At 50.1% G+C, this 70,981-nt stretch overlaps 3 protein-coding genes, 1 long non-coding RNA gene and 2 pseudogenes across 4 annotated transcripts in view; 5 read left to right on the top strand and 1 right to left on the bottom strand.

The window, feature by feature from the left end:
* The first annotated feature begins 7,896 nt into the window (after nucleotides 1-7,896).
* LOC135975512 (olfactory receptor 4D2-like) lies at nucleotides 7,897-8,946 on the top strand. The gene has a single exon (XM_065566729.1). It carries the CDS (start codon nucleotides 7,897-7,899, stop codon nucleotides 8,896-8,898), a length of 1,002 nt encoding a protein of 333 aa, XP_065422801.1. The 3' UTR covers nucleotides 8,899-8,946.
* An 8,049-nt stretch (nucleotides 8,947-16,995) lies between these two features.
* Nucleotides 16,996-17,952, top strand: LOC135975511 (olfactory receptor 14A16-like). The gene has a single exon (XM_065566727.1). The coding sequence runs from the start codon at nucleotides 16,996-16,998 to the stop codon at nucleotides 17,950-17,952; it is 957 nt and encodes a 318-aa protein (XP_065422799.1).
* Nucleotides 17,953-27,017: 9,065 nt separating this feature from the next.
* Nucleotides 27,018-27,989, top strand: LOC135975472 (olfactory receptor 11A1-like). Its single transcript, XM_065566523.1, has one exon. It carries the CDS (start codon nucleotides 27,018-27,020, stop codon nucleotides 27,987-27,989), a length of 972 nt encoding a protein of 323 aa, XP_065422595.1.
* Nucleotides 27,990-33,942: 5,953 nt separating this feature from the next.
* On the bottom strand, nucleotides 33,943-37,915 carry LOC135975471 (olfactory receptor 10A7-like; annotated as a pseudogene).
* A 2,163-nt stretch (nucleotides 37,916-40,078) lies between these two features.
* Nucleotides 40,079-42,691, top strand: LOC135975470 (olfactory receptor 11A1-like; annotated as a pseudogene).
* A 26,381-nt stretch (nucleotides 42,692-69,072) lies between these two features.
* Nucleotides 69,073-70,981, top strand: part of LOC135975510 (uncharacterized) — a 7,542-nt gene continuing 5,633 nt past the window's right edge. Inside the window, exon 1 of the long non-coding RNA XR_010592454.1 lies at nucleotides 69,073-69,249. This is a non-coding gene — a long non-coding RNA (uncharacterized LOC135975510). The remainder of the gene's footprint in view (nucleotides 69,250-70,981) is intronic.

Here is a 70,981-nt window from a genome sequence, read left to right as displayed (position 1 = left end):
GTTCAGCTCATTATCCACCATGGCCCCCAAGTCTTTGTCAGGTCACTGCTTCCCGGGATGGTCCCCCCTCCCATCCTTTCAGTACAGCTTACATTCTTTGCTCCTAGATGCATACATTTACCTGTTGCTGTGCTACAATGCATATTTGCTTGTGCCTGGTTTACGAAGCAATCCAGATTGCTCTGAATCGGTGACCTGTCCTGTTCACTACTTACCACTCCCCAAAATGTTTGTCATTTGCAAACTTTATTAGTGATGATTTTATGTTTGATAAAAGTATTGTATAGGGTAGAGCAATTAGAGAACAGTCACTAAGAGGGATTTTATAGCTACTGGCTGGTTTGGGTGTCCATAAAAGGGAGCTACACCCCATCCCCACCCTTCATTTATCACAGGTTAATAGGCTACAATTTCCCAGGTCATCCCAGTGACCCTTTAAGGATATTGGCACATCATTAGCTTTCTTCCAGTCTTTGAGAACTTCCCCAGTGCTCCAGGAGTCTGCACAAGGGGAATCATTAATAAATTGCAGGAGTGGCTCAGTGCAGTTATGTGTTTATTTTAGCCATCCAAACCCAACCTGCTCTGCAATTCCCTGCCTGGCTGGGTGGACACAAGGGGGATGTTGGGGGTGCAGGGAAAGAAATGGGTGTTTGAATGGCCTGTGAATCAGAGAGAACCCCAGTGAGTTTTATTCCTGGAACTGGAGAGAAATGTTATCAAAGGGTTAGTGCAGGAGGAAAGGAGGCAGTGCTAGTGGGTTCTAGGCGAGCAGTGAGGTTCGCTGTGGGACAGAGGTGGTGTTTTTGTTCTGTGTTTGTACAGCACCTTGCATACTGGGGTCTTGGCCCAGGACTGGTGCTCATAGGCACTAAAGCACTGACACACCAATAATAAAACCAATGAATGGCTATTGAAGAGTCTTCAGACTCCAGTGACATCCCACTCTGTGCGCACTTAGGACAGCTTCCTGGCTCTGTTGCACAACTTTCTGAACCGTGCCTGTAAAAATGACATTATCTAGGCCATTTGGACACTTGCCTCCGTTTACTAATCAAACTTTAATTCCCTACCTACATCTTCTGTGAACTCAGCCTGGGACCTGAGCGTGAAGCTGTCTCAACTTCTCTGTCATCATCAACAGCAACAAATGTTCTACAGGCAAAACCAAACTTTAAGTGACCCCTGTGCAGCCCCCTCTCTTTCACACCCTGCCCTCACTGACCCCTATGCACCCCACCCTACTGTGCACCCCTGCTGCTTTCAGTCACTTTGCAAGAGTCTTGGATGAAAAATCGTTTCACGATTGTGCTGAAGATATTCCAGCCAGGAACAGCCACCAGCCACTTTCCCAGATCTGTGTTCACTGAGCAGGGCTGGGAGGAGTAACAGCATTTACAATTTATTCTTTTATATTTTTTGCAGAAAACATGACTAACCACGCATGCTTAGTAGATCTCTGAATTGAGTAAGAGGAGGCCATTTTGACTGAATTACTTTGCAGAGCTGCACAACAGAACTATCAATTCTAGGGTTACCATTCGTCCGGATTTACCCAGACATGTCCTCCTTTTCGCGCTAAAAATAGCGTCCGGGGGGAATTTGTAAAGCACTCACAATGTCCGGGATTTCCCCCTCCCCCGGCAGAGCGAGCGGCTGGGAGGGCTGCAGAAAAATCCCGGGCTGGACTCCTGAGCAGCTGTAGAGGAGCCGGAGCCGCCCTGCATTCTGAGTTGGCCTCTCCTGCAACCCGGTCCGGCAGCACTGTGCAGGGCCAGGGACCGGGTTTTGTTGTGCAGGGCCAGGGACCGGGTTTTGTTGTGCTGGGGAGCGCAGCCACGTGTCTGGCTCGGCTCGCACAGAGCCCAACACCCTGTTCTGAGCAGCAGGGTAAGGGGGACCGGGGGCAGGAAGGTTCTGGAGGGGGCAGTCAAGAAACGGGGGGGGGGCTGAGAAAGTTTTGGGCAGTCAGGGTACAGGTAGGGGGTAGGGTCCTGGGGGGCAGTTGGGGGGAGTCTTAGGAGGGGGCAGTTAGGGGACAAGGAACAGGGAGGCTTAGGTAGAGGGTGGGGTTCTGGAGGGCAGTTAGGAGCAGGGGTCCCAGGAGGGGGCAGTCAGGGGACAAGGATCAGGGGGGTGGGGAGCTGGGAGTTCTGGGGGGGGCTGTCAGGGGGCAGGAGTGGGGAGAGGGATCGGAGCAGTCAGGGGACAGGGAGCAGAGGGGTTTAGATGGGTTGGGAGTTCTGGGGGGGGCTGTCAGGGGGCAGGAGTGTGGAGAGGGATCGGAGCAGTCAGGGGACAGGGAGCAGAGGGGTTTAGATGGGTTGGGAGTTCTGGGGGGGGCTGTCAGGGGTTGGGGAGTGGTTGGATGGGGCGTGGGAGTCCCAGGGGTCTGTCTGGGGGTGGGGGTGTGGATAAGGGTTGGGGCAGTCAGGGGACAAGAGGCAGGGAGGCTTAGATAGGGAGTGGAGTCCTGGGGGGCAGTTAGGGGCAGGGGTCCCAGGAGGGGGCAGTCAGGGGACAAGGAATGGGGGGAGGGTTGGGGGTTCTGGGGGGGCGGGAAGTGGGAGGGGCAGGGGCGGGGCTCCTCCCATCCTCTTTTTTGCTTGCTGAAATATGGTAACCCTAATCAATTCTTACAAATATAGAGTTTCTCAGGAATGAAAATACATGCTATACTTATTTTTGAAATGTTTTAAAAACTTTATAAAAATTAATTTTATAAAAAAGAACTGATTTTCCAATGTTTGAAAATTTTCATGAACATTTAGTGAAAATGTTCAGATTTTCATATTTCAGTCTTTTGTGGTTGTTTTTATTAGTAGTAGTAGTCTTCTGTCTATTTTCCTACTAAAAATAAGTGAAGGTAGAGAAACTGTTTATGGTGGAGGAAAGACAAAAAGTGTGTTTTTTCCCAGATTTTTTGCTTTCCTTTTGGAAAAAAAACAGAGCATTTCTGAGAATATTTTTCATGATTTTCAACTATAATAAAAATGGTGTTTTTCATAGAGAAATAAAATGTGGTAGGGACATGTTTTCAAGCTCACCTACCTCGTGTTTCTCATATCCTGGGACCAACGCAGCTGCAACAACACTGCAAACAAAAAACACATTTTATGTCAGGGTTTGGGGGAAAAACAACTAAAAAGTTTATAATCTAGCGTGGGGAGCCACAGTTTCAGTAGAATGTTAAAAATGATTGACCCATTAACTAAGGGAAAGGACACTTCAGATAATCTGTTTTCCCAGGGGTTGTCTGAGCTCATGATGACCTTCCACTAAACTCATCAGCATTTTTCTGTCTGTCTCTCTGTAATGTGATCACTCTTGAATATGGCATTTGGTCGATTCCAAAATTTTGGGCCTTCCATTATAACAATACTGCATCCCATCTCTGCCCAGCCTCCCAACACAGGAGAAGAGTTTGACCCCCTGACTGACTTACTGCCCAGAGAAGAGGAGACAAATAACTAGGGGGGGAGTAATGTGGGGGAACGATGGGAATGGGGGTGTGCATATGGTGGGAATTGGGGAGAGAAAGGTGGACTCTGGGAATAGGGGGCATGGGTGGCACGTAGAACACCTGGTGGAGGAGAATAGAGAGCAACAGGGAGTGCCTAAAATAGAGGGGGATGGGAGGGTCTCACAGAGGAAGTTTTCGGGGGGTGGGGGGGCTGGGAGAATGCAAGAAGCCCCATGTGTCTGCAATGAGCTCATCCTACACAAGCTATGAAACGTGCCACTTCCTAGTACTATGAATTGTTTCACCATCTACTAGAATTCTTTGAGGGGGGTCAACAAGCATGTGGACAAAGGGGACCCGGTGGATATAGTGTACTTAGATTTTCAAAAGGCCTTTGACAAGGTCCCCCACCAAAGGCTCTTACACAAAGTATCTGCCATGGGATCATAGAATCATAGAATCATAGAATCATAGAATATCAGAGTTGGAAGGGACCTCAAGAGGTCATCTAGTCCAACCCCCTGCTCAAAGCAGGACCAATTCCCAGCTAAATCATCCCAGCCAGGGCTTTGTCAAGCCGGGCCTTAAAAACCTCCAAGGAAGGAGACTCCACCACCTCCCTAGGTAACGCATTCCAGTGTTTCACCACCCTCCTAGTGAAATAGTTTTTCCTGATATCCAACCTGGACTTCCCCACCGCAACTTGAGACCATTGCTCCTTGTTCTGTCATCTGCCACCACTGAGAACAGCCGAGCTCCATCCTCTTTGGAACCCCCCTTCAGGTAGTTGAAGGCTGCTATCAAATCCCCCCTCATTCTTCTCTTCTGGAGACTAAACAATCCCAGTTCTCTCAGCCTCTCCTCATAAGTCATATACTCCAGACCCCTAATCATTTTTGTTGCCCTCCGCTGGACTCTTTCCAATTTTTCCACATCCTTCTTGTAGTGTGGGGCCCAAAACTGGACACAGTATTCCAGATGAGGCCTCACCAATGTCGAATAAAGGGGGAACGATCACGTTCTCGATCTGCTGGCAATGCCCCTACTTATACAGCCCAAAATGCCGTTAGCCTTCTTGGCAACAAGAGCACACTGTTGACTCATATCCAGCTTCTCGTCCACTGTGACCCCTAGGTCCTTTTCAGCAGAACTGCTACCTAGCCATTCGGTCCCTAGTCTGTAGCAGTGCATGGGATTCTTCCGTCCTAAGTGCAGGACTCTGCACTTGTCCTTGTTGAACCTCATCAGGTTTTTTTCTGCCCAATCCTCTAATTTGTCTAGGTCCCTCTGTATCCGATCCCTACCCTCTAGTGTATCTACCACGCCTCCTAGTTTAGTGTCATCTGCAAACTTGCTGAGAGTGCAGTCCACACCATCCTCCAGATCATTAATAAAGATATTAAACAAAACCGGCCCCAGGACCGACCCTTGGGGCACTCCACTTGAAACCGGCTGCCAACTAGACATGGAGCCATTGATCACTATCCGCTGAGCCCGACGATCTAGCCAGCTTTCTATCCACCTTACAGTCCATTCATCCAGCCATACTTCTTTAACTTGGTGGCAAGAATACTGTGGGAGACAGTATCAAAAGCTTTGCTAAAGTCAAGAAATAACACATCCACTGCTTTCCCCTCATCCACAGAGCCAGTTATCTCATCATAGAAGGCAATTAGGTTAGTCAGGCACGACTTCCCCTTCGTGAATCCATGCTGACTGTTCCTGATCACTTTCCTTTCCTCTAAATGTTTCATAATTGATTCCTTGAGGACCTGCCTCCATAATTTTTCCAGGGACTGAGGTGAGGCTGACTGGCCTGTAGTTCCCCGGATCCTCCTTCTTCCCTTTTCTTAAAGATGGGCACTACATTAGCCTTTCTCCAGTCATCTGGGACCTCCCCCGATCGCCATGAGTTTTCAAAAATAATGGCTAATGGCTCTGCAATCTCACCCGCCAACTCCTTTAGCACCCTTGGATGCAGCGCATCCGGCCCCATGGACTTGTGCACGTCCAGTTTTCTAAATAGTCCCGAACCACTTCTTTCTCCACAGGAAGTCCCGAACCACTTCTTTCTCCACAGATAAAGGGAAGGTGCTCTCATGGATTGGTAACTGGTTAAAATATAGGAAACAAAGGGTAGGTATAAATGGTCAGTTTTTCAGAAGGGAGAGAGGTAAATAGTGGTGTCCCCCAGAGGTCTCTTCTGGGACCAGTCCTATTCAACATATTCATAAATGTTCTGGAAAAAGGGGGTAAACATTGAGGTGGCAAAATTTGCAGATGATACAAAATTACTAAAGATAGTTAAGACCCAGGCAGACTGTGAAGAGCTACAAAAGGATCTGTCAAAACTGGGTGACTTGGCAACAAAATGGCAGAGGAAATTTAATGTTGATCAATGCAAAATAATGCACATTGGAAAGCATAATCCCAACTATACAGATAAAATGATGAGGTCTAAATTGGCTGTTACCACTCAAGATAGAGATCTTGGAGTCATTATGGGTAGTTCTTTGAAAACATCCACTCAATGTGCAGCGACAGTCAAAAAAGCGAACAGAATGCTGGGAATAATTAAGAAAGGGATAGATAATAGGACAGGAAAATATCAAGTTGCCTCTATATAAATCCATGGTATGCCCATATCTTGAATACTGTGTTGCAGATGTGGTCGCCCCATCTCAAAAAAGATATATTGGAACTGGAAAAAGTTCAGAAAAGAGCAACAAAAATGATTAGGGGAATGGAAACAGCTTCCATATGAGGAGAGATTAATAAGACTGGGACTTTCCAGCTTGGAAAAGAGATGACTAAGAGGAGATATGATTGAGGTCAATAAATCATGACTGGTGTAGAGAAAGTAGATAAGTAAGTGTTGTTTACTACTTCTCATAACACAAGAACTAGGGTTCATGAAATGAAATTAATAGGCAGCAGGTTTAAAACAAAAAAAAGGAAGTATTTCTTCACACAACACACAGTCAACCTGGGGAACTCCTTGCCAGAGGACATGTGAAGTCCAAGCCCATAACGGGGTTCAAAATGAACTAGATAAATTCATGGAAGACAGGTCCATCAATGGCTATTAGCCAGGATGGGTAGGAATATTGTCCCTAGCCTCTGTTTGCCAGAAGCTGGGAATGACCGACAGGGGATGGATCACTTGATGATGACCTGTTCTGTTCATTCCCTCTGGGGCACCTGGCACTGCCCACTGTCAGAAGACAGGACAATGGGCTAGATGGACCTTTGATCTGACCCAGTAGGGCCGTTCTTATCTTCTTATGTACCTGGAAGACATGAGAATATTTATGGAAAACGAGAAAAAAATCTAAAAGCAGATATCAATTGGAACAATGGAAAACCTTCTGGAGAAAGGCTAAAAACACATCTATTTGTCCAATGCTTAAGGCAGTTTGTTACCAAATATTTTATGAAAGGAATCTCACTTCACCTAAGCTTGTTTGCTGGTAACCATTTCTAACTTGGTCTCTTATATTTGAATTCACTATAAATATTGTCTTTTTTGTTAATACGTTGTTTTTATTTGAACTCTAACCAATCCAATGCTGTGTTTCAACTGAACTGTTTGGTAACTCCAGTTTAACTGGCAAACCATTGAATATTGACTCTGTACAGGAGCAATGAACCTTAATAGCTGAACTGTCCAGCAGAGGGCAGCACAGTGCAGAACACAGTGTTTTTTGAGAAAATTTGGAACTGGGTGTGTGCTGGGGTCAACCTGCAAGTAGCAACCAAGGCTGGTGGAAGCCGCAGTGTGACTGGTGTGTTGCTGACAGGCTGCTGGGGTCAGAGATACGGGACAAATTGCTTGCATCTCTACACAGGACACTCAGGGTGTAGCTCGCATGCTTGCTAGGCTGGTTGTGAGTGTCCCAGGTTGGGAGCTACACCAGCAAAGCATTGTGAGGCACACAGGGTTATGGAGCCGTGGTGACTCAAACTCTCACTGGTCTGGATTGCACCCCAGAATGTGACAGACCCCCCCCCCCGATGAGAAACCTGGACTGTTGGAATCCTTGGACTCCCAGAAAATCCACATTCTTCCCAACCCCTGAACCTCTAGGGCACATGAGGTATCTGTGGCCTGCGCCAGGTGTGCACCACCAGGGGTTCAGGAAGACAAAAGGGGACAGTTGTTAACAGGGGGCATTTTGAGTGTGTAGGTTGCTACTGTTCATGCCCAAACACCCAAAACTGGGGGATAACCACTGGTGGGGTGTAGGTGTTTTGCTGTAGCAGGGCACTCACCACTGGGGCTAAGGACACAGTCTGAGAATATGGTAAACACAGAGAATTTCCAAGCACGTGTATCAGTTAACATGGAGTTAGCAATATCCATAATGCACTAAGATTACATCATAATTATTATCATCAGCGTTTCCTCTTCAGGACTATTTAGAGGTTAATAAATGGAGAAGAAGAATCTCACAAACCCAGTGACAGAATTTGTCCTCTTGGGCCTCGCCCAGAGTCCTGAGCTGCAGCAATTCCTTTATGTGGCTTTCTTCATAATCTACATGAACACCTGGCTGGGAAACTTCATCATCATCACCACTGTGATCAGTGACCACCGGCTCCACACCCCCATGTACTTCCTGCTGGCCAACTTGGCTTTCCTAGACCTCAGCGACTCATCAGTCAATACTCCAAAATTGCTATCCGGTCTCCTCTCACAGCATAAAACCATTTCGTTCTATGAGTGCATTCTCCAGATGTTTTTCTTCCACTTCATTGCTGGTGCTATGGGGTTTTGCCTTGTGGGGATGGCAATTGATCGGTATGTGGCCATCTATAAACCACTGCGGTACTTGACTATCATGAACCAGCGTGTGTGCGTGGGGATAATGGTACTGGCATGGCTGGGTGGATTGGCCCACTCTGCTGTTCAGATTGGACTGCTCCTCCAGTTACCGTTCTGTGGGCCGAACGTCCTGGACAATTTTTACTGTGATGTCCCACAGGTCATCAAACTGGCCTGCACTGACACTCAGTTGGCTGAACTGCAGATGATCTTCAACAATGGAGCAGCGATTATAATAGTATTCATCATTCTGCTTGTTTCTTACACCGCCATCTTAGTCAAGATCAGGACACACATCACGGATGGGAAGCAGAAAGCTCTGTCCACCTGTGGAGCCCAGATTATCGTGATATGTTTACAAATCATACCCAGCATCTTCATCTATGCTCGGCTCTTCAAGAACTTCACCCTGAATAAGGTGATCTCAGTCATTTACACTGCAATCACCCCAATGCTGAACCCGATGATCTACACGCTGAGAAATGCCGAGATGAAGAAGGCCATCAGGAGGCTGATGAGCAGAATGCTGTGCTCAGGGAAGGAGATAAATTATGTCTCTATCTTTCAATGTCCTTTTGTGTTAAAAACTAGGGCTGGTGCAACCATTTAGGCAAACTAGGCAGCCGCCTAGGACGCCTAGTGGTTGGGGGTGCCTAAAAGCCCGCTCAGGCGAGGAGGTGAAGGTGAGCTGGGGTGGGGGGGCGCGGGGAGGGCCACCCTCAGTATCGGAGGGGGGCGCACAGGGGTCACTGAGAGCAGGGTGTGGAAGGGAGGGGGCTGCACAGGGGTCACTGAGAGCAGGGTGTGGAGGGGAGGGGGCTGCACAGGGGTCACTGGGGGCAGGATGCAATGTGGAAGGGGGATGCACAGGGGTCACTGAGGGCAGGGTGTGGAGGGGAGGGGGATGCACAGGGGTCACTCAGGGCAGGGTGTGGAGGGGAGGGGGATTCACAGGGGTCACTGAGGGCAGGGTGTGGAGGGGAGGGGGCTGCATAGGGATTACAGGGGCAGGGTGTGGAGGGGAGGGGGCTGCATAGGGATTACAGGGGAAGGGTGTGGGGGGAGGGGGCTGCATAGGGATTACAGGGGGCAGGGTGTGAAGGGGAGGGGGTTGCATAGGGATTACAGGGGCAGGGTGTGGAGGGGAGGGGGCTGCATAAGGATTACAGGGGCAGGGTGTGGGGGGGAGGGGGCTGCACAGGGATTACAGGGGGCAGGGTGTGGAGGGGAGGGGGTTGCATAGGGATTACAGGGGGCAGGGTGTGGGGGGGAAGGGCTGTCACGGAGTCACCAGGGCAATACTCTGGAACTGCTCCCTACGAAGCCAGGCAGGACTCTGGGGCGTCTCCTCTCTGTGATCAGACTGTCTCCGGGGCAAGAAGCTTCCACAGCTTCCACCTTCCTGGGTCTGACCTCGGAGCATTCAGCTTCCCCTGCCCCACCGTGCGCTTCCTGCAGCGAGTCTGCCTCGGCGGGGTCCTGGGGGGGCCAGAGGGCCCTGCCCCCCGACTCCGCAGTCAGACGCGACTCTCAGCCAGCCGGTAAAAAAGAAGGTTTATTAGTTGACAGGAACACAGCATAGAACAGAGTTTGCTATTACAGGAATCAGTGACTTTCAGCCAAGTCCATCTTGGGGGGAGGGGAGCCCATAGCCAGGGCTCTGGTCCTCCCCCTGCGCCCCAAGCCAGCGGAGACTGACTCGCTTCCAGTTGCCTGGTCCCTGCCCTGCCCGTTGCTCCTCCGCCGGCCTTTGTCTTGCTTCCCAGGCCAGAGTCACCTGGTCCCACCCCCCTCCTGGATTTCAGGTTATGAAGCTGCGGCCATCGCATCCATGCAGGCAGCTGGAGCAGCCTCAGCAAAAGTCACACCCAGCATTAATTTACTGATTTAGTTGGGGACTGGTCCTGCTTTGAGCAGGGGGTTGGACTAGATGATCTCCTGGGGTCCCTTCCAACCCTGGGATTCTATGATTCTATGATTCATGCAAAAAAGTAAGACTGAAATACAACATAACAAGGGAAAATCCCCATTTCATCACTTCTCTCCCCCGAACTGAGCGGGGTCACTTTAGCCAGTGACCTCGGGAAGTTCAGGCCTCCTTCTCCGGGACAAGCATCAGCTATAACATTTGCATTCCCCTTAACATGGACCACCTCCATCTCATAATCCTGGATAGCAGACTCCACCTCAGGGCTTGACGTTGGTCCCTCTTATCTGATGCAACCACGGCAGGGTGTGTGGTCCAGGTACAATGTGAAGCGCCGCTTAAATAGATCCAGCTGCAGGCTTTTAAGAGAGACAGGCATGTTGAAGGCTCATAGAGGGGCCTACAGCTTAACCCTGAGAAAGAGTGGACCCCCAGGAAGGGCTGTCACACTGAAGGGTTCCTCCCAGGGACTGTGGGGAGCAGAGAGAGCACAGCCTGTGAGTCTGTGACCACTTGGGATCAGTGTGGAGATGGCCTATAACCACCTCCTTAAGAAGGACATTGTAGAGCTGTGCAGAGAGAGGGCGGTGCATTGGAAAGCTCACTGAGGCTAGGTCTACACTACCCCCCTGAATCGGCGGCTAGAAATCGACCTCTCGGGGATCGATTTATCACGTCCCGTCGGGATGCGACAATCGATCCCCGAATCTACGCTCTTACTCCACCAGCGGAGGTGGGAGTAAGCGCCGTCGACAGGAAGCCGCAGAGGTCGATTTTGCCGCCGTCCCTACAGCGGGGTAAGTCGGCTGCGATACGTCGAATTCAGCTACGCTATTCATGTAGCTGAATTTGCGTATCTTAAATCGACCCCCCCCCCGTAGTGTAGATGTAGCCTAAGGCACAGCTGATTGCTCAGTTGGAAGAGGAGGATCGCTCTAAGGAGCTGGTTCCTGACCCACCTTGGGCTGCAAGAGAGGCTGGGAGGAGCCAGGCAGCCCCAGGGCCTGCATCATCTCCTGATCCAACTGGGTCCACAAGAGAGGCCGGGAGCAACCTGGCATTCTGGAGACCCTTGCCCCCGACCAGCCAGGGGTCTCCACCGGATTCCCCGTCGGTGGATCTGAGACGGAGGGAATTGGAGCTCCGACTGAAGGAGTCAGAGGACCATGAGAGGCAGGGAAGGCATGAAGCAGAACAGCAGGAGAGACAGAGGTAGCATGAACTGGCGATGGCCGAGTTGAGAGGCAGAAGGACCCGCCGAGGGGTGAGTGGGGATGGACCCCGGGGTGCCAATTCAGCAGGGAACCTCGACACTAAATTGCTGCCCCAGGTTAAGGACGGAGGAGCTATTGATGCCTGTCTCACGGCCTTTGGGAAGGCTGGCAATTGGAACCAGGCTGGCCCTGTGGAAAGGCTCCAGCATCTAGCCCCCTTCCTGGGTCCCAAGGCCATAGAGCTGTTAAGCCAGATGGGTGGGGTGGCTGACTGGCTCTAAGTCCCAGCCGCAGCATATATGTCTGCGTGGAGTGTCCTGGGCTCAGGACCCTCAGACCCCCAGTGGGAGTGGAAGGTGGTGGTCAATGGGGAGACATTCCTGGGATGGCGAGATCCAGGGACAGAGAGAACTGTTGTCAGGCCCCGTGTGGTGCAGCCTCATGAGATGCTAAGGGGCTGTGTGACCTGGGTGAAGGTCCCAGGGATGAAGCCACTCACCCTGCCTATGACACAGGAGGGGTCGGGCTGGCTGGTAGTTGGGGTTCTCCAAGCTTTCGGCTGTGAAGTCCTGTTCGGGGATGACTGTGTCTCTTTGGGACAGGATACAGGCCCTGCTCCTGTAAGGGCCGAGGATTTGAATTTGAATCCAGGGAACCAATTGGCTGAGACTGAGACAGTCTCCCCGAATCAACGCTCTTACTCCACCAGCGGAGGTGGGAGTAAGCGCCGTCGACGGGAAGCTGCGGAGGTTGATTTTGCCGCGGTCCTCAAAGCGGGGTAAGTCGGCTGCGATACGTCGAATTCAGCTACGCTATTCACGTAGCTGAATTTGCGTATCTTAAATCGACTCCCCCCTGTAGTGTAGATGTAGCCTAAGTTTCACAGTTCAGATGTTCAGCTCATGTAAATTGGCCCAGCTCCACAGCAGTATGCCAATTTACACCATCTGGGGATCTGGGCGTTTATGTTTGTTGAGCCTCTCTGCCATACCTGCAACCAGTATGAACTAAACATCTTAAAATGTCATGCAGCATTGCACCTGCAGCCTAATGCGCCTTCAGGGTTGTTTGAGGTAAGAAAAAAATGCAATTGCTGAGAAAACAAGCAAGAGAATTTGGATCATTCATCCCAATACGAACTGAAGCTCAGATAGAGAAAATCTTAGCAACACTGAATTCTTCCAAAGTTCTGCCCTGGTGAGAATTAATCACAGCATAACCTTTAAAAGTTACATTCTTGTAATTAATCCCATGGGACAAAGAACTAAGAATGAATAAACAGGTCCGGTACTTGTGACTCATCGGTTTAAACTCACAGGCAAAGAATTTAAAACTGTGTAATGGGCCAGTTTCCCAGCTGGTGTAAATCAGCCGTTGCTCCATCAGAATCAAAGGGCCAGATCCCCAGGTGGTGAAAATAGCCGTAGCTACTACGAAGACAGTGGAACTTTGTCAATACACACCAGCTGAGGATCTGGCCCTTAGTTTTTAGTGTGTGCCTCTGGGTTCCTCTTAATAACCCAATTCAACCAGCCAGGGCAGGCTGAGCTGCGGGTTCCTCTGGTGGCTGCATCCCAAGAGCTGTTGATGCTGGAGAACAAAATTCCTGCTCTGGCAGCGGTAATGATGTGGCGTTAATGAAGGAACAGGCTATTCCAGGACAGCTGTGTTTCTGGTGCCTCTGGGCTCTGAGCTATTCCAGGTCACATGATGCTACAGTAAATATATTTTTTTATTCTGCCAACCTCTCAGGGCACCCTTTGTGCCTCAGCCCTGCCATGTTTTTAGCCAAGGGTCCTTCCAGGGACGCTACCACTGTGTGAGATCCAGGGCAGGTGCTGTTCCCCTCTCGGGGATTGGGCTCAGCTAGGGCCTGTTGTCAGGGTGGTTTGCTCCAGAGGTGAGAGCAGAGCTGGGTTCACAGCCCTGGAGACCATATTCAGACATTTAGCCCCAGAGCAGGGACATCCTGCGCTGTGACCATCTCTGGATCCTGCACAAGCTGGGGTCAGCTCTAGAGATAGGAGGGGCTTTCAGTCCCTCATCCTATTTAGTCCATCTCCTCTCGGCCAGGAGGGGAGCAGGGAGCATCCATCTGTGGAGTGGATCCCTGTCTGCTGGGAACTGCAGAGAGACCCAGCAACTCCAATGGAGGACACGGAAAGGGCTGTGGGCTAATACAGTGATGGGGGCATCAGAGACAGACAGATCAATAATGACAAAATAATCACAACCCTGGAGGATCAAATGCTTCGCTAGCTGTGAGAAATTCCACAAAAATCTGCATCGTAAGTTTGCTTTTTCAACTGAATATGTTGGTGTATTAATACACAGGGCAGATTTAAGAACATAAATACGCATGACAGTCAGAACTCTTGAAGTCTTTTACTATCAATTTAATCTGGCACCAGTCAGACTGATTTATTTGTAAATTTTTCTAGCAGCAAAAATAGACTTTTCATCGAAATTGGGAAAAGCCAAACATTTTTTGTCATTCTGGGAAGTGAGAACAAGGCAATTTTAGGTAAGAGCTGTTGAAAACTGAAGAGTTTTAGCCTCTGCTATCCTTGAAAAACAAAATACATATGGAGCATAGCAGAGATTTTCCATCAACATGTGTTCAATTGAAAACCCAATTTTCCTTTGTGATAATTAAAGCCAAAGAAGTGTGATTGTCCTTAATTGGAAACTTAGATTTGTGCTAGGATGCGGAAAATTAATAGTTTCAATTCATATTAAAATTTCATCCCCAAGTCCCTCTGCCCCATTCTCTATAATTTCTGTTACAAAGGGGTAGTTGCAGGCTGGATAATCTGAGTGAGAAGCGAAGTTAACAGCCAGAATATATTTTAAACATACTAACGCCTTGAAGCGAAAACACAGAGTCAAAGCTCCCAGCCAAAACCTTTCCATCTTGACCATGCCCTAGGACATCGCCACTGTAGTCTCTGTCCCACACTGCAGCCAGGTAAGCGGCAATGCTGCCAAGACGTGCTCAGAACATACGCATAGTAAGACACTGGCCATCCACCCCACAGCTCCCAGTCCTAGAAGACAAACCAGAGAAAGGGGGGTGGGGAATCAGTGGTACAGGGAGGAGAAGTGACTGGCCCAAGCTCACACAGCAGGTCAGTGGCAGAAACAAGAACAGAACCCAAGTCTCCTGCCTGTACAGACATAAAGTCACAGAGGGAAAGGATACAGCACAGTAATGGAGGGATGCTACTAGTCCGTCATCACCCAGAGATGGAAATGCAGTGGGATTTGGCGCCTTAAATAATAAGAACATAAGAACAGCCGCACTGGCTCAGACCAATGGTCCATCTAGCCCAGTTTCCTGTCTGTGACAGTGGCTGGTGCCTGAAGCTTCAGAGGGAATGAACAGAACAGGGCAATTATCAAATGTTCCATCCCCTGTCGCCCATCCCCAGCTTCTGGCAAACAGAGGTTTAGGGACACCCAAAGCATGGGGTTGCATCCTGACCATCTTGGCTCTTAGCCATTGATTGACCTATCCTTCGTGGGCTTGTCTAATTCTTTTTTTAACCCAGTTATACTTTCAGCCCTCAAAAGATCCCCTGGCAATGAGTTCAAAAAGTTGATTGTGCATTGTGTGAAGAAATTCTTCCTTTTGTTTGTTTTAAACCTACTGCCTATTTATTTCATTGGGTGATGCCTTGTCCTTCTGTTCTGTGAAGGGGTAAACACCACTTTCCTATTCACTCTTTCCAGAACATGCATGATTTTATAGACATTTATCATATTCCCCCTTAGTCATCTCTTTTCTAAGCTCTAGTCTCTTTATATCTCCTCATATGGAAGGTGTTCCATGCCCCTAAGCATTTTTGTTGCTCTTCTCTATATCTTTTCGAATTCAAATATATCTTTTTTTTTTTAGATGAGGCAAACACAACTGCACACAATATTCAAGGTATGAGAGTACCATGGATTTATATGCTGGCATTATATTTTCAGCTTTATTATCTATCCCTTTTCTAATGGTTCCTAACATCTTATTAGCTTTTTTCACTGCTACTGAACATCGAGCAGATGTTTTCAGAGAACAAACCACAATGACTGCAAGATCTTTCTTGAGTAGTAATAGCTAAAGTAGATACCATCATTTATTATGTTTAGTTAGGATTATTGAATTCCATCTGACATTTGATTGCCCATTCACCCAGTTTTGTGAGATCCCCTTGTAGCTCTTCGCAGTGTGCTTTGGACGTAACAATCCTGAGTAATTTTGTATTCTGTGCAAATTTTACCACCTCACTGTTCACTCCATTTATGAATATGTTGAACAGCACAGGTCTCAGGGAAGATCCTTGTGGAGCACAGCTATTTACCTCTCTCCATTGTGAATACTGAATATTTATTCCTACCCTTTGTTCCCTAGCTTTTAGCAAGTTACTAATTCATGAGAGGACCTTCCCACTTATCCCATGACTGCTAACTTCATTGAAGAACTGTTAGTGTGGGACTTTGTCGAAAGCTTCCTGAAAGTCCAAATACGTTATATTAACTGGATCACATTAGATTAGCTACCCTGCAGTCATCTGGTCCAGAGGCTGATTTAAGTGTTGGTTTATTTACCACGTTTAGTAGTTTTTGTGATTTCATATTTCAGTTCCTTCAGAACTCTTCGGTGACTACAATCTGGACCTGGAGACTTTACTGTTTAATTTATCAATTTGTTCCAAAACCTCCTCTACTGACACCTCAATCTGGGACAGTTCTCAGATTTGTCACCTAAAAAGAATGGCTCTTGTGTGGGAATCTCCCTCACATCCTCTGCAGCAAAGACTGACGCAAAGAATTCATTTAGCTTCTCTGCAACGGCCTTGTCTTCCCTGAGAGCTCCTTTTGCACCTTGACCATCCAGCGACCCCTCTCATTCTTTGGCAATCTTCCTGCTTCCGAAATACTTTAGAAAAATTGCTTAACTTTTGTGTCTTTTGTTAGTTGCTTTTCGCATTCTTATCTGGCCTGCCTAATTATACTTTTACACTTCTCTTGCCACAAATCAATGTGTAAATCAGTAGTTGGCCATTTACATGGTCTTGGGGTGGAATCATTACAGAAAAGCTGCCACGTAGGAGGTTGGGTGAGTCAATGTTAAACTTCTCTGGAAAGTGGGAATCACTATTTCAGCATTGCTATCAGTATTAGCCATGTTAGTATTTACATTTCACGGGCAAATGTAGAGCCTTCTGTTTCTCAGAATAGGGAACCATATTAGCTAGAAATGTTTTATTTGTGTTATACTTTATTCCAGCCTTAATACTGCATTGGTCAGATCCTCAGATGGTGTAAACTGTCCCACCTCCCTTAGCTTTAAAGGGGATAATCCAGTATTCAGCGATGTGATAATGCATCTCACTAGTGCTCTGACTCACAGGGGTAAGGAGCACTCTCAGTGGAAGTGACAAGAACTGTGCACCATTGACATTCCCATCATGGGATATTAAGGAGAGAGAATTAGATCATTTTCTCTGTCAGTCTAATCTTGCCCATTGCCCTTGTCCTTCCATCCACAGGCAGGACACAACGAATGGAGAGGGAAATGTCCAACCGAACCACCATGACCGAGTTCCTTCTCCTGGGATTCTCTGACGTTCGGGAGCTGCAGATTTTGCACTTTGTGGTGTTTCTGGTGATTTACCTGGCAGCCTTGAGGGGGAATCTTCTCATCGTCATAGTTGTTACCTTTGACCACCACCTTCACACCCCCATGTACTTCTTCCTGATGAATTTGTCCATTCTAGACATCGGCTCCATTTCTGTGCCAGTCCCCAAATCCATGGCCAACTCCCTCATGAACACCAGGTCAATTTCTTATTCTGGATGTGTCACACAAGTCTTTTTCTTTATGTTCTTTGCTGTAACCGAGTTCTCCATACTCACCGTCATGGCATACGACCGATACGTCGCCATCTGCCAACCATTGCACTATGAGAGAGTGATGAACAGGAGAGCTTGTGTCCAAAAGGCAGCCAGTGCTTGGATAAGTGTTTTTGTCTACGCTGCAGTGCACACTGGGCACACATTTGCACTATCCTTCTGTGGAGGCAACATGGTGGATCAGTTTTTCTGTGAAATCCCCCAGCTCCTCAAGCTCGCCTGCTCTGACTCATACCTCCATGAAACTGGGGCTATTGTCTTTAGTGTTTGCTTAGCCTTCAGCTGCTTTGTTTTTATAGTTGTGTCGTATGTTCAGATCTTCACCACAGTGCTGAGAATCCCCTCTGAGCAGGGCCGGCATAAAGCTCTATCCACCTGCCTCCCTCACCTCACTGTGGTCTCCTTGTTCTTTTTCACTGTAGCCTTTGCCTACCTGAAACCCACCTCCAGCTCAACATCAGTGCTGGATCTCATGGTGGCTGTTCTCTATTCTGTGGTGCCTCCAATGATGAATCCCATCATCTACAGCATGAGGAACAAGGAGATCAAAGCTGCCGTGAGGAAACTCATGGCGGGAAGGTTATTCACCAAAAATGAACTGTCTATCTTTCGTCTTTGATCGTGATTTCTTTCTGTGTTTCTTTTTAAATATAATCAAATGAAAACATTATTGTCTCCTTGAAAACATGTTTTGAAATCTGCTTAAGCAGAAAGGGGCATTTACACTGGTAAAAATGCAGAGTCAAGACAATGGACTTATTGTATATTTATAACTGTATAAATAAGATCAGAATCTATCTATCTATCCTGTATTGCCACCCACCATCACACCATCTCAGCACCTTCCACCTACAATGAATAGACATAATCAAGATCCCAATGGACTCGATGAGGTCTCTGACCCTTTTCCTTTTGCAGGTATAAATGCTGATTTGGATACGATGGCTTTTGGTGAATTATTTGCTTGTGTGACAGAGTGTGGTGTGATGGTGTCATGTTGTGAACTTTGTTGTAGTATATGTGGAAATATTGTCAGGGTAACAGGACAAGTCTGACCTTGGAGGATCATCATTGAGAGCCCATCAAGACTAGAGTCTGGGGCCATCGATTTTTATTGTGTCTCCGCTACTTGCCCACTCCCAGGGAAAATGATTTTTCTTTACAGAGGGCCCACAGGCATGGAAGTCAGAGATGGAACTTCACAGTTTGAACCCATGGCCAAGAGACTGGGGCCTACTTAACAGTGCGATGCCCCTGTTGTGGTTGCATGGAGCCATCCATGGCCACGTGTAGTAAAGACTTTCAGGAGCAAGATGGCAGAAGGGACTCTGCCAAGTTTGAAACACGGATGAACTCTGGACTCACAGATCAGTCCGGGGGAGGGAGATTCTCAGAACTGTCTTGTTTTACAGATCTGTGTCTGTCAAGGGCTTACAGCATAAAGTTTCCCTTAGCTACACCCATGTTCCTTCCCTTCCTGCCCTGTTCTTCTTAAAGAGCTTCAGCTAGAAGCCAAAAGGGACCACAGGCTAGGGGAAGCTCTGGTGGAGTGTGTGAGTGACTGGGGGCTTGGGAGAACTCAGATACTGGTTTTGAGCTTTAAGGCAGCTGGACAATGGCCTCCCACAGCCAAATGAAGGGGACCAGAGTGTTCCCTAGAGCCCCAGAGCTAGAAACACTGATGAGACTCTACCCAGACGCAGTTGCCTTGGAAGTACGTGGCTCCCATTGATTGGACCCTCTTGCAAGAGACAGGTGACTGGACAGCTGGATAAGGGCCACGTTCTCACACCTGGTTTATCTGCCTTTTGTTTTGTTTTATTTGATCAGTTGGTCAATTTGGTTCAGCTCTTTTATTCTTTTGGGGTAAGGGAGGGAAATGATTGTTACATAGGGGTGTCATATTTGGTCTTGTGGTTGGATGTGTTTTTTTTCTGAGTGAGGTGAAGGTTTGCTTTCCACAATGACCAAGACATGGGAAGGAGCCTCTGTAGCTTTCTGGATGGCTGTTTTCCTACTGAAAGGATTATTTGGATGGTGCTGGGATTGTATTGTATTAGTAATGACATGTTAGGGGCCTTGCCCCTTGGATAAGTGCCTTTGATTATTTTAAATCTAAAATAAAACTCCAGCCACACTCTAATTTATTCATTTAGATGGAAAAAATGGGCTGAAGGTGTTAACATAACACAGTCACTGTCCAAAACTAAACAGTGTTAAACAAGTTCCGGAGCTTGGTGTCCAGAGACCACAGCCTGCTTCTCACCATGGCAAACACACCACTAAAAATCCGGTTAACCTTTTATTATATATCCAGACAGGAAAGGAAACTACTCACAGTATTTGAAATGTAAAGTATTAAGTCAGGCTTTCATTTTATCCACACCCCTTGTTCCTTTCCCTTTAGCTGGAGGCAGTTTTTAAAAAGAACCCCCCTCACTCCCCAGCTATTTGGCAGTCTCTTCGAGGTATCAGAGGGCTTGTTTTCACTATGGGGAGATCGACACAGGGATTGATTTAGTGGATCTAGTGCAGACCTACCCCAGTCCTCCACCTCTCTGAGAAGAGTAAGGGAAGTCAACCAGAGAGCATTTCCTGTTGATGCAGCGCAGTTAAGAAACCAGGGTAAGTTGACTTACGTTATTCATGTAGCTGGAGTAGAGTAACTTAGGTCAAATTACCCCGGTAGTGAAGACAAGTTCAGGGATGGTAATAACAATGCTTTTGAGGAAAAGAGAAGAAGTTGGGCTGGAGCTCTCATTGTTGCTGTTGCTGTTACTGTCCCGTCTTAGAAGCAAAAGCCTCCTAGTTTGTCAGTCCCTTCAATGGTATCAAAGATGGAAATAACTGTGATCCCAGGTGGTGGTTGGGATTCAGCTGGAGCCGGTAGGGGTGGTGATGTCCTCTGGGCTCTTCTCTGTTGCCCAGAATCAGGATGACGAAGGCCTGGGGTCCCAGGAGACAGTAGGCGTGGCAGCCATGATGGTGAAGCTCAATCCGGAATCCTCCATCTGTTCTTCTTTTTCTTCTTTCTGTACTTTCCTCACAACATTCTTTCTTTCATTTAGGGCCCAGAAAGGGAGTGATGTGTACAATAGTCCATTCCCCCATTATTTTCTCCTCAAATAAGTCTTAATATCCAGCATACCAATTTTGGATCATTAACTTTCTTAGTGAACGGAAGGTTTATTTTCAAAGATAATTGGAGTTAATTCCTATATACAATGTTTTACTATTTCTATCTTCACATGTTAAACTTCAATTCTCTTTGGCTGTCATTCCTCCCAATTCTGATGCAAAAGTGTGTTTGTAAACAGAGATGCGCAATCTTTGTTATGATGAAAAAAGTTGCTTTTTATTGAAATAAATAAAGTGAAATAAAGTGAAAATTTTATCAGACATTTTCCAGAGTTTTGTGAGGATAAAAATAAAAAGTTGAAAATTGAATTAATTTACTCTTTGGGTTTTGCTTTTCTTCCACTTTTCCTCCTCCCCTCCTTCATTTTTCCTTAGAAAAAGAGAAGAATGTAAAAATAGAAAAAATGGGGACAGAAGTAGTAAAAAAAATATCTTCTGTAAAAAATGTATTTTTGGGGGAGTAAGTTTCAAAACCTTTGAAATGAAAATGTTTTTGAAATTGTTCTGTAGATTCGTGAAATATTTTGTTTTTCCCAATCAGCTTTATATTGATAACTTTTTAAAAAGTTACATTAGTTAGCACCTGTTCGTAACACTTGTCCTAGCCTGATAAGTAACCCTATTTAGGAATTTATTCATTATGCTGTATTTAATAAATCTTGGGTGCCATATATATAAATGCTAACATAAGCATATATAGCCTTGGGAAACTAATACGTGATGATTGTTATAGCAGATGTTTTCTGTTGGGGAATCAACATGGAAGAATGATTCTGGGGTAAGAAATACCCACTAAGAGATATTAACTTAAAGAATTGTTAGTCCTCCCAGCTGTAAATAATCAGGCCTTCAAACACAAATCAGGTAAACTGAGAATGTATAGAAATGACACCACAACATATGTTTCTGGGAGAATATTCTTGGGAACAAGGTTTCCTTGTCTGACAACCAATATAATAATACTCAACTCAACCTTCTTTTCTTCACTCAACCACTCAGCAGGTGAGTTGGGCGTTGAAGAGAGAATAGGCCCAACCCATCTGTACCTTATCACCAGCCTCTGAGTGGGGCCTGACAGAGGACAGCTGCTCTTTCTAAAGAGCCAGAGAGAAACAGGAAATAGGGGAGGAAGCTGTGGCAGAGGCTGCAGGGCTCAGTGGGCTCCTACAGGAGACAGACTTTTGTCCAAGGGGAGAGCAGAAGCAGATCCTGGGAAGGGATGAAAAGCTGCTCCCAACTTGGAAACTCGAAGATAGACAGACAGGGAGACCTCACTGAGGAGGGGCTGTGTCCGGCTTGGGACTGGTCTGGACGATTCTTTTGTGTTTATTTTGAAATGTATGTTAATAAGCCAGACCCCAACAAGGGACCCATAAGCCAAATGGAAGTCGGGCACTGTAGAGCTATCCCAAGCCACCAGGGGCGCTCCAAACTACCCTTTCCTATCCTAGCTACACAAATTATGGATATTGATGTAGACCTGAGAAGGGTTTGTTTGATCAAAGGTGGAGACTGAAGACTGGCACTCCCAGAGGGGCAGAGTTAAGGTTGCAAGAGGAAATCTGCCTTTACTTTTCCCCTTAAATTCTTTCAAGGGCTGCTTGGGATTTTTCACATGAGAGATTCTTCCCTTGAAAAATGTGATTTCATCAAAACTGACATTTCCTGCTGGGCAGCTGGGAGCCTTGGAGATGGGCAGACAGCATGGGCATCTGGACAGCCAGGCAGCTGAGGAATCAGCCAACTCACAGAACCACAGAAGCATAGAATCATAGAATATCAGGGTTGGAAGGGACCTCAGGAGGTATCTAGTCCAACCCCCTGCTCAAAGCAGGACCAATCCCCAACTAAATCATCCCAGCCAGGGCTTCGTCAAGCCTGACCTTAAAAACCTCTAAGGAAGGAGATTCCACCATTTCCCTAGGTAACCCATTCCAGTCCTTCACCACCCTCCTAGTGAAAAAGTTTTACCTAATATCGAACCTAAACCTCCCGCACTGCAACTTCAGACCATTACTCCTTGTCCTGTCATCTGGTACCACTGAGAACAGTCTAGATCCATCCTCTTTGGAACCCTCTTCAGGAAGTTGAAAGCAGCTATCAAATCCCCACTCATTCTTCTCTTCTGCAGACTAAACAATCCCAGTTCCCTCAGCCTCTCCTCATAAGTCATGTGTTCCACCCCCCGAATCATTTTTGTTGCCCTCGGCTGGACTCTTTCCAATTTTTCCACATCCTTCTTGTAGTGTGGGGCCTAAAACTGGACAGAGTACTCCAGATGAGGCCTCACCAATGCTGAATAGAGGGGAATGATCACGTCCCTCGATCTACTGGCAATGCCCCTATTTATACAGCCCAAAATGTCATTAGCCTTCTTGGCAACAAGGACATACTGTTGACTCAAATCCAGCTTCTCATCCACTGTAACCCCTAGGTCCTTTTTTGCAGAACTGCTTCCTAGCCACTCATCCCTAGTCTGTAGCAGTGCATGGGATTCTTCCGTTCTAAGTGCAGGACTCTGCACTTGTCCTTGTTCAACCTCATCAGATTTCTTTTGTCCCAATCCTCTAATTTTTCTAGGTTCCTCTGTATCCTATCCCTACCCTCCAGTGTATCTCCCACTCCTCCCGGTTTAGTGTCATCTACAAACTTGCTGAGGGTGTAGTCCATGCCATCCTCCAGATCATTAATGAATATATCCAACAAAACAGGCCCCAGGACCAACCCTTGGGGCACTCCGCTTGATACCGGCTGCCAACTAGACATGGAGCCATTGATCACTACCCATTAAGCCTGACAATCTAGCCAGCTTTCTATCCACCTTATAGTCCATTCATCCAGCCCATACTTCTTTAACTTGCTGTCAAGAATGCTGTGGGAGACCGTATCGAAAGCTTTGCTAAATTAAGGAATAACACGTCCACTGCTTTCCCCTCATCCACAGAGCCAGTTAGCTCATCATAGAAGGCAATTGGATTAGTCAGGCATGACTAGCTCTTGGGGAATCCATGCTGACTGTTCCTGATCACTTTTCTCTCCTCTAAGTTCATCGGAATTGATTCTATCAGAATTGATACTGTCAAGTTGAAGTCAACCAGGAGCCTGCCTGGTCTCCACTGAAAGTTTCAATTTAATCAACACATTCCCATGAAATCTTCTTATTCTGTCAAAGCAGCATCTTTCAATGGAAAATTGTTCCATAGGGTAATTTTTGGCCAGCTCCAATCATTATATTTTAACATATTTATCCCGCTAATGGGATGATGTGCAAGTTATTATCAAGACCACTCAAGAGAAGAAATGAGACTCCAACCTAGAGGTCTTCAGCTTCTCCGCTTAGCCCATTATGTGAGAAAGACTTTGGGTGAACATTGCATACCAAGCTATAGTAGTTAGTCCCTTACCAGTAATGATCAATGGGAAATTTGGGTAAACAAAAAAATCTGGTTTTTACCCCCAGGACATCACTGCTTTTAGTGATAAATTATTTATTGCATCAGATTTACCAGCAGTATCATCCCATATTAAGCCAACAGCTAACTGATTTGGATATTTGGAGACTTTCTATGGGGTCCTGGGGTTCTACCTCTCAGTCTTATCAAAAAGATGACTGAGAAGTGACTTGATTACAGCGTAGACCTTCCTTCATGCAGAGAAAGGACCTGGTACTAAAGGGCACTCTTAATTTAGCAGGACAAGAACCAGTGGCTGGAAACAGAAGCCAGACAAATGTAAATTAGAAAAATGGGGCACAAGTGTTTAACCTTGAGGGCTTGAAGGGGGACACTGACTCCACACTGGCCGGAAAGAGGTTAATGAGGACCTGGGAGCTCAGTCAGCCCTACCCTATTACACCTACGAGAGAGGTCAAACCTTGAGTGAGGAATTAATAGAGGAAAAGCCCAATACAGTAGGGGATGAGCAGGAGAAGGGATGGTTCTCCTGTGCTAGCAACTTGAAGGAAGGGCTGGCTGAGGTCAGAGAAAAATTATAGATTGCATTGAGGAAGTCTAGTCTGGGGCCAGAGGATGTCCTGAGACTGATAAATACAAAGAGCCTCTTAGGGGCAGATAACCCTGGTGTAGGACCTCTACATTAGCTTTGTTCACCATAACAAATCTTCTTTCCTTCTGGGACTGTGGAGGAGTGGGCCCAAGAAGGGGCTTTGAGAAAGGCCTAGGGACAGACTGAGTTAGAAAGTAGCCCAGGGGGAGGCAATGGGAGTGAATAGACAGAGCTGAGCTGCTTACGACAGGGTCCCTGGGCTGGAACCCAGAGTAGAGGGCAGGCCGGGGTTCCCCTACCAGCCTGCCGAGGATGGTGGAACGAAGACCCGCAGAGATGAGCTGGAAGGCCAATGAAATCTGAAGTCAGGCTGAAGATCTGGTGTGCAGCTGCTGAACTACTGTTGAGCTGAACTAAGTTTATCTCAGAAGGGGTGAGATTCTATGTGATTTAGCTGGAGGGCCAAGTCACGAGAACTAGACCACCGGAGAGTGGCCAAAGTGATAGTTGGCATGGGGTGCCGAAGAAGAAGACCCTGCTAGGCCATGCCCAAACATGAGGAGGCACGCCAGCCAGGGAGTCACTCTTCCAGAGAAGATGATTAACCATTGGAACAAGATACCAGGGGAAGTGGTGAATTCTCCTCCTCTCGAGCTCTTCAGATCAAAAACAGATGCTTTTCTGAAAGTTGCTTTAACCAATCACACATTATTGGACTAAATACAGAGTTAACTGGGTTAAAAGTAATGTCCTGCTATGTACAGGAGGTCAGAGAAGATGATTCAATGTCTCTGCTGTGCAACTATGAACCTTCTTCTAAAGCAGTTGGTACTAGCCAGTTTAGAGATAGAAGAGTGGGTAAGGTGGATGACTGACCTCCTCTAAAGTGGCAATTCCTATGTTCCTTAGCACTGGTAAAGAGAAGCACCTTCTTTGAAGCTAGAAGTTCTCCTATCTCCACAACTTTCTCACTTAGGTTAGGAGTTCACTTGTTACACTTGTTTGTAAGTTCTAAAAATAAATGCAGTATTAACTCTGTCTTTGAGGCAGTTGAAAATTCCCATTAGCAGAAGTTTCCAGGGAGTTGTGGCTCTCTCATGTAACGAATAAGAGGAGGCAGTCACTTTTGGGATCAGTTAAAAGCCAGCAGTGCCAAGTAGGAGAATGGAACTGGGGGTCTTGTGTAGAACTCTCAGGTCTCTTTACTGAGGTCCATGAAGATGATGGTGATAGACTCTAGATCCTGTATCGTACTCTGCGAAAGACTGCATGAAGAGGTCACATCAGAGAGTCCAGCTTTTGTTATACTTGTTTTTGAGGAAGCACAAAGCTTCTCATCAGTTTCACAGAAGGTATGTATATTGTCATGAATGATGTTTAACAGATTTCTTTCTGTGAGACACACCCTGAGCAGACAGTTTAGATGCATGTAGAACACCCTGGGTTTACTCAGTCAGCCCTAACCAGAGAAAATGGCAGGAATTTCAGAGGATTTATGATCATTTGTATATCCCCAGTCATTCACTGCATAAAAGCCAACCTCCAGGATTGTTGTTGGTTAAAGCCCAGAGGTCAGTGAGACCCCAGAAGGAGGTAGAGAAGGTTTTCCCTTTCCTTCATCCATCTATCTCTCTTTCTTCATTAATTTGTCATCAGAGTGCTTTTTAGGTTACAGATGATAAAAGCAACCCTAAAACACATGAGCTTACAGTTTGATATGACTGAAATAATGTAATTTCTAGCTGATATGAAGAAGAAATAGGCAAGTATTGTATCTGATATTTACATGTCTAGGATTTGTAAATCTGTTAAAACACCCTAAAAAAAGACATAGAATAACAATCAACCTACTAATATTGTACTGCTTAACTAAAACTTCACATACAAATTCACCACTAAGGAATCAGTAAAAAATTCAGAGATGTGTGTCACAAGGAGATAAAATCATAAACCATAGAAATGAAGGGCTGGAAAGCATCTTGAGATGTCACCTAGTCCACCCTCCTGTGCTGACCATCTAGACCATCTCTGACAGGTGTTTGTCTAAGCTGCTTTTCAAATGTCCAATGACAGGGATTCCAAAACCTGCCTTGGTAACCTGTTCCGGGGCGTAACTACCCTTAGAGTTAGAATGTTTTTCTACTATCTAAACTAAATCCATCTTGCTGATTTTGATGGTATTTACAGGGGAAAGGTCATAGAATATCAGGATTGGAAGAGACCTCAGGAGGTCATCTAATCCAACCCCCTGCTCAAAGCAGGACCAATCCCCAGACAGATTTTTGCCCCAGATCCCTAAATGGCCCCCTCAAGGATTGAACTCACAATCCTGGGTTTAGAAAGCCAATGCTCAAATCACTGAACTGTCCCTCCCCCCGAAGTGTAGAAATCCCAAAGAGCCTCTCCCTACCTCTATAACCAGTTTATACATCAAATAAAATAAAGTAACCCCCCCACCCCTCCAAAAATGTATCTGTTTCATGTCATGTCCCACAGGCTACTGTTACTGCTTTTTAATTATTACTTTTCTTGACAGACCCCATGGCAGACACAACAGAGGGAAATAAAACGTCCATTACTGGATTCATCCTCCTGGGCTTTGGGAATATCCATGAACTTCAAATTCTTCTCTTCCCGCTGTTTCTAGTGATCTACATTGTGACTGTGGCCGGGAACATCCTCTTCATTGCACTAGTTTTGGCTGATCAGCACCTTCACACCCCCATGTATTTCTTCCTGGGGAACTTGTCCTGCCTGGAGACCTGCTACAGCTCCACCATCCTGCCCCGGTTGATGGCCAGTCTCCTGACTGGGGACAGAACCATTTCTGTGAGTGGCTGCCTCGTACAATTTGATATCTTTGGTTCTCTTTTAGCTACAGAATGTTGTCTCTTATCGATGATGTCTTACGATCGGTATTTAGCCATATGCAAACCTCTGCATTATGCAGCCCACATGACGAGAAGATTTTCCTTCCAGCTAGCAGCTGGGTCTTGGCTAAGTGGGTCTGTGGTCAGCACCATTGCGGCATGTTGGTTATCACAATTGATTTTCTGTGGTCCCAATGAAATTGACCATTTCCTTTGTGATTACACCCCATTGATAAAACTGTCCTGCAGTGACACCAGCTGGATGGTTCTTGTGAATTTCCTTCTCTCCTTTATATTCATTCTTCCTCCATTTCTCTTAACCCTGACATCTTACGTGTGTATCATCCACGCTGTCCTGAGAATCCCTTCCAGCACGGGGAGGGAAAAGGCTTTCTCCACCTGCTCCTCTCACCTCATCATCATCACTATATTCTATGGGACCGTGTTCATTGTCTACATGCTCCCAGACACTGCGGCACTGAACAAAGTGTTCTCCATCTTCTATTCGGTCCTGACTCCCATAGTGAACCCCCTCATCTACAGTCTGAGAAACAAAGAGGTCAAGGAGGCGCTGAGAAAAGCTCTAAGTAAGACTATGACTTTTATAACCAATCACAAACTTTTTTCTAGGCATTTATTGTAGATTGCAATTCAATGTGTATAACAGGAACTCATTAGGTGGTGTGATGTAGCAAACCACAGCTCATGTGGGAGCCCTGAATTACCAGAGCTGTTCTAATACTGACAGTAAGACCTATGCAGAAGAACCAGTTCATAAGTAATGATTGCAGAGCCAGGTATTCGCTGACTCGTGAGTTATAGTGTGGATGGGCCCTGGATCAGCCTGGGGTAAGGGGAGCTAAAAGACTGAGTTAATAGGGAGCAGGTTTAATACAAATAAAAGGAAGTATTCCTTCACACTACACACAGTTAACCTGTGGAACTCCTTGCCAGAGAATGTTGTGAAGTTGAAAACTATAACAGGGATCAAAAAAGAACTAGATACGTTCATGGAGTATAGGTCCATCAATGGCTATTAGCCAGGATGGGCAGGAATGGTGTCCCTAGCCTCTGTTTGCCAGAATCTGGGATTGGGTGACAGGGCATGGATGTTGTCACTGTGTGTTTTAACAGCTATAAAGCTTTGACTTTTTAAAATCAACATTTCCTGTCATTAAATAATTATTGTCTGTCCAGCCCTGTTGTGTCACCCATCCTCACAATTTACCACAATTGTGTATTAGTATATAGGCTTGTTTGTGAGCCCGGCATAGAATTTGGGGTTTGACTTTTTGATACTCTTATATCCTTACTAATATGTGTGAACAAAGAACAAAGACGCTGTGTGTTACATTGGCCCACAAGCAGATAGTGTTAAGGTGTTACAGGGTATGGTGGGAGTGTAATATGTGAGCATACACTGGAAAGTTGCCTGGATCTTCTCTCAAGCCAGGGTCAAGCAACCAATCAAGAAGGACAAGAAGGAATGGGGCTGGGGGCAGCCATAAAACACACTAAAAGCCAAAGAAAAGTCTGGCCTTGGCCAGAACACAACGTCACTCCTTACCTGTCCCATGGAGTACAAAAGAGGTTGCATGAAGACCCCAGACTCATGACCCTCCAAAATGGAATATGACCGTAAGTTGTAAGGGGTAGGACCAGGGGTGTACACAGCAGGTATATTTGGGCCTGCTAAGAAGGGGGGAATGGGGAACAGGGACACAGGCAAGATTCTGCGGTGTCAGAGCTGGAAAGGGAGACACGAGGTAAACACTCTGCGGCGTCAGAGCTGGGAATGGAAAACTGGAAAACAGACTCGGCCGGCATGTAGAGCTGTGGATATGTTTGCTTGAAACTAACCCCAATAAACATCACATTGCCTGCACTTTAGACTTCTGGTCTTCTGCTTTCTGTCTGCGTGACGAGAACCAGGGTAGGAGGTGAAGGGAAAACCCTCTAACACTGTGATTGTTCAAATCAATAGAAATAATTAAAAAAAACCTTAAAACTCATAATTTTGCACAACTGTGAAAACATAAATTGATAAAAATAGAAACAAAATGTTTAAAGGTGCACACTGGTGTCATGCATTGAAATTAGAAAAAAAAAGGGATTCTGCCAAGCCTAACTAAAGGATTGTGCTGGGACTTAGGTGTCAGATGGGTGTCCAGAGGAGCATGCCGAGACGCAGCAAGTTAGGCTCTTAGGGAATATTTACAGCTCAAATTTAGGGGACATGGGCCAGATTAGTAAAGGGATGGATTTTGGTGGGGTTTGGGGGCTTAGAAGCTTTTGAAAATCCCACTAGGTACCTAAATACTTTTCAGTATCCAGCCATGAGTAATTTTAAGTGCCTACAGAGTTAAATGGCAGCAGAACATGTGATTGTGGATTGCAGTGGTGCCTAAAGCTGCTTACACCTAGTCTTCAGGTCCCTCGTCCCTTTGCGGAGCTGGGCCTGGGGGACCAGAGGTCATTGGAATCTGCTTCACTCAGCGAAACACTCACACACTAGGAACTTTAGCTCCTTTCACCTGGTCTGCTGCCACTTGACTTGTTATTTTTTGAGACCCTTACACGATGGGTCTGAGACATCAGTGTGTTATTCCGATTGTGCAGTGACTGAAACTCCTGCAATCAAAGCTATTGTGCTGGCACGAAGCAGGGTGTGGAATATTCGCCAGCACGTTGAAAGTTAACAATTAAAACGTTAAGCTTTACATGATCCCTTACAGGTGGAGAGTTTTCGTTTTTCCCATTTTGTAACCAGGAAAGTCAAACAGAAAATTATTCTGATTGAGCATTTCTGGAACACCATGAAAGTGTGCAGGGGGATCTAACTCACAAATAAAGGAAAAATGTTTTGCCCCAAAGTCATGTTGTGCTAAGTGCTTTGATTTTATATGATTAATTATTATTGTTGTTATTATGGTTGTTTTTATTTTAAAATCACGTAACATTTGATTTTGTTTTAACCACCCTGTTAGCTAAAAAACACCACCACATATAAAATTGCCATCCCACCAGATAGCTAAGTAAATAGGTAGGTAGGGAGATAGATAGGGATGGGGATGGGTGGGTGGATAGATGTATGGATACACCCCATTCTCCAAGTTACCCATCTCCCATTGGGCACTTAATGCCACTATTCTCCTGGGAAACTCCTAGCCCGGGATCCTCCCACCAGCAGGGTATTTTCCAAATGGCAAAATTTGGAAAACAGTAAGAAATTGAGGGGAGGAAAAAACTACTTTCTGACCTTCCACCAACTTTTTCCATTTGGAAAATAACTAAGTTCTGAAAATATTACTTTCCGAGAGAGAAAGCAATACTTTAACTTTAAAAAAAGCCCACGTTCAATGCTTAGGAATATTCTGTGAAGCTGGAAATCATTTGGAAAAGGTTAGAAAGTGTGGGAAAAAACCCAACAGTTTCCTATGTTTTCAAAATTTCATGCAGGACAATTGGAATTTCCAGACAGGAATATTTCTAATGGGGATTTTCCCCATAAACATTTCCCCAGGAAAATCCTGATTTTCCAGCCAGCTCTACTCAACATCAAGAGTTTTCCCACTATCACCAGAAAGATCTGGGATCCTCTTTCCATTCAGAGAACGGGTCAGGTGTTCACTTTAGCAATGCTCCGTCCTCTACTGATCCACATCATGTCAGTTAATCATGATCAGGGTGCAGTGACAATCAAATAGTTGTTTGTGAGCCCCCTGTTGTATCCCAAGCTCTCAGCGATAGGGTCAGTATGCATCATTTGGGGTGAAATATTACCCTCCCCAGAGAGCCAGTGTTAGGCCTACACAACATTTCAGCCATATTTGGAGTACTTAGCTGGAAGTCAGGTGGTGCATGGGCCTTTTGTTGATCTTCTGAACAGCAGTGAGTTTCACCCTTTAAGAACTCATGGCCTGGTCCAAAGCTCACAGACTTTAATGGGAGTCTCTCCATTGACTTCACTGGGCTTTGCCTCCATCCCTAAGAGGATTGAGAGACTCAGGAGTTGGTCAAAGTGTCCGTGAGAAAAATTCTCTTCTGTAGTGTATCTAGAATGGAGAAATTGGAGAACAACAAGCCAGCTGGCCTACTTTATATGGACCAATTCTAGGAAGGAGAGGGAAGTATGAATGTCCATTGTCTTGCAACTTGTGCAATCATTCCCACCTCTGAATGAGAATATAAATACTCAGGATCTGTTTCTTCCCTGACTTATGCCTCTGTTGTCAGTGCAGTTGTTTCTGATTTACACGGGTGTCAGTCAGAGAAGAATCAGGCCTATCATTCTGCTCTGGCAGCATTTTACATTTCGCTCTGTAATTGCTTTGCACAAGTGTAATCGATGGCAGAAGCTACAGGACCATGGAGAATCAGCCATCATACGCCAGGGTTTCTTTCAAAGCTTGGCCAAACAGGGCAGGGATGAATGGAAATTTGGAGGAACTTTCCTCACATATAGATACGCGTCTCGTGAAGGAATGACTGAACCAACAGTTTACTTTACCACAGTCAACTAAACATTCATAATTAAAAATAGCATTTGGTCAACCTTGACCTTAATCATTAAGAAAGGGAAAGTTAATAAGACAGAAAATATCATATTGCCTCTAGATAAAGGCATGGTACACCCACATCTTGAATACTGCGTGCAGATGTGGTCGCCCTATCTCAAAAAAGATATATTGGAATTGGACAAGGTTCAGAAAAGGGCAACAAAAATGATTAGGGGTATGGAACGGCTGCCATATGAGGAGAGATAAATAAGACTGGACTTTTCAGCTTGAAAAAGAGATGACTGAGGGGGAATATGATAGAGGTCAATAAAATCATGACTGGTGTGGAGAAAGTAAATAAGGAAGTGTTATTTACTCCTTCTCATAACACAAGAACCAGGGGTCGCCAAATGAAATTAATAGGCAGCAGGTTTAAAACAAAAAAAAAGGAAGTATTCCTTCACACAGCACACAGTCAATCTGTGAAACCTCTTGCCAGAGGATGGTGTGAAGGCCAAGACTATAACAGGTTCAAAAAAGAACTAGATAAATTCATGGAGGATAGGTCCATTAATGGTTATTAGCCTGGACAGGCAGGGATGGTGTCCCTAGCCCCTGTTTGCCAGAAGTTGGGAATAGACGACAGGGGATGGATCACTTGATGATGACCTGTTCAGTTTATTCCCCCTAGGGCACCTGGCATTGGCCACTGTCAGAAGACAAGATACTGGGCTAGGTGGACTTTTGGTCTGACCCAGTGTCATAACTATAAAGGGAAGGGTAACAGCCCTCCTGTGTACAATACTATAAAATCCCTCCTGGCCAGAGACTCCAAAATCCTTTTACCTGTAAACGGTTAAGAAGCTGAGGTAACCTGGCTGACACCTGACCCAAAGGACCAATAAGGGGACAAGATACTTTCAAATCTTGGTGCGGGGGGGGGGGAGGCTTTTGTTTGTGCTCTTTGTTTTGGGTGTTGTTCGCTCTTGGGACTGAGAGGGACCAGACATCAATCCAGGCTCTCCAAATCTTTCTGAACAAGTCTCTCATATTTCAAACTTGTAAGTAAACAGCTCGGCAAGGCGTGTTAGTTTTATCTTTGTTTTCTCAACTTGTAAATGTACCTTTTACTAGGGTGTTTACCTCTGTTTGCTGTGACTTTGAACCTAAGGCTAGAGGGGGATTCCTCTGGGCTCTTTAAGTTTGATTATGCTGTAAAGTTATTTTCCATCCTGATTTTACAGAGATGATTTTTACCTTTTTCTTTAATTAAAAGCCTTCTTTTTAAGAACCTGATTGATTTTTCCTTGTTTTTAGATCCAAGGGGGTTGGATCTTGATCCACCAGGAGTTGGTGGGAGAGAGGAGGGGGGATGGTTAATTTCTCCTTGTTTTAAGATCCAAGGGGTTTGGATCTGTATTCACCAGGGAATTGGTGAAGAGTCTCTCAAGGCTATCCAGGCAAGGGAATTAGGACATTGGGAGTGGTGGCAGCAGACCAGATCTAAGCTGGTAGTTAAGCTTAGAAGTTTTCATGCAGGCCCCCACATCTATACCCTGAAGTTCAGAGTGGGGAAGGAGCCTTGACTCCCAGTATGGCCGTTCCAGTATGGTGCAATGAACCTAGAAGTGATGCTCTTCATATCCCCTTCCCAGATCCATGCAAGCCCTTTCCAGTAAATACAGATATCTAGAAGACAGTCATATACACATGTGGTCTCAAATACAATGATTTTACATAGAGGACATTAACATTATTTTCCAAAATTAGATATCTCAACAACATTTTTCATTCCAATTTTGAGTTGAAATGAAAACAATGAGAGACTATTTACATTAAATGCAGATGATTTTTTGTAATTTTTTTCTGTGTTTCAAGCAGCTATGAAGATCATCATTTCTGAAACATTGATTTCTAATTTGATTTCTGATTTCAATGCACACAAAAAATTTAAGAAATGTTACAATTTTTATGTGATTCTTTTTGCAGTTTTTGAACCCTAGTTCAACTGTAGCATTGAATGCCACTGACTTCAAAGAGCTACTCCAGATTTGCACTGTTGTGTAATTCATATCAGAAAAAAGATATGCACCCAAATTACTTTCTGTGAGAAAATATTTTTCTCTTTCTCCTGTCTCCCGAAAATCTCTTCAGAGCCCCTGTCACCTCCTTGTTTCTCAGGCTGTAGATAAAGAAGTTCAAGGTGGGGGTGACGGTTGTGTTAATCAGAGAGAGCATGTTGTTGCAGCCTTGTAAGTTAATAGAATTGTGTCTTAAATAGATCAGACTGCGGCTCCCATAATACAATGTCCCCACAATGAGGTGTGAGGAGCAGATGGAGAAGGTTTTGTGTCTGCCTTCAGCTGATGCCATCTGTAAGGTGGTGGAGACAATAAAGATGTAGGACAGAAGGATGAGAGAAAATGAAGATGACCAGTATAGCAGCTGTAAATAACTGCATTTCATACTGAGAGGTGTCAATGCAAGAAAGCTTAATAAATGGGGGAATATCACAGAAGAAATAGTTAATTTTATTGGACCCACAAAATGGCAAGGCGAAAACCCAGACTGTCTGTACTAGGGACACCACGTTACCACTGAACCACGAGAGAACTGTCAGTGAAAGGCAGACTCTCCTGTTCATGATGAGCCTGTACATCAATGGGTTACTTATGTCCCTGTAGCGGTCATACGCCATGGCGGCCAGTAGGAAGCAGAGATTCCAAGGAAGACCAAGAAGTACATTTCTGCAGTGCAGGCCATGTAGGAAATGCTCCTGTCCTCTGAGAGGAAGTTCACCAGCATCTTGGGGACAGCGACCGAGGTGTAGCAAATCTCCAGGAAGGATAAGACCTGGAGAAAGAAATACATGGGGGTGTGAAGGGCTGCGTCCATGGTGATGATTATGAGAAGTTTGTTCCCCATGAGGGTAATGGTGTGAATTAACAGAGAGACGGAGAACAGAGGCACCTCCAGCTTGTGGTGTTTGGACAATCCCAGTAGAATGAATTCAGTCACCGTGGTGAGGTTCCCCCTTCTTGATTCTTCTGCATATTTTATCTGTGGGAGGACAATAAATATCTAGATGACATGTGAAGGAATGACCCACTGCAGGAACTAATGGGGAGATGTTCAAAGGCACACATGGGAGTTATGGTCCCAATTCCCAAGGACATTCAGTAGGAATTGTGGCCCACATCCTCAAACATATGTAGGTGCCTAACTGTCATTGATTTCTATGGGAGTTAGGCACCTAAATACTTTTAAGTGTTTGGGAGACTGGCTGTCACATGTGCCTTGAAAATCTTCTCCATTCATAGGGGCAAATTCTCTATTCATCCAGTTCAAATCTCACTGAAGCTACTTCCACAGTCCCTGTTTTGTTCGGAAGGTATTTCCATATTCTAGATGTGGCTGTCCTCGGCCCCCCTTCTCTTCTCTTGCTGTCGGCTGTGTTGACTTTTTTCTATTTGTCCCCATCTTACCTGAACTGGACACAATACTCCTGATCAGCCTTAATAAGCGTGGTAGAGAGGGAAAGAAGTGTGTCTCATACTTTGCTTACAACACACCTGCCAATACATCCCAGAATGGCGTTCGGGGTTGGTTGGTTTGTTTCCAGCAGTGTGCTGCTGTACATCCTGGTTTTGTACAGTGCCAGCTGCACATGCAAGAATGTACCTGGGGCTAAGGGTCACTGGGGCAGCAGAGGGTGAGGAATGGGAAAGGGGCAGCTCTATTGTAGCATGGGGGCACTAGGGAGAGCAGAGGAGGAAGGCTGGGAAAGGGGCGGCTATACTGTGCACTGGGCATTGGGGGAAGCAGAGGTTAATGTGGCCAATGTTTTATGTAGCCTTGTTAATGATCTCTCCATGGCAGCTGATCACAGGAAATGACCAAATAAAATAATTCTTTTTAACTGAAATCTCAGGTTTAATAATCCTTAAAGTGATGAAGAGTCAATCAACTTGGAATTAAAAACCTAACCCGCAGTGTGAGAAGATTCAGCTCTCTCCTTGTCTTCTAGCCAATGTGCAGGTGAGACGTCTTTCCCTTGAAGAGTTAAGCAATGGGATTTCATCCCTGTTGGCATTGACGGGGTGTGAGCCGCTTCTTGGGAGAACCACGCCCCAGCCCCTCCCCTTCTGACTGAGGCCCCGCCCCATCCACCTCCCCTACCCCTCTGGAGTCCCGAGCCCCTATCTCCGCACCCCGCCACAAGAGCACCAGGCCACCCCTCCACAGCTCCCACAGCCCCCCGAGCAGTGGATGGCAGGGCCCCAGTGCCAGGGGCTCCCAGCGCTGGGCAGCCCCAACTGCCTCAAGTCCCTGCTGCAGGCACCAGCCCCAGCCCCAGCCCCAGCCCCAGCCCCAGCCCCAGCCCAGCCCCAGCACGCTTCCCAGAAGACAAGCAACCTGCCAGGGCTGGGGCCAAGGGGAAAGCAGTAGCCAGGCGGGGGCCTCAAGGTGGAGCGTGGGCCGGGCCATGCTGGGCTGTTTGGGGAGTTTTCACCTCCCTCAGCCTATGATATGCACCACCCAGGCCAGTCAGCAATGTATTTGCCAGAGGTCAATTAAAGAAACAAACAAACAAACCCCTTTTTTCAAAATGCAATGATGAGAGCCACAAATAGTCAATATTTGGACATTGCGAACAACAAAGCTTTGACACAACATTTTTCACTCTGGGGATAAATTGAAATGATACCTTACTGCACGATTAGGGGGCAAATTATGGTAGTAGAGAACTGGAAATTATAACTCTCTCCTAGTTGGTTTTTCATTCAGATATAAGCAGATACACCTCTACCCCAATATAATTCGACCCGATATAACACGAATTCGGATATAACGCGGTAAAGCAGCGCTCCGGGGGGGTGGGGCTGCGTGCTCCGGCGGATCAAAGCAAGTTCGATATAATGCGGTTTCACCTATAACGCGGTAAGATAACAAATCCCGAGGACAGCGTTATATTGGGGTAGAGGTGTATTTGTATCCTTCTGTAAATGCTGGAACAAACCTTCCCTTCAGAGAAAGAAGTGACAGTAGGTCAAAATCTTCATGCTGAAAAAGGGCAGTGTTGGAGTCAAGTTGTAGAATATATATATATATATTAAATGATTTGTATTAAGTGCTGTGACACTGAAGATGCGTGAGACTCTGAAACTTTTCTGGGACGTGGGAAGAAATGATTTGTATTTTATAATCTCAGGTCTCTGAGTTCCATGCTTCCATGGTATGGGCCTTTCCAAGAAGCCGATGGGAGTTAGGTGACAAATTCTCATAGCAATGTCACGGGACTTGGGTCTTTCTTGTGTACATAACCCCCCTTTGAAGATCCCAACCTCAATGTGTAAAGCACCTGTTGCACCGGCATTTTCTCACAGCAGGCTGCACTTTCTCGTTTCGGATACCACTGACCAGCAGGCCTTGAGCTAAGGGTAACATTTTCAAAAACAATTAAGCAAACGTCAATAGTGACATAGGAGGCTAAGTCCCGTTGCCTTTCAGTGAGATTTAGGTTGCTAAGCCTGAGTAACTGAGAAACGTTTGAAAATGGGACTTAGGCTTCTAAATCACTTACAGTCTTTTTAAAATGTTACCTGAACTAATTGAGTGAGCTCATTGGATGGGGATTGGGTACATGTGCGCTTGCTATGGAGGGCAACAGGGGGTTGGATGGAGAAAATGTAAGATCAGCTAACTCTGGTGCCATTTTCAAATCTTTCTAAGGGGATTGGATGGGAACTCAGTGTCTAAATCACTGTGGCAGCTGTAAAATCTAGAATTGGTGCATTATTTCCTGACAGTCACCCTAGCGTTCACGCAATAAAGAGAGACATTTGTTTCAAGATTAGAAGTTTCTTCCCTCGCCAGGACTCTCCCTTTGAGATTAGGAGTTTGACTCTGGTTTAGTTTTAGAAAATGTCAGTAAATACCAACTTCCCCTTGCCTGTTGCATTCCCCACAGCAGACGTGCCTCGGGAGACGGCCTCTCCCCGCAGAAGGATGTATAAAGAATCAGAAAAGACGTTCCCGGTTTGACAGAGGGAATGAGGCGCAGGGTCATGTTACCAGACATGGCAAAGGGGTCTCAGTAGCTTTTCTAGGTTGTCGTTCCAGTTTCTGGGCACATGGAAGTAAGTAAATGCAGTGGAGACAGAAAATGAACTGAATAACCTGGATTCTGGTACCTGAAATGCTGTGTGAGCAGGTGACAACAGAGACCCCAGCTGCTGACAGACCCACCTTAGAGGTAAATCAATCTTTTCCGCTCTGATCCTTGAATCTTGAGGAGTTTGAGACAGTGTAGGTCAGTAACTAATCCCATGGGAATCAAAGAGAAACTGGGCACTGATCTCTCTCAAACTTCGAACCGAAAGCAAAGTGACTGATTTTAGGAATAGGAAAGTCCTGTCAAGTCATGTCTATCCTAGTTCCTTTCCTGGCCTCCATCACCCTGGTATCTGGGCACCTCACTGCCTTGAATGTATCTATCCCCCTACTACCCATATGTGATGCCATTACCCCTGATTTATAGATGAGAGGTGGTGCACAGATGGGCAGATTTATGGTGTTTTTTTGGCACCTTGTCATAACTATAAAGGGAAGGGTAACAGCCCTCCTGTGCACCATACTATAAAATCCCTCCTGGCCAGAGACTCCAAAATCCTTTTACCTGTAAAGGGTTAAGAAGCTCAGGTAACCTGGCTGACACCTGACCCAAAGGATCAATAAGGGGACAAAATACTTTCAAATCTTGGTGGGGGGAAGGCTTTTGTTTGTGCTCTTTGTTTTGGGGGTTGTTTGCTCTTCGGACTGAGAAGGACCAGACATCAATCCAGGCTCTCCAAATCTTTCGGAACAAGTCTCTCATATTTCAAACTTGTAAGTAAACAGCCAGGCAAGGCGTGTTAGTTTTTATCTTTGTTTTCTCAACTTGTAAATGTACCTTTTTGCTAAAGTGTTTATCTCTGTTTGCTGTAACTTTAAACCTAAGGCTAGAGGGGATTCCTCTGGGCTCTTTAAGTTTGATTACTCTGTAAAGTTAGTTTCCATCCTGATTTTACAGAGATGATTCTTACGTTTTTCTTTAATTAAAAACCTTCTTTTAAAGAACCTGATTGATTTTTCCTTGTTTTTAGATCCAAGGGGGTTGGATCTTGATCCACCAGGAGTTGGTGGGAGAAAGGAGGGGGAATGGTTAATTTCTCCTTGTTTTAAGATCCAAGGGGGGTTGGAACTGTATTCACCAGGGAATTGGTAAAGAGTCTCTCAAGGCTACCCAGGGAAGGGAATTAGCATTTTGGGAGTGGTGGCAGCAAACCAAATCTAAGCTGGTAGTTAAGATTAGAAGTTTCATGCAGGCCCCCACATCTGTACCCTAAAGTTCAGAGTGGGGAAGCAGCCTTGACACACCTCAAGACCCAGACCTCCAGTGGGATTGGAAATCGATGGGCATTAGATACAGCTGCTACTCGGGCACCAGGATACATTGTTAGGTACCTACCAGCCTTTGGAAATCTGCCCTGAAAGTCACACAAGGGGTTGGTGAAGAAGCAGGGAACTGAACCAACATCTGCCCAATCCAAGGCCAGCGCTTCAAACACGGGAGCAGCCTCCGTTCCTCTCTAACCTCCCCTCCTCACCCCTACAGCGTTGTGCCCTCACTGGCAGCTCCGCCGTCACGGGGCGCTGAGTGAACGGCTGTGGGGAAAGCAGAGCTGCTGTTGGCTGCTGTGCTCGGTGCTCGGGGACACACACTGGCTGTAAGTAGACTTGGCAACATCAGTTTGTTTCTCTCCTTAGAGGGTTAATATTGGGATTATTTTATCTTTCAGATTTTGCCCCAATTTTTAACTATTAAGTTTTACAGTCACAGGAAGCTCAGGAGGGTTAAGGTGTGCGTCAGGGCGAGGGCCGCGCTGCCAGTGGGGGGGAAGGGGGGCGGCTCCCGACCAGCTGAGGGACCCAAGACACCAGGGCACATGGGGCAGGGAAGGCGGCTGCTCTGGTCCAGTGGAGCAGAGATCCATGGACAGGGCTGGGAGCAGGAGGAGGAGGCGGTGAGCCCCCGGCCACGGGAGTGGTCACCTCATTGTTGAGCAGCGCCGTCGATGGGAAGAAACCATTCAGTAGCGGGGTGGCCTCCGCACAGCCAGAGACTCACCATCCTCCTCACAGCCCAGGCCCGCCAGGGCCGCAGCCTTCCCCGCACCTTACGCCTGCAGGGATGGGTGTCGCCGGCCATGCGGCCGTGCAGGAAGCCCTCAGCAACTCTGCTGTCCCAGCCCCGCTCATTGACACCCGGGACCGCTGGGTGCAGAGGGCTCCCTGCCCGGCCGCAGGGCCGGTGACACCATCGCTGTGGGTGCAAGTTGCAGGGACAGGCTGCACTAACCTCCACTCTTACTGATAGTTTCTGTTGTTGGTTTGGTTGTATCAGCTGATATCGACCTTTCCCAACGTCTGTTGATGGAAATCAAATCCAGCCGAGTTGTACGTTTAAAGAAAGCACAAGGCGTTCGCTGTCCAAATCCCTTTGAAATCAAAGGGGCCCATCCTAGAAGTCAGTGGAAATTTTAACTTAGATGTCAGCGGAGCAGTCTCGGACAGAACAGAATTATTCCCAGGATGTAAAATTAACCTTGTGCATAACTCTGTACAGGGTCTGGGCCTTATTGAGCAATTAATAAAGATTAGTAAATCGGTCCGGGAAAAGTTACCACCTCACCCACCCTCTCTCTTTAAGGATCAGTAATGGGGAGAGACACAGTAATGGCAGACTAGAGAGAGAGAGAGAATTAATATTTCTTTTAACCAAAGATAAAGAAGAAAACGTAGAGCTGATCAATATTTCTGATTGGCATTTTTGATGAAAAAAAGTTTTATTGATAGGAATCAAAATGTTCCAGGGAACAGATCAATTTCTATGCAATTTTGATTAGGAAAAAAGTTATTGTATAGAGCTTTATGAAATAAAATAATATAAAAATGAATAGAAATAAATGTAAAGATCTATAATACACAATGTAATATACTATAAAACTATCATAGAAAAAATAAAAAATAGGTAAAAACATTGTAAAAAGTAAAATTGGAATGAAATCCAACATCTGAAATCATGCAATTGCCGATGAAATGGAAATTTGGATCCTACACCACTCTCATAATGTGAAAATTGCACATTTCTTACACATTATGAATTTTATCCAGAATTTTTTCTTGCAAGGGAGGATCAATTTCTAGCTAATGTGGTGGTTTCTAGCAGGAGTTGGTTTGGTTTTGGTTTTTAATGAAGATCTCATCTCCATATGTCGAGTGTCCGACGGCAGGACAATGAAGTATTGTCCTAGGGAAGGAGAGGCATTGGTCTGATGATAAAAACTTTCCAATGGCTCTGCTAGAGTTAGGTGGCCCATTTCCACTGCAATTCACTTGGAGTTGGCTGCCCACACACTGCAATTCCCAGCCTTTGTTGTTTAGTTTGTTTCTCTCTGTTGCGGCTCCCTCTACAATATCCAATCCTGGCCCGGTTCGCCCCTGGATCTCCAATCGATAAAGGCCATTGCCCTGCTCTGACACACCAGGTAGTGAAACATGTGACTATTTGAAGCAACACGTTTTTGTACTGTTGTACCTAAGCCCCATCACCTTAATATTTGAGTGCTTGGTGCCATCTCTCAAGTTACTACATGAGTTTCCAGAGAGATTAATGTTTTGTTGAACCTGCAGTCTGCTCAGATATGAAATCTGCCCCTGGGATCACGAGATGGCATTTCCCCTCCCCTGGCCTCCATTCTCCACTCACCCATATTTCCAGTAGCTAGCAGGGGGACAATGAAAAAAAGGTTATGTTTTATTGAGTGAATTTTCTTGATTTATGTGGCAGACTTCATTTCTTTCCCGTAGGGAAACCAAACGTCCATCACAGAATTCATCCTCCTGGGATTCTGGGATCTCCCAGAACTGCAGGTACTTCTCTTCCTCCTGTCCCTAGTGATCTACATCGCGACCGTGGCAGGGAATGTCCTTATCGTTGTGCTAGTTGTGACTGATCAGCACCTTCACACTCCCATGTACTTCTTCCTGAGGAACTTGGCCTGCTTGGAGACCTGCTACAGCTCCACCATCCTGCCCAGGAAGATGGCTGGTCCCCTGACTGGGGACAGGACTATTTCATTAAATGGGTGTGTCACACAATTTTATTTCGTTGGTTCTCTGATTGCTACAGAATGCCTTCTCTTATCAGTGATGTCTTATGATCGATATTTAGCCATATGCAATCCTATGCGCTATCCAACCCGTATGAGTCACAGGTCTTACCTGAAGCTCGCAGGTGGCTGTTGGATAGATGGATTCCTAGGTAATAGCATAAATATGTTGTCGATATCTCAGTTAATATTCTGTGGGCCCAATTGTATTGACCATTTTTTTTTGTGATCTCATCCCCCTTGTAAAACTCTCCTGCAATGACCCTCACCTGATGGAAATGGTGACTTTCACACTCAGCTTGCTTTTCTCACTGGTCCCATTCCTGCTTACCTTGATATCCTACATCTGCATCAGCTCCACCATCCTGAGAATCCTGTCCATCATCGGGAGGCGAAAGGCCTTTTATACCTGCTCCTCCCACCTCATTGTGGTGAGCATTTATTATTCAACTCTGCTGACTGTTTATATGTTCCCAACCACCAACATCCTGAGCGACTTCAAGAAAGTTCTGTCTGTTGCCTACACAGTCCTGACTCCCCTGGTCAATCCCCTCATCTACAGCCTGAGAAACAAAGAGGTCCAGGAGGCCCCGAGGAAAGCTTGTAGAAAGTTCATGTTTGGACCACGCTAACCTGTCAATTTCCTTGGGTTCAAATAGATATAACATGTGTTGGGGTAGAGACTGAACCAAACCCTGCTGTAGTCCCAGGTCGTTTTTCCCTGAGCTTCATTGGGCTTCATGTCCTGCTCTTACACAGTGTCTCGCACCTTTCCAGACGACTTTACCCCCTTCAGGAGTCTGATTTCTCTTGCGTATCCCCAAGTTTCACCTCACTTAAAAACTATTTGCTTACAAAATCAGACATAAAAATACAAAACTATCACAGCGCACTGCTACTGAAAAACTGCCGAGTTTCTCATTTTTACCATATAATTATGAAATAAATAAATTAGAATACAAATATTGTTCTTACGTTTCAGTGTATAGTCTGTAGAGCAGTATACACAAGTCACTGTCTGTATGAAATTTTAGTTTGTACAGATTTTGCTAGTGCTTTTTATGGGGCCTGTTGTAAATCTAGGCAAATCTCTAGATGAGCTGATGTACCCCCTGGAACACCTCTGTGTACCCCCAAGCTACACATGGCCCTGGTTGAGAACCACTGCTCTGACAGCCCTGGGAGACAGTGGAGATGGAGAGACCTCTTAAAACCTGGGACCCCAGTCTTGTTAGGGCCGGTATCAGATTCCACAGGTGGGTTTCACTGGGCTAGTGGGAGACTTGAACTTGTGGCTGCTCAAAGTTCAGACAATGACCCGCGATTGTGCTCGGTGAGAGGGTGCAGGTGAAATGGACTCAGCAGGAACGCTCAGCGTCCGTTCATTGTAGGATGGGAGACTTCTAGATACATACACGCACACACACACATGCACACACACGTATGCATACATGAACACATATACACATACATGCATGCATATGTGCATACATGCATACACACACTCACACTTACCCAGACACACGCACGCACACAGACACAAATGGACGCACACACACATGCATACGCACACCCGCATGCACACATACACAAATGCAAGCACATATACACACATGCACACATATGCCCACACACACATATGCACACAAACACACACATATGCACACGCACATACACACACACATATATTCATGGGCACACACATGCACACACTTACAAATGCACACATACATACATGCACGCACACACATACACACGTGCACCCATACGCATGCACGCATACGCAAACACACATACATGGATGCACACACTCACACACACACATGCACACATACAGCAACACACTCATATGCACACACACACATACACACACATGCATGCATATGCACACATACCCCCCCCCCCACACACACATACGCATACGCACACATACACAAAAATATATGATACCTACATTATTAAAACATAGGCTTGCAACATCTGCCTGGAATTCCAGTGTTAGGTGATTGTACCATTAACGTTTGTTTCCTAGTGTGTATTTCATCCCCAGGCTGCTTTTCAAAGGAAGAGAAAAGCCAGAGGAAACTCTCTGGCCTTGGCCACAGGACGCCAGCGCAGAACTCGTATTTGCCCACTTTTCAGCCACGATTTAGGGCCAGTTGATTCCAGATACTTGGGGGCCCAGTGGGATTTTCCAAAGTATCTGGGCACCTGGCCTGTGGGATGGGCCCTGGAGGAGTCAGGCAGGGGAACGCCCACCTTCCCGAGGGTTGTGCGTCACTTCGGGGCCTCGGCGTCCGGATGCCTGGGGTGGGGCTGCAGAGGCACGTCCGGGGGCACCTACAGCCCGTTTACTGCAAACACTTGGGTGCCTGCAGGGTTTGCCAGCAGCCGAGCTGGGTTTGTGAATCCCGGGGGCCCGACTCTGGGATTCGGGTGCCTAAAGTGGGAGCTTTGTGATTTTAGCCCGAGCTCCTCACCCTTAACCTCATGTTATAGCTGGGGAAAGTCAGGCAGAACGAGGTGACGTTACCTGCCCAGAGTCACTCAGTGGGCTCGTGGCAAGAAACCATCTCTCCAGAGTCCCAGTCCAGTGCCCTGTCTGCTCCACCACGTCCAGTTGTAATTGACAATAGGACCGAAGGGTGTTAGGTGCTCAACTCCCATTCACTGCCCATAGGATTTGGGTGCCTAACATCGGCCTCTTATGGGAAAACCCAGCCTGTCCATTTACAGCCAAACCACTAGCGTGAGAATTCCTTCCACTCCCAGGGGATGTTTCCCACCAGTTCTTTCTCAGGTTTTACCTTGTTCCATGAGACCCTAATAACTGCGTGTCTGTCACCGAGAGCATCGTGCAATAAAAGAACTAAACTGAATCTTCTCTTTCTGTCGTCTCTGTTGTCAGACCTCCCGTTATCCGTCTCCTTCGTGTCCAGAGTGAGGAATAAAGGTGCAAGGCTTGTCTACACATACGAGTTGCACCATGTTACCTATATCTGCCTATCCCTGCCTGTGACAGGGCCGCGTGCCCTTGGGCTGGAGAGCCGGGGGCCAAGCCAGCCCTGGTTAGAGAAGGGTCCCCACCTGAGGGGAATCAGGCCATTTCCAATAAAAGGCTGAAAAGGGCCAGACTAAGAGGCAAACTCGGGAGGCGGTGTGTTTGGGGTCGGACAGCAATGATGGGGGGGCTGTAGCTCATTATTATGATGCATTGGCCAAGCTGGGGAATAGTAGGAGTGATGTAAGTCAGCACTGAGGCATCTCACCAAAGCTGTGAAGGGAGCTAACCCTGGGATACCAGAGGGATTGTGTGTTAGGAATAATGGACTTCAGCAGAGATGTGTGTGGGGCAGCCCGGGGCTGGGATAACAGGGGCTGCAGACTGGGACTCGTGGCAATGACAGAACTGTGCGTGTGTGAACCCAGAGATGGAAGAGTGGAAGGGGCTGCGGGCTCGGACTGAGGGGCACTGGCAGAGCTGGGGTGCGTGGGCAGCACAGCAAGGCCTGTCACAACCCAGGTACGTTGGCTGAGCTCCGTTCCAGAGGCCTAGAAATCTGAAATTGCCTCTTTCTCCCCACACCTGGGCTGCACTGCTTGGCTAACCAAGTGGGAATCTGAGATCTGTTTCCATGCCAGTTTCATTGCAGCCACCCCTCCCCCTTGCATTCCCTCGCTCTCGGGGGGTCTGATGGAATTTATGAAGGAAGGGATCGCTGTTCACAGGGGCTGGGAGTGAAGGGCTCGACCATTTCGCTTCAACCATTGGGGGCTACTTGCCATAGGAACAGACTCATCCCTTCCTTTGTCTAACTTCAATCAGCGCCTTTGACTTTCTCTTCTAATCAGCCCCGATGGGACTGTCGCTGCAACCTGCATTTACCAACAGTGTTTCCAGTCTAATGGCCCTCGACGGGACCCATTAAAATAACAAGTAACTTTTTCTGCCACTGGCAGAACCTTGAGAGGTTTGTTAAATCTCCAGGCAGTGCCCAGGTCTCAGCTGGGTTTAACATTCCTGAGTGCTGATTAAGGCAGGTGAAGTGTTAATGACCATTGTGACCTTCTTTAAATCTCTCTAGAGTCACAGGTGCTGCGTGGCTCACTGGAGAGGTTTCTTTTTAATACGTGTGTTGCTAACTCGGGTGGTTTTAACAAGCACATAATGAAGCAGGATTTTCTACATTATTTTTTGAATTATTTTTATCTAAGCAAAGCATCAGTGAAATTAGCATGTTCCAAATGAAACTGATCTGGTTCCTTCACACTGGGGATCTGTCACAGCAAATCGGTGATCAGACCTGTAGAATCTGCTGCATCCTTAAGGTCAAGCACCTTATGCCCCATGGACAGACCGTTCATTGCCACTTCTCTGATCAGCCACCAGGCACCAAGATAGCACTTGTTATAGTCTATCCCCTTCCCACTGCTGTCCTTAGAGTGTTACAGTCACACTGACGGCCTCTTGCCAGCTCCAATTCACAGCTGCTTTGCCTGTGAAATTACCAGCACACAGAGTGAGAAGGAATGTTCCTTAGTTACCAAATATCAGGTTATATCTGTAAATTGAATTTAGTGCCTGTGGCTGTGACATGTCCCCACTCAGCAGCCCCTGCCCACTGAAGTCCACTTCCACAGGGAAGGATCCATTAGCGATCGATAGATAGATAGATAGATAGATAGATAGATAGATAGATAGATAGAGTGTAAACACATTTAGCCAGGTGGACCAAGAGATGATTAGACAGATGAACAGCTTGGAAGGCAGATTCACTGAAGTGTAGACAGACAATGAACCAGACCAAGGGGTAGAGACTTGGATGGACAAATAGCAGAAGGAGGAGAAAATGCAGTGGATCTAATTTACCTCAATTTCAGTAGGGCATTTGATATGGTTCCACATGGGGAATTATTAGCTAAATTGGAAATGATGGGGATCAATATGAAAATTGAATGGTGGATAAGGAACTGGTTAAAGGGGAGACTACAACAGGTCATACTGAAAGGTGAACTGTCAGGCTGGAGGGAGGTTACTAGTGGAGTTCCTCAGGGATCGGTTTTGGGACCAATCTTATTTAATCTTTTTATTACTGACCTTGGCACAAAAAGTGGGAATTTGCTAATAAAGTTTGCGGATGACACAAAGCTGGGAGGTATTGCCAATACAGAGAAGAACCGGGATATCATACAGGAAGATCTGAATGACCTTGTAAACTGGAGTAATAGTAATAAGATAAAATTTAATAGTGAAAAGTGCAAGGTCATGCATTTAGGGATTAATAACAAAAATTTTGGTTATAAATTGGGGACACATCAGTTGGAAGTATCAGTGGAGGAGAAGGACCTCGGAGTATTGGTTGATCACAGAATGACTATGAGCCGCCAATGTGATATGGCTGTGAAAAAAGCTAATGCAGTCTTGGGATGCATCAGGCGAGGTATTTCCAGTAGAGATAAGGAGGTGTTAGTACCATTATACAAGGCACTGGTGAGACCTCATCTGGAATATTGTGTGCAGTTCTGGTCTCCCATGTTTAAGAAGGATGAATTCAAACTGGAACAGGTTCGGAGAAGGGCTACTAGGATGATCCAAGGAATGGAAAACCTATCTGATGAAAGGAGACTCAAAGAGCTTGGCTTGTTTAGCCTAACCAAAAGAAGGCTGAGGGGAGATATGATTGCTCTCTATAAATGTATCAGAGGGATAAACACCAGGGAGGAAGAGGAATTATTTAAGCTCAGTACCAATGTGGACACAAGAACAAATGGATATAAACTGGCTATCGGGAAGTTTAGACTTGAAATTAGACGAAGGTTTCTAATCATAAGAGGAGTGAAGTTCTGGAACAGCCTTCCAAGGGAAGTAGTGGGGGCAAAAGATATATCTGGCTTCAAGACTAAGCTTGATAAATTTAAGGAGGGGATTATATAATGGGATAGCCTAATTTTGGCAATTAATTGTCTTTGACTACTAGCAGTAAATATGCCCAATGGCTTGTGATGGGATGTTAGATAAGGTGGGATCTGAGTTATTACAGAGAATTCTTTCCTGGGTGTCTGGCTGGTGAGTCTTGCCCACATGCTCAGGGTTTAGCTGATCGCCATATTTGGGGTTGGGAAGGAATTTTCCTCCAGGGCAGATTAGCAAAAGCCCTGTTTTGTTTTGTTTTCTTTTTTTGCCTTCCTCTGCAGTGTGGGGCACGGGTCACTTGCTGGAAGATTCTCTGTACCTTGAAGTCTTTAAACCATGATTTGAGGACTTCAATGGCTCAGACACAGATTTGATACAGGAGTGGGTGGGTGAGATTCTGTGGCCTGCATTGTGCAGGAGGTCAGACTAGATGATCCTAATGGTCCCTTCTGAGCTTAAAGTCTATGATTCCATGAAAATGGACAGCCATCTTGATAGACAGACAGCAAGAAAGACAATTAGATGGATGGACAGATGATTATACAGATGGACAGTTGGATGGATGGATAAAGAGATGATTAGGTAGATCAGTGGGGATACATGTGCATGCTCTCTGTCTTGCCCCCCCGCGACCCACCCCACATCAGGCAGTGTGCTCCATAAGTGCCCCAAGGTGCTCATTTCTATGGGTCAGAACCCAGAAATTTGTTCACACTCCATGTCTATTGTCCCTTCATGCGGCATCTGAACCTGCCAGGAAGGAGGCCAATTGGTGTGGTCCACATGTGGCTGCTTGTCCAACTAAGGGCAGGGCTGAATGACCAGGGCTGTGAAATTCAGTTCTGGATTCTGAAACTCACCAGGTTTATTGGGGGTGTTTGGATCTGAGTTTTTTGTCTCAGATCCTGAAGTCCAGGACGCTTCATTCAGGCCGGTTGCTGCTGTGGATTAGACTGAGACCACCAAGTGATTCCCAGAGCGGCTGGACAGAGCTGCAAGACCGTGGCAATACACACTTGCTGCCAGTGATGCAGATGGCCCCATGGATGTCTCAGACAGGGTGCATCTAGCATCAGATAGTTGAAGGCGCAGCTCTGTGGAGAACCATTGTGCCTGGACATCAGTGGTACGGGCAGCGATCAGGGAGACATTTGGAACATCCGGCTAGCTCCACACTCTCGTTTTCACCACCCAACTCAGTTGTCCACAGTGGAGCTACTTTCACTTACCGCAGCTGAGGGTCTCCCTTCAGCCGTCTGTTACACAGAAAATCACAACTCTCACAAACACTAACCAAGAATTCATTTCCCAGCACGCACACACTGATACACAGGCAGGCACAAGGAGACACAAAGAGAGAGACACACAATGCAGAAATACAGAAAGCAGGCACTCACAAGCATATTCCATATAAGGCGGTTCACACAAAGCGCCCCCACACACAATATGTATCCACACACACACACAGTAGCACTATTACATACAAAGGCCCTTCGGTTTGCATTTTTACCAATTTTTACTGAAAATTTACCCCAAGCTATTTTTTTTAACCAATTTTCACCCTAATTTTGGACCACTCAAAAATACTGATGATGTTAAAGCCGGGGTTCTCAAACTGGGGGTCAGGACCCCTCAGGGGGTCACGAGGTTATTACATGGGGGATCGTGAGCTGTCAACCTCCACCTCAAACCCCGCTTTTTACTGTGGTTGGACACAGTGTGCAGAAGGCACTTGGAGCTCTATTTCCTTGGCCACATGTATCGTGTCCTTTTTCTGGTGGCTCGTCCAGAAAAGGAGGACAAGAGCTCACTACTGCTACCATCTGAGGGAGTTGCTGGGTTGAGATCAGCTGGTAGAAGGAGGCAATAGCCTGAGAATCCGGGACTTCAAGCCCCTAGAGTGACCTCTTACCTATATAGACCCCCCCCACCCCGCATCATACACAGCTATTTTAAAGTTTAGCGTGATAGTAAAGAGACCCCTTTTCGACCCTTCACCACACAAGAGAGAGCCTGCAGCATTTGTCATTAACTATTTATTTCTCCTCTCCTGGCTCCCAAACTGCTTCTCCTCCCTACTGCTGCCAGCCACCTTCCAGTTCTCCCTCTTCTCTCCCCGGCTCTGCTCACTTGATTGCAGCAGCTCAGCGGATGGTCCAGCTTTACTCTCACTTCCATTCTTCTTCCCTTCTTTGGGTGGCTGCATTTGCCATTGAGCAGGCTGATGGAAATCCCTGAGTGCTCGGCCTAGGCCAGGGGTCTCCAACACGTGGCCTGCGGGGCTATTTCTCTAGGTGAGCGGCTCCAGGCCAGAGCTCAATGCCGTCCTGCACCCTAACCCCCTGCCCCCCTGCCTGCACCCCAACCCTCAGCCACACCTCGCACTCCCTCCTGCACCCCACACCCCAACCCCCTGCCCTGAGCCCCCTGCCTGAACCCCAACCCTCCGCCACACCTCACACTCCCTCCTGCACCCCACACCCCAAACCCCCGCCCTGAGCCTCCTGCCTGCACCCCAACCCTCTGCCACACCTCGCACTCCCTCCTGCATCCCACACCCCAACCCCCTGCCCTGAGCCTCCCGCCTGCACCCCACACCCCAACCCCCTGCCCTGAGCCTCCTGCCTGCACCCCAACCCTCTGCCCCACCTCGCACTCCCTCCTGCACCCCACACCCCAACCCTCTGCCACACCTCACACTCCCTCGTGCACCCCACACCCCAACCCCCTGCCCTGAGCCTCCTGCCTGCACCCCACACCCCAACCCCCTGCCCTGAGCCTCAACCCCCTGCTGCACCTCAACTTCCTATCCCCCACCCCTTCTGCACCCTAACCTCCTGCCCTGAGCCTCCTGCCTGCACGTCAACCCTGGGCTCCCCCCAACTCCCTGCCCTCAGCCCCTTGCCACATCCCACATCCTTCCTGCACCCCAACTCCCTATCCTGAGCCCCCTTCTGCATCCCCTACACCTTCTGCACCCCAACCTCCTGCCCTGAGCCTCCTGCCTGCACTCCCTCCTGCACCCCACACCCCAATCTCCTGCCCTGACCCCCCTGCCTGCACCCTAACCCTCTGCCATACCTCGCACTCCCTCCTGCACCCCACACCCCAACCTCCTGCCCAGAGCCCCCTACTGCACCCTGCATCCCAACACCCTGTCTCACCTTTCCAACTCCCTGCCCTGAGCCCCTGCACCTCAACTCCCACCCTGAGCCCCCGCCACACCCGTCCTGCCCCCTCTGGGGGCAGGGCTGGGGACAGCGAGTGGGGGTGTCAGCGATGCGACCCTCGGGCCAATGAACTAGTCCTCAGTCAGCCGTTATGGTCATTTGAGTTTGAGACCCCTGGTCTAGGCTCACAGGCCCAGCAGCTAAAGCCAAGCCCCACTGAGAGCAGGGGGAGATTAGCCTGGAGTGTCAGGAGTGGAGGCTTGGCCCATGGGGACCCAGGCACTGCCGCTGCTGCCACCTTCATGGTGAATCCTCCAACGCCTCGCCAAAGGGCTCTTCCACATTCTGCAAACTGGCCTCACGGGCTGACTGTCTAGGAGAACAGAAACCCTTTGTTAGAGCCGGAGAGGCTCTTGCCACGGCTCCCTGAGGGTCACAGTCAAACACCTGCGAGTCTCTAGGAGGCTCTCAAGCAGTTCCCTGCTCAGGCACTTGGCACCCACTAGCCATGGTCTCTGACAGTGGCATTGCCAAGGGGAGCTCAGCAGATGGTCCCTTCTATGGCTTCCTGAGTGGGAGGGAGGTTGGTCTTGTCATTTAAGGCCTAGTGTCAGAGTCAGGGCTCCTGGGTTCTCAGACTTTGGAAGTGGCTGGAGTCTAGTGGTTGGAGCTGGACTGGTATCAGTCCCACGCTTCCTTCCTGCCCCTGTCAGGGATGTCGTGTGTGACCTTGCAGCCAGTTGCTTTCTATCCCTATGCCCCAGTGAACAAGGATAATACTGACCCCCCTCAGAGGGGCTGGCAGGGGCAAGGTGGGGCTCCAAGTGGCCCTCCCTGAATGTTTCAATCACTTGATGGTGGCAGCGCTACTAAGGCAAGGAAGGAATTTGAGCCTTGGGGAAGTTTTTAACCTAAGCTGGTAGAAATAAGCTTAGGGGGTCTTTCATGCAGGTCCCCACATCTGTACCCTAAAATTCAGAGTGGGGAGGGAACCCTGACATGCGCTGACCTTAGAACCTAACCCCCGCGTAAGATGTGACTCCACTGTATTCATTTTTGATAGTTTAGCGACGCTCCAGGGGGAGGGGAGGTGGGACGCGCTGGCCTCTCCTTTTGCCTCTCAGTTAGGGCTCAGTCTATAATCAGCTTGGCTAGGCCCCAGGCTGTGCAGCCCAGGGGAAAGCAGCCTGTTACAGGCCTGCTCTGCTCACTCCCACTGTTCGTGGCCTGGGGTCCTTGCTCCCCATTTCACACCTGGTTTCCAGAGGGACTGAGGACACACAGGCTCCGCTGCCTGGAACTGGAGTTTGCTCGTTCTGGTGACTCTGACATTCAGAGGCTGACAGGTGTGGTGAGGGGGCTGGAGAAACCCCACTGCTGCGGGAAGTGGAGCTGGAGACCGGAGATGCCAGGTGATCAAGACTACCCGATGCTCTCTTCATGCCCCAGGGGCTGGAGTCTCCTGCCAGAAATGCTCCCAGGAGTCCAGGTTCGAGGACGTCTCTGGAGAGCCCCTTCCTAGGAAGGAAACCTGGGTGGTAGGATGATGGAGAAGTCTCTGTCCCAGAACTGGGAGCCAGGGACAGGGGAAGCTCCCAGACAGGCTATGCATCGGGGATGCCATTTCTCCCGCAAGAGACCCACACGCCCCAAGGAGTAAATGGCTCTTACCTCCATGAGGGACTGGGGTCTTTCACCTAAGCCTCTTTGAGAGCCAGCATTGCTTGCTTGGATGGGACGAAGTGACCTGTCCCCACTGCTCCCTGACGTGGCTCAGCTACAGGATGTGACCGTCTGGGAGGCTGTGCCCGATCCCAGGGCCTGCAAGACAGCTGGGAAGGAGGCTCCTATTCCTGTCATACCTAGAGACCCCATAGAAGGGCCAAGGGGAGAATAAAGGGCAGGAGATGAAGCCAGCCCTGAGCCTCTGTCCCACCCCCACCTCCTCAAAAGTGGAGCTTTCCGAGCTCCAGTGGGGCTGTGGCCCTGACACAAGGGCCTTTATGCACCACATGGGCGCAGCAGGAATGGGAGGGGGTTAGACCAAGGAAAGGGGGGAGGGGAATGGGTGCAAGGGAAAGAGGTCCTGCCCCATATGAGGGAATTTGGGGTGCAGAGGGAAACCCTGCTCCACAGAGAGGGGGGAGAGTTTCTGTGAGTGCCAGGGGGCTCCATTTCCCCTTCCACTAACTCTCCTTCTCGCTCTCCCACTCCGAGGGAGGCCACTCCAGCTGGCCCAGTCTGGTCCAGACCAGAGTCTGCAAGGTAGCAGTGGGCCCATAATAGGGCTGAGCGGTTTTGACAGGGTTGGGACTCACCACCATGGCGCCTCCCGCTGGTCGCTCCGGGAATTAGCTCACTCCATGGGGAATGCCCTATGCTGGCAGCATCCCATCTGTCTCTTGTCCTCTGTTGGCATCTGGAACTGCGTTGCTCACCGCTTGACAGTGTCCTTCAGGCCACTGCCCCTCCAGCAGTGCCCACTAGTCCATCCTCACCCCATTCCAGGGGGTGGGGGTTAGCAACACTCCTTGCACCTGCCTCGGTGGCCAACCGCAACCCCCAAAGTTTAGCCCCTTTTCTCAAGGGCCGGTTACAATTTGTCTCGGCCATCGGATGGCCAGGTGCAGTACTGCCCAGCCCGAGATGCTGGTCTCTTGCTCTAGAGACAGACCTTCCCCCATGAAGTTCTGAGATAGACTACCTGCTGCTCACCAGGGCAGCCTTTATATAGGGCCTAGCCTAGCCCTGATTGGCTGGCTCTAATCTCGGCCCTGACTGGCTCTCATTTGGCCCTTCTGTGATTGGCTACCAGCCTGTGCAGTCGCTTTGGCCTACTCTAGCGCCCTCTTGCATGGGGGTGGAGCAGCCGCCCCACCTCAGCGATCAGCTGTCACAACCAGGTGCGGGGCCGGCTCCAGGCACCAGCGGAGGAAGCCCACGCCTGGGGCGGCATTCCGTCCATTCTTGGGGCAGCACAGTCCGGACGACTTTTTTGTTTTTTGCACTTCGGCAGTTCGGGTGGCGGCAGTCCAAGTGGTTGGTGGTTTTTTGGTTTTCTTTTTGCTCGCTTTGGCAGTCCGAGCGTTGGTTTTTTGGGGGTTTTTTTGCTTGGGGCGGCAAACATTGTTGAGCTGGCGCTGCTGGGATGAGGTTGCTCAAGTGGTCAGCCTCTCAACACAGTGTATCGGGGGTGGCTCAGGCCTGAGCAGGGCCCAAGCACCCCACAAACAACCAAACTTCAAGGGCGGGCCCTGGCCTGGGTGGAACCCTGGCAGCCAGCAAACAGACAGACTTGATAGGGCTGGCTCTAGCCTGGGCGGGGCCCCGGTGGCCAGCCAACAAACAGTTCCTGTCCTGGGCTACAGCCTCCTTGCACCGTGTAGGGGGTCAGCCACCCGGGGTGGGGCGGCAGGGGGACGCGGTCTCACTCTCCTCCCCCGCGTCCCAGCCCAAGGCGCTGGCAGGGGCAGGATTGGTTGCCCCTGCGTCGGCGGGGATCCAGCCGCAACACGCCGACTGAGTCGCGCCGGGCTGTGCAGCCAGCAGCTCCCGGGCTGCCCCTGGGCTACTTCCTGCCTCCCCGGGGTTTGGTAGCTGTGGCCTCCAGGCCTCTTCCGGCTCCTTGAGGTAAACCGCAGTGGGTACTCCGGGCCAGTCCTCGTCCATGCCTGGAGTTAGGGTTAGGGTTAGGGGCCTCTGGAGAACAGTCCAAGTGTCCTCCTCTGTTGCAGGCTGTCCCCCAACTGTGGTGCAGGGCCGGCCTTTTATATTTCCGGTCCCACGCCCCGGTCCTTACGGCGAGGGGGGCGGGGTGATACAGGCTCCGCCCTCCAAGGGGCATGTAGGGGATCCCTCGCTCTCCTGCTTGGAGGCAGGCCACTCAGTCTCAAGAGAGTCCAAAGGAGGCCCTGGTGGCCAGCTAACAAACAGTCCTCCAGGCGAGGGAGGTGGGGCGATATAGTCTCCGCCCTCCAAGGGGCGTGTAGAGGGCCCCTCGCTCTCCTGCTGGGAGGGAGGCCACTCAGTCGCAACAGAGTGTACCAGAGGCCCCGGTGGCCGGGCAACAAATCGTCCAACAGACGAAGGGGACGGAGCGATATAGGCTCCGCCCTCCAAGGGGCATGTAGAGGGGCTGTCGCCTCTCCTGCTCGGAGGGAGGCCACACAGTCTCACTACACTCCCCGTTTAGAGGGAGCGGGAGTTGCTGGTGGCTTTGGAGGCAGAACTCCTGCAGCGCCTCCGGCACTTGGCGCAAGTGCCGGATGATGTAAAGTTGGTTCATTATGTTGGCTGTGACGTCCTCCTGCTGCAAGAGAACGAGGACCTGTCAGAGACTCAGAGGCCCCACGGAATCATGGGGAATTAAGGGCACCTGGGACCAGCAGCACCCGCGCACCTCTGAGGGATGGAGTCCCCCTCCTGATCCCCAGAATAGAGTCTTTCTAGGGACCTCCAGTGCCAACCCCCCTCCTTGTAGTGGGAGCTCCTGCTACCTCCCGCCCAGTGCCCCTGACAGCTGTTCCACCGCCAATCCACAGCTCAAGTTCTCCGACCCCTCTCCTCCACCCCCACCCAGGTTGGGCAGGGAGGGGGCTCTAGCGGGGGGGGGGGGCGGATTCTGGCAGCAGTGAAGTGGGATGTGGGGAGCTTGAGACCTTTCCCCAAGTCATCCCAGCCACTGAGTTCGAAGCCACAGGATGGCAGCCCTGGTGTATGGGGCACGTCAGCATTCCCTGCTGACTGAATCCTCCCGTTCTCTCTAGAGCGAGTCCAGCCCTGCCAGCAGCAGGACGAGCTTCCCTCGCCCACGTGCCTCAGAACTGCCCAGTCAGTCGCCATCACCCCTCAGTCCTTGGCCTCCCAGGCTGCCAGTGACGGGAACAACTCTGGGTGGTGGCGCGGGTGACAGGAGAGGCTCGCAGAGGGCACGTAGAGGACTCTGCTGCCCTTCCCAAGAACAGAAGTCCGTGCTGAGGCAATGCTTGTCATTCATTAGCCTTGCTAAAGAGCTGGGCTGGAACTGCTCCAGGGACAAGCTGGCTCCCTCCTGCTCATGGAGGTGAATTCATCTCCCTTCCCAGGAGCAGCTGCTCTCACTCTCATTCCCCACCAGTCGCCTTGCTGCCAGGCCGGCGAATGGCCAGAGGATGGGAATGAGGCCTGGGCACCGCCCCAATCTCCTGAGTCTAATGCAGCTGCTCACCTTGCTCCCCATCAGCTGCTGGGCTTGCCCCAGGAGGGAGTAAGTGAGGGGCAGCCCAGCCTGGCTGACACGCAGCAGGGGGTCGTGCATGGCCAGCACTGCTGTCTGCAGGAAGAATCTTCTCTGCCCCTTGGAGAAGAATTTGCCAAAGACCTGAAACCAAACAGATGTGAGGCTTCAGCAGATTGCCCAGAACCAGGCTCCAAATCCTGCCTAGAACTGCAACTCCGTCGCGTGGCTCCAGGAGGCAGCCACCTGCCCTGCAGAGCTGTGCCATGCCCTGGCAGAGTGTCCTTACCTCCCCGACCCTGGCGGTGTTCTTGTAGCCCAGGAGCCTGCTGTCCTGGTGCCAGTCCCAGCACCAAAGGTCTTCGACCTCATGGATGTTCAGGTCTGGGAAAGAGAGAGACACATACACATTGGTCATTCTGGTTGCAGGGCTTGTGTCCTTCCAATCCCATTGGTGGCTGCACAGTGGGCAGAGCCCAACAGAACTGCGGGGGTGGTGGAGAACACAGAAAGAGATAGAGAGAGACTTATCCGCCAGCCGGGGTCACTCGGAGAGAAATTGGCTGGGGTCCCAGTCTCACTCGTCTAGCCAGGTTCCTTACCTGTCTGGCGCAGCAGGAGCTGGTAGAGCCGGTAAACCCCCTCCCTGGCCTGCTGGCTGATGTCCTCGTCTGGGTCACCGACGAACAGAGCCAGCTGTGCCACGTGGTGGCCCATCCTGGGGAATTCGGCTGAGTTCTAATGGAAGGGAGAGGGAGAGGGGACTCCATCAGCATTTTCCTGTCAGCTCCCAGTCCCCGCCTGGGCCAGGACTCTTCTTCCCCTCAGCCCCTCTGCAGGAGATGCTAGCGGATAGGAGCTAGAGCTGGATCCTTAATTCTCTCTGCCCCCAAGGGAGCCCGGAGAACAGGGATGCGGGCAGGGCCCTCCAGGAGGATTTGCTTCCCCAGCTGCTCCAGGATGACAAGAAGGCAAGAACCTGGAGCCTGCTCCCCTTACAAGCGAGAGTTGTCACTTAACCAGGACAAGAAGAACTTGACTCAAGCCAGGCTCATTCTCTGCTCTGACTCTGCCTCCCCACGAGGAACACTCCTAGCCCACAGCCCCTGCAGCAGCAGATCCTCCAGCCCGTTGGAGCCGCCCCCCTATGCCTGGAGTCAGGAAGCTGGGCTCAGAGGCCACTTACGTCAAAATAAGGGAGGGTGATGATGGACGTGAGCAGGGCCGCGCTGCTCCTGATGGCCCTGGATCTCTCTTGTGGCACCCTGGACATGGTCCAGTAGTTAATGTGCTGTGGGGAAAGGAGGCAGCTCAGGATTGATGGGCGGGTGCATGTGTAGTGCTAATGGCCCCTCTCCATCCCCAGGGGGCTGAGACATTGTATGCGGTGGGGATGGAATATCAGATTCATTGACCGCAGAGCTTTAGAAGGGGACTCTTGCCCCCAGGACGATGCTTGTATCCTGCAGGTCACAGCTTGTCATTGTCTCTCTAGATTGGGACAATGCTCGGTGTCGGGGTTGGTCCCATCCCCCCTGAACTCCTGATTCCTGAACAGCAACCCAGGAAGGAGACAGACCCCTCCCCACCTCCCTGGTTCTCAAGTCCTTGGCTGGGTGAAGGGACTGAGTGTGAGCACAATCCCCCCAGGAATCTCGGGGCCCGTCAGAGACAAGGGCTGATTCTCTGGGGCCCTCCTGTTTCTCTAGGAATGAGGCTGTGGCTCTTCTCTGAGGACCATCTTCTGGATCTCCCAGGAGGGGTTCAGACTCTCACTCTCCAAGCTAGCCAGCGGCCCTGTGCTTAGTGCTCGACACAACCAGGCAGAGCTCTGGGTGAAGTCCCGGCTCCTTCCTCTGTCCTTCAAGGAGGAAGGGCCTGACCCTGCATTGCACTGACTGCCCTGACCAAGGACGGCCACTGGGGGCCCAGCTAGGAGGACAGACTGGAAAATGGATCTAAGAGTGAAGGTCAAATTGCCCCCACCCCTCTCATCAGACTCACCTCCAAGATGTAGTGGAGCTTGTCCGTGTCTGGGGTCTTTGCCAGCAGGTTCCCCAGCATGGCGTCCAGAAGGTGTGGTATGACCCTATGCAGATCCTGCAAAGGAAGGGAGAGCCATGGGTTAGACTTAGGGAAACTGGGGCTACACCTGCCACAGGATGGGAAGAGGGGTCTCTGGGAAGTACTGGTGAGACCCCCAAACACATATCCTGGCCTCTCTCATTCACATCCCACTGCAGGCAATTAGCAAGGATTTGGGCAGGATAACAGCTGGCTGATCTACCTGGACTTGGTTGGTGTCCGTCTGCGTGCCCAGGGTGAAGACTGCGTGCAGGGTGGCTTGGAGGAGGTGGGTCTCCAGCTCCGGCTCCAGGGCAGGTGTCATGGTGCTGGCAAGAGAGTGGAGCCGGTATTAGACTGTGCAGTGAGGGGGTGGGACTGGCACCGACACGGACGTGAGACTGCAGGGAAATAAGCAGAGGCTGACGAGAATGGAAACTGAGGCACCGAGCCAGGGAATGATAAGGCCGAGGTTTCCCAGACAGACTGTGGCAGGGCAGGAATAGCGCCTGTTCCCTGGACACTGCTGCCCCTCCTGTATCTGATCCTGGGAGTCAGCCTCTCCCCAAAGCCATTGCAATATGACTGGAGTGAAAAGAACAGAGCAGCCAGGAGTGGGAGTGACCCTTCCTGCCACCTCTGCCAGAGGACCCCCCGGGCTTGGGAGGTGACCTAGGAGTGGGAGGAGCAGTGACTCCCAGCAACGGGCCTGAGCAGCACCGTGGTTAGGGGAACCGGGCGGGAGGGTCTCGGTACCTGCGGTTGGCCACAGCAATGAGGGAGTTGGCCAGGACGGCGCTGGGTGGAGAGTCAGGAGGAAGCTCCTCAATGAGCTCCTGTGAGACCCAAAGGAGACAAAGGAGAGTGTGAGATTCGGGCCTCACTGACACTCCCCAAGGAGGAGATTACACAGCCAGCAGGATCCCCCCAGCTGCCTCCCGCTCCTCCGATTCCTGCCCACTAGTTCTCCCGTCTCCTCTCCCCAATCTTCAGCCCCAGCAATTCCTGCCCTCAGCTGCCCTCCAGCACCAGCTATCCCGCAACCGTCGGCCCGGGGAGATCCCTGCCCCTCCCATGTCTCTGTCCACCCTCCAGCTGCCGGGCGCCGTGTCTCACTCACCACAATCCTCTCCACCACAGCCGCCTTCGAGCAGTGTGGCTCCAATGTGTCGTCCCCTCTCTGCTGGGCAGCGAGGCACGCGGGGTAGATGGCGTGCAGGAAATCGAGCTGCTGCGCCTGGTCCTGCGCCCACCAGGAGTGGGGTTAGGGGAGAGAGAACCAGTTAGCCAGGGATCTCCCTGCCCCAGCCACACCAGCTGCAGGACTTAGGCCTGAATGGGGGATAGTGGGGACCCGCCTATTGTTCAAATCACCCAAGACTCCTCCACAATCAGGGTCAGGAACTGGGACAGTGTGTGTGGGGGTCCCAGATCGTGAAGGAGAAAGGTCCCCATTAGGGCCAAGACCTTCTGCAGGGGGTCAGGATGCTGGGAAGGAGCAGGACAATCTCAGTTCCAGCACAGCTGGGGAACGTTTGTACCTTTTCTCGGCCATGGAGCTGCTCTCGGATGTTGATGAGAGCAGCCTCCTCTGTTACCAAGTCTACCCGTTCTACTTCCTCCTCCTCCTCCTCGTCCTCGGAGTGCCTGGCGGACGCTGCATCAGGGAGAGATGGGGACAGGGTGACGCCTGATGCCACTCGGGGGAAGGACAGGGGCATGGTGGGACAATGTGTCCCCTTCCCACCTCCGGGACATAGGGCAGATTGGGCCCCACGCTCCCCCCTCTCAGTGATGTCGTTAGCTCCCAACTCCTTCAGGAGCCCATAGCAAAGAGGCCCCCGCACTGTCCTGGACTCCCTTGGAGGTGCCTCCCCTCCCCAACCCCCACGCAAAATGGAGCACCAAGGACCAAGGTGGCAGCATCTAGTGTCCGTGGGGTTCACATGGCTCAGGCCAGACACCTGGGATGGAGACCCACCCCCATAGCCCTGCTCGAGGGCCTGGGCTCAGGGTGTTCACAGCCCCCTCCTCACTCCTCCCTGACCCCAGCCTGGCTCCTCACCTTGAACGAAGCAGAAGCGTCCGTCGGCCAGGCTGCTGTCCGTGTCGCGGGCGCTGCTGTTGTCGGATGGGAAGCGGCCAGAGCTGCTGGGGCTGGCAGAGGGATCCTCCACCTCCTGCCCTGGGGAGGCTGGAAGGTCCTCACTGACCGAGCAGGGCGATGCCCCCTGTTGGAAGTTGGGGCTGGGCTCCTGGGGCCGCTGCTGCCCACACAACAACAAGCCCCAGAGCCACCCTGCCCGGTTCCGCCCCTGGGCTGGGTCCTGCCTGCCCAGCCGCAGCCTGGCCCAGCTCCATTTTGGCCTGGGAGGTGATGATCCCACCTCGGTGCCTGCGCCGGGAGCGGGTTTCCTCCACCAGAAGGCTGGGCACTTCCACCTCCTGGCGCGGCCGGGATCTGCTTCCCCGCCAGCGGGGACGGAGGCGCCGCTCCGCTCCTGGGGAAGATGGTGGCTGCTTCCCTCAGGCTCTGGGGCCACCTGCTGAGCCTTCTTCCTGAACCTCCTCAGGAGCCCGGCCATCCTGGAACCCAGCGGGGAGCAGGCGTGAGTCTGGGGTCAAGGCAGCCGCTCACTAACCAGCCTGTTTGGTCCCTCCCCATCCCTGCCACAGCCGGAGCAGCTCCTACTCCCCCCACACGGGTACAGGGAGGGCAAGCTACACACACTGGCAGGAGTTTATTGCATGCTCTGCTCCCGCTCAACGCTCCCCCTCGTCATCCCTGGGGCTGTAAGAACCGGGGAGTCTTGTCCTTTTTGAGCACTGGGGTCAGTCACAAAGACCACTGGTCACTTTGGACAGGCAGCTCCCTCCTGCCACCCCAGACCACACTCACCACCCCCCACCCCCGGCCCAGGCTAGAGAAGGAACAGAACCCAGGCAGGGCCGGCTTTAGGCCTCCGCGCACTCACCCCGGCGGCAGTCGTCTTTGGGGGTCCCGCTCCCCTGGCCAGAGCGCCGGCCGGAGTGCGGCAGCCCCGTAGCCCCGCAACCCAGGCTGGAGCACGACACCCTTGTGACCCCGTGACCCCGGCCGGAGCGCGACAGCTCCACGACCGCGGCCGGACCGCAGCAGCCCTGCAGCCCCGCAGCCCCACGACCCCGGCCAGACCGTGGCAGCCCCGTGATCCCAGCTGGAGCTCCGGCCGGAGCGCAGCAGCCCCGCAGCCCCACACCCCTGGCTAGACCGTGACAGCCCCGCAGCTCCGCGACCCTGGCCAGACCTCCAGACGGAGCACGGCAAGCCCCACGGGGCCCCCTCCCCTAGACGGCACTCCAAAGTGCCTCCCCAGGAATCGGGCCCCGCACTTGCTAAAGCCAGCCCTGAACCCAGGAGTCCGGACTTCTTCTGGGAAACCATTCCCCACTTCAAAGTCCCTAGGCATAGCAAGGCCAGGGCCCCCTCAGTTCCCACTGATTTCCATGCTCAGCAGCTCACCGGGTCTGGCCCAGCTCAGAGACTCTCAGCCTGGGGATCAGTCTCCCACAAGGGAAGAGCTGGGAGCCCCATTGCTGGGACCTTGCCAAACACACTGGAGATGGCTCTGGAGAAGCCCATCCCCGGTCTGAGTACGAGGGGTTCCTGGGGGCTGTTTGCAAATCCAATCTCCTTTGGGAGAGATTCTCTCCCCCTCTTTCTGCCTCTCCCTGGACAGACAGGGGATGCCACCGAGGAATCCTAATGCCACTCACTTGCTCTGGTGACGGAGCGATGGATGGAGGATGTTCAGGGTCGTCCCTCGCCCTTCTCCTCACTCTCCAAGCCCAAGGCAGGCTGGAGAGGGTGGTGGTGAGCTGAGGAGTTACCCTGCCCAGCCAGCAGGCAGGGTGATGGCACGTGACGATTGGCTGGCTGTGAAAACAAGAGTCTGTCTTATTGCCAAGGGACAGAGAAACTCGGCCAGCGGCAGGGGGTGCTGGACACCGCCCTAGTGCGGGGGTGACAGCGCGTCCGGGATCCCCACATCCCAGCACTTTACACACTTTCCTGGATCCTCCCAACCCCCCTGGGCTGTCGGGACTGCGACCCCAACCCCACTGATGAGAACCAGGCCTGGGGAGGGGAAGCTACTGGCTCAGGGTCACACCAAGTGTCAGAAGAATGGATGGGACCCAGCAGGCCTTCTTTCCAGGCCCCTTCGCTAACCACTGCTGCACACTCCCTCCCATAGCTGGCAATTACAACCAGGCCCTCACGTCCGCTCCCCCTGCTTGGAGAGGGAGTGTGCTCCGCTGGAGTGACTGGAACAGGGGATTGGGAGTCAGGACTCCTGACTTCCATTGCTGGGTTTCCTGTTGGTTCCACTGCTGGGTGTTTTCCTTTCCCTGTGGGACTTTGAGCAATTTGCTCCCCCCTCTCTGGCTCTGTCCCCAGCAGTCAAATGGGGATTTCATACTTTCCCGCTATTGGAAAGTGCTGGGAGAAGCCCCCAGCAAAAGCTGCTCTGGCAGCGCTAAGCAGCATCTGCCCATTGAAGGTGGGAGCGCACTGCCCAGGAGGAGGAGGGTTTGGCTCTGGGGTTTCACTTCAGCCCAGTCTAGAGCGAGGGGCCCAGCCATGGAGTCTGGCTCAAGAAGACCAAGTCTCCAATTTGTTAAGGGCATTTTGAATTCCAATCCTGTGCTCCAAAGTGCTTGGTGTCATTTGCAAATTGTAGAAGCATGCCCTCCACTCCATTTTCCAAATCCTTAAGGAAAATATTGAATACACCGGCCCCCGGACTGATCCCTACCGGACCCAGTAGGTACTGCCTCTCCGTTGGACAGCCAGACATGGAGAAGGGCTCTTGGAGTCTGGGCTTTCAACCAGCTCTGCACTCCCATTACACTGATTACATCTAGACCACATTTCCCTCGTTCGCCTGTGAGAATGTCCCATGGGACTGTGTCAAAAGCCTCAGTGACACCAAGAGAGATCACGTCTACTGTTTACCCACCTCCACTAGGCACGGAACACTGCCAAAGATGGAGCTAGGATTGGTTTGGAATGATTTGTTCTTGACAAGTCCATGCTCACTAGTCCTAAGAACCAAATTATCCTGTAGGTGCTGACAAAGGGATTGTTTAATGATGTATTCCAGTCTCTCTCCAGCTATGTAAGTGAGGCTGGCTAGTCTGTAAGTCCCAGGGTTCTCTTTGTTCCCCTTTTACAGATAGGTCCTGTCTTGTTAATGCATGGGAAGATGTTCTTTTTCAGGGATCTCAGACGAGAACTGGGGCACAGCACCTGCTTTGTTAAGGCCACAAAAATGGAGGCAGGAACCTCTTCTCTCCTGCTGGCAAAGAACCCCAGGTACCTAAAAGGCAGGGCCGCACATCCCTTTGGCCCCGACCATTTCTTGTTTCTGCAGACTAGATATTTTAGCAAACTTTAGAATTCCTTGGTGCTAAACATGAGAAATTCCCCTTTCTCCTTCACAGAGGCTTTAACGCCCCTTATCTCACTTAGGCTCAGGACCTCCCAGAGTTTGAGAATTGTCCCTGTTCGCATTGGACAGATGGGGAGAAGCCTGAGCTACAGAGAAGGGAAGGGACCTATCCAAGGGCCTAGACAGCAAGGCGGTGGCAGAGCCAGAAAGAGAAGCCACCAGTCCGGACTCCTGTTCTAATGGACAACAAACCCCCCAGAGGCACGGCAGAGGGGAAAGTAAGCCGGGCCGGTCTGGTACAGCGTACCGGCAAGAGCCAGTACGCCATGCAGGACTGGACTGGCTTCTGCGGCGGTGATTTAAAGGGCCCAGGGCTCCAGCCGCTGCGGGGAGCCCCGGGCCCTTTAAAGCGCCGCCGGAGCTCCGGCTGCCAGGCAGCTGGGCTCAAGCAGTGATTTAAATGGCCAGTGCTCCTGCAACTGTGGGGCTCCCTGGGCCCTTTAAAGCACTGCCAGAGCTCAGGCAGCCAGGCTCCTGCGGTGATTTAAAGGGCCCAGAGCTCCGTGGTGGCCGGAGCCGCGGGCCCTTTAATTCGCCCCTGAGCACCGGGGCTCCCAGCTGGAGCCCCTGGGCCTTTAAATCTTGAAAGGCCCCGCCTCTTCTGGTTGAGGCCACACCCCCACTCAGGACTCCGGCAGACCAATAAATCCTTTAAGTTCCTTTCACCCCTGGGCAGGGATAGAGCCCAGGAATCGAGATGGTGGGGAAATTTCATTGAAACCGTTTCTGTCAGAAAATCCCATTCAGACTAAACCAGTTTGTTTCTTGAACTCATAACAAGTGGGATGAAAGTTCTTTGCAAAAAGATTTTGTTGCAAAACAAAAGCAGCTCCTGTTTGCACAGTGTGTTAAATTGTCTCCTCGCACACCAAGAGGAGACCCTTAGATCTCGACAATTAGATAAGATGCCTCAGTCTGAGCTAAGTAGTTGCTGCTCTTATAAATTTCAAAATAAAAAAAATACAAATAAAATCGACTATTTCAGCTATTCTATTATGTCACAATCTGATCTGAGTAAACATGATAGGACACCTCTTCTTCTGCACTGCTCCTAGTGACACTCTCCAATGGATCCCCATCCTCCACCCACCGTGAGGTAGGTAGGAGCGGATCATTATTATCCGTACTTGAAAGAGGGAGAAGCTAAGGCTGAGAAAGGAGAATTGACTTGTCTTAGGTCACACAGCCAGTCAGTGGCAGAGTTGGGACTAGGACCCAAGAGCCCTGATTTTCAAACTAACCATCGGATCTTGAATTTCATACATTGAATGACCTGAATAAAGTGCTCTCAGATGAGTTCCAGACCAACAACAGTGCACAGTAATTATTCAGCAAGTATTTGAGGAGAACTGCAATGGTAGAGAGAATCATGAGCTTCTCAGAGACAATTCATGCAGAGAAGCAGCAAAATTCATCAAACCTAGAACTGCTAATGACTTATTTACTTGGTCTTAAAAGAGAACAAGGACCTGAGTCTCCTCCCTGTCAATAACCCCCTGCTCAGCCAGTCAGGGTAGAGGCTGAGGACGGGAGGCTGAGGGTTCTCACCAGAGAGCCCAAAGGATGGCCCAGGTCACTGGTGGGGATCAGTGGCGTAGCCCCCACATGGCACCTCCGGCTGTGCCCCCCCCCTTTGTGTGCAGGAGGTCAGCGCTGGCCAGGCAGGCCAAGCTTCAGAGCCGAGCGTGGGCCCCGCCTGCTGGCGCCATGATAACCCCTAAATAAGGTGCCGCTTTTGGAAAATGTGCTGAGGGGAAGTGGCTGCTTCCCCTGCACCCCCCCAGCTAGGCTACTGGTGGGGATCACTGCCGGGGCACTAGTTCAGCCCCACATTTTTGGGTGCACCTCCCACCATGGGAGCGGCAGAGCACTCCCCCGCAACACACAAACACACACACCCTGGTGTTGGGAGGGGAACAGGGGAAAGTACAAATAAGCAAGAGAAGAAGAGAAAGGAGGGAGGGCTGGAGGAAAAGGTGAAACAAAACGGACAAACCCCAATGTCCCCAGTGATTCTAAGGGACAAAATCCCGGGTGCGGAATAAAATGCTGCCTCCTTAAGCTCGTGTTTTCCATTCCTAGAATTCAACTCCCACCCGATGGATCAGACTGAACAGGTTTCACACCTGGAGGAGGCTCTTACCTTCTACACAGGGACGTCTGCTTTCTAGTACAATCACGAAAAGGGAAGGAGAACACTCGACAGAGGTTCCTCCTGCCGCTCACGTACGTGAACCCGAATATTCTCTCAGTCCTCAAAGAGAGACCTCGAGACAGAGACTTGCTGAAGCAAAGCCCCAGGGGTCTCTGAGCTTTCCCGGGCCACTCACCTCTGTCCTGCCGGACTGATGTCAGCATCTCTCTGTGAGGTCACCACCTTTGACCAATAGTCTGAGGTCCTGCAAAAGGCCTTTGTGATGTCACTGCCACGCCCCTCCCTTGCTGTGCTAATGTCCTGCCCCTGGCCAGGCACTTGGGAGCTTTGAGCTACTCCCTGTGGATCACCCCACTCAAGGCGTGTTCATTTTAGGAAGCGAGCCGACTAGACAGTAAAACCTCAGACGCTGCTCCCAATGCCACACTCCGTTTTTCAGAAATTACTAGACTTGATGGCCAGAAGAGACCATTAGAGCATCTAATCTGACCCCCTGCATGTCACAGGCCTCCTGTATGACACCATAGCTACTTTGGGGGCAAACACATTCCAGAAAGGCATCTAGTCTTCATTCAATGACATCAAGAGATGGAGAATCCACCACTTTCCTTGGTAGCTTGTTCCTGTGGTGAATCTTTCTCGCTGTTGAATATTTGTGCTTTATTTGTAATATGAATTTGTCTCTTTTCACCTTCAAGCCACTGGGTCTTGTTCTGACTTTCTCTGCTCGATTAAAGAGCCCTTTAATACCCAATCTTTTCTCTCCATTAAGGCCCTTCAACACTTCAATGAAGTCACCTTTCAATCTTCTTTTGATAAGCTAAAGAGGTTGAGCTCTTTCAATCGCTCACTAGAAGGCATTTTTCTCCAGCCCTCAGAACATTTGGTGGCTCTTTGCCGCCCCAGCTCCAATTTCACAACATCTTTTTCAAAGGAGGACACCAAAACTGGATGCAGTATTCCAATATTAGTCTCACTGATGCCGTGTCACCTCCTGTGACGCTATTGACATAATCTGTAACTGTATAGATCACCGTTGCCACCACTGTTATATATTTGCAGCCAATATTGTATAAAGGTTGTCGTGGAAGGGGTCTCTGGAGAGGTTCTGATTGGCTGATTAGAATTATGCTCTCTGTATATGTGTAGCAGTTTTGTAGTTGACGTTCTGAATATTGGCTCTATACTGTCTGTATTTCAAACTTGTGCTATGCTTCCGGGGAACACCCCAGACAAGTTGGTGTTAGTTCTGCCTAGCCTGCTTGATGGCCCACTAAGGACCATGAGCTATACAATTGACCCATTGAGAGAAGGTAGATACACCTTGTGACTCAGCAAGGCATGCAGGGACCTGCCTATGGACAGAACTCTAAGTTTTTTCTATGCCACATGCTGGATAGTGTGTCCTTGGGACAAAGAAAGCAAAGACCACACGGCAAGAGACTATAAAAGGCTGATGCCTCGTCTCCATCTTGTCTTCAATCCTGCTTCATACCTCTGGAGGGACTTGGCTAAAAAAGGAAGCTCTATACAAAGGACTGAATGACCCATCCCAGCTGTGGATGTACTCCAAAGACTTTATTTGAACCTGCAGTTTATTCTATCACTGCTACAAGCCTGAACCAAGAACTTTGCCATTACTGTATGCAGGGCTGGCTTTAGGAAGTGCGGGTCCAATTTGAACATTTTAGGTGGGGCTCTGACAGGGATGAGTGAAAAAAAAAACACACGTAAAAAAACCCCTTTCATTTCTTCCATGTATTATTTACTTTCCATAACTATATAAATAAAATCAAAATTATATATTACATATATTGCTTGCTGGAGGCAGGGCAGGGTCAGGGCAGGGGTTGATTGGAGGTAGGGTCTGCCTGGAGGCAGGGCAAGGGGTGTGGGGCTGGCTACGAGTAGGGCAAGGGGTGCAGGGCTGGCTGCGGGCAGGACAGGAGGTGCGGGGCTGGCTGTGGGCAGGAGACGGGGTGCGGGGATGGAAGCAGGGCAGGGGGTGCAGCAGGGGCTGGCTGCAGGTAGGGCAGGGGGTGCAGCAGGGGCTGGCTGCAGGTAGGAGAGGGGGTGCAGGGCTGACTGGAGACAGGGGCTGTTGGGGGCAGGGGCTGCAGGGCTGGCTGCAGGCAGGACAGCGGGTGCGGGGCTGGCTGGAGACAGGGGCTGGAGGCAGGGCAGGGGGGTGGAGGCAGGGCAGCGGGGTGCAGCGGGGGCTGGCTGCAGGTAGGGCAGGGGGTGTGGGGCTGGCTGGAGACAGTGGCTGGCTGCGGGCAGGAGAGGGGGTGCGGGTCTGGAGGCAGGGCAGGGGGTGCAGCAGGGGCTGGCTGCAGGTAGGGCAGGGGGTGTGGGGCTGGCTGGAGACAGTGGCTGGCTGCGGGCAGGAGAGGGGGTGCGGGTCTGGAGGCAGGGCAGGGGGTGCAGCAGGGGCTGGCTGCAGGCACGGGCTGGTGCGAGCAGGGTAGGGGGTGCAGCAAGGGCTGGCTGCAGGCAGGGGGTGCGAGACTGGCAGCAGGAAGGATCTGGCTGGAGACAGGGGCTGGAGGCAGGGCAGGGGGTGCAGCGGGGGCTGGCTGCAGGCAGGGCAGGGGGTGTGGGGCTGGAGGCAGGGCAGGGGGTGCAGCAGGGGCTGGCTGCAGGTAGGGCAGGGCCCCCCTGCTTCTACCACCCTGGCCCTTTAAATAGCTGCCAGAGCCCTGGGGAAGCTGTGGGGCTCTCGCGGCTATTTAGAGGACTGAGGCAGCAGAGGTAGCTGGAGCTCCGGCCCTTTAAATAGCCCCAGGAGCCCCCTGTTACCCCAGGGCTCTGGTCCAACCACTAGACCCCCCCAGGCGCCAGATCTCTCCCTTCTCCTTCACTGGTTACATAAAACTACACGTCCCAGAATCCCTTGCTTCCACATCCCACCTTCTGAAGAGGCAGCCAATGGGCCGCAGCCGTTTCCTGATTGGCAGGTGCGCGCGCCAGTGGGAGTGATCCCGGTCCCGGTGCATGGGGGCAGGAGGCGATGGCGACGCCAGGCTGGGAGCGGGCGCTGGGGCTCGTGCTGGGCGCGCTGGGGCTGGCGCTCTCCGTGTACGCGCTGCAGGTGGAGAGCTCGCGGGAGCGGGACCCCGGGTACTGGGACATGTGCGGCCTGAGCCCCTCCGTCAGCTGCTCCAAGAACTTCATCTCCAGGTGCGGGGGGGAGGGACCGGCCCCATTGAAACCCCCCGCCCCAAGGCACGACTCCCCCTTCCCCCATTGCCACCCCCCGCCCCAAGGCATGACTCCCCCTCCCCCCATTGAAACCCCCCGCCCCAAGGCACGACTCCCCCTCCCCCCATTGCAACCCCCCGCCCTATGGCATCACTCCCCCTCGCCCTATTGCAACCCCCCGCCCCATTGCATGACTCTCCTTCACCCTATTGCAACCCCCCACCCCAAGGAATGACTTCCCCCTCCCCCTATCGCAACCCCCTGCCCCATGGCATGACTCCCCCTAGCACCATCGCAACCCCCCACCCCATGGCATGACTCCCCCCCATTGCAACCCACTGCCCCAAGGAATGACTCCCCCTCCCCCCATTGAAACCCCACGCCCCATGGCATGACTCCCCCTCCCAGCATTGCAACCCCCCGACCCAAGGTGTGACTCCACCTACCCCCATTGCAACCCCCCACCCCATGGCATGACTCCCCCACCCCATGGCATGACTCCCCCTCGCCCTATTGCAACCCCCTCACCCCATGGCATGACTCCCCCTCGTCTGCAACCCCCCGCCCCAAGGCATGACTCCCCTTCCCCCCATTGCAACCCCCCGCCCCATCGCATGACTCCCCTTGGCACTATTGCAACCCCCCACCCCATGGCATGACTCCCCCTTCCCCACCACTGGCACCATGGCATGACTCCCCCTCGCCCCATTGCAACCCCCCGCCCCATGGCATGACTCCCCCTCCCTGCATTGCAACCCCCTGCCCCAAGGCACGACTCCCCCTCCCCCCATTGCAACCCCCCGCCCTATGGCATCACTCCCCCTCGCCCTATTGCAACCCCCCGCCCCATTGCATGACTCTCCTTCACCCTATTGCAACCCCCCACCCCAAGGAATGACTTCCCCCTCCCCCTATCGCAACCCCCTGCCCCATGGCATGACTCCCCCTAGCACCATCGCAACCCCCCACCCCATGGCATGACTCCCCCCCATTGCAACCCACTGCCCCAAGGAATGACTCCCCCTCCCCCCATTGAAACCCCACGCCCCATGGCATGACTCCCCCTCCCAGCATTGCAACCCCCCGACCCAAGGTGTGACTCCACCTACCCCCATTGCAACCCCCCACCCCATGGCATGACTCCCCCACCCCATGGCATGACTCCCCCTCGCCCTATTGCAACCCCCTCACCCCATGGCATGACTCCCCCTCGTCTGCAACCCCCCGCCCCAAGGCATGACTCCCCTTCCCCCCATTGCAACCCCCCGCCCCATCGCATGACTCCCCTTGGCACTATTGCAACCCCCCACCCCATGGCATGACTCCCCCTTCCCCACCACTGGCACCATGGCATGACTCCCCCTCGCCCCATTGCAACCCCCCGCCCCATGGCATGACTCCCCCTCCCTGCATTGCAACCCCCTGCCCCATGGCATGTCTCCCCCTCCCCCCCTTGCAACCCCTCTCTCCATGGCATGACTCCCCCTTGTCTGAAACCCCCCGCCCCAAGGCATGACTCCCCCTTGCCCCACTGCAACCCCCCGCCCCATGGTATAACTCCCCCTGCCCCCATTGCAACCCCCCGCCCCATGGCATGACTCCCCCTCGCTCCTCTGCAACCCATCTGCTTCCCATTGCATGACTCTCCCTTCCCCCATTGCAACCCCCTGCCCATGACATTACTCCCCCTTCCCCACCACCGGCCCCATGG

Source organism: Chrysemys picta, chromosome 13 (genome assembly GCF_011386835.1).
Source record: "Chrysemys picta bellii isolate R12L10 chromosome 13, ASM1138683v2, whole genome shotgun sequence".
Lineage (NCBI taxonomy): Eukaryota > Metazoa > Chordata > Testudines > Emydidae > Chrysemys > Chrysemys picta.
The sequence above is the reverse complement of the archived record's forward strand: the minus strand, read 5'-3'. Positions and strand labels throughout refer to the sequence as shown.

Coding starts and splice junctions, on each gene's coding strand:
- LOC135975512 (XM_065566729.1), top strand. CDS start 7,897: ATGGAGAAGAAGAATCTCACAAACCCAGTGACAGAATTTGTCCTCTTG.
- LOC135975511 (XM_065566727.1), top strand. CDS start 16,996: ATGTCCAACCGAACCACCATGACCGAGTTCCTTCTCCTGGGATTCTCT.
- LOC135975472 (XM_065566523.1), top strand. CDS start 27,018: ATGGCAGACACAACAGAGGGAAATAAAACGTCCATTACTGGATTCATC.